Source organism: Meriones unguiculatus, chromosome 5 (assembly GCF_030254825.1).
Source record: "Meriones unguiculatus strain TT.TT164.6M chromosome 5, Bangor_MerUng_6.1, whole genome shotgun sequence".
NCBI lineage: Eukaryota > Metazoa > Chordata > Mammalia > Rodentia > Muridae > Meriones > Meriones unguiculatus.
The window spans coordinates 120,961,634-121,032,835 of record NC_083353.1 but is presented as its reverse complement, the minus strand read 5'-3'; the positions used below and the strand labels follow the sequence as shown (position 1 = coordinate 121,032,835).

Sequence of the window (71,202 nt, the reverse complement as noted above, 5' to 3'; positions counted from 1 at the left end):
TAATTAACACTTGCTGCGAAGGTTGCCAATGTAGAGATGACATAATTTTCATTTATAGATGTTTTATGTTAAAGTAGCAACAAGTCAGGCTTAGAGCCTGAATGTATATGACCTTAGGTTAAAGCCCCATTCCTTTTCCCAGATGTTTTTCTGTGGACCTCAATCAAGACCACTAACTTCGGGACCAGAGAGATGGCTCGGTGGGTAAAGGCTATTACCACCAAACCTGAGTTCCATCCCCAGAACAACCTCTTCAAGTACTCCACCTCCACATGCGACAGCATAAGCACATGCTGTACACACACACACACACACACACACACACACACACACACACACAAATGAATGTAATTCTTAAAACTACCGATTGGTAGCGGCTGAGTTGGCAACCCTGACAACCTGAGTTCAGTCTTCAGGACCCAGATGGTGAGAGGAGAGAGGTGACTCCCATCACTTGTCCTGTAGCTCCCATATACACGCTGTGGCACTTACACACACAAAACAAAATGATGTAGATTTGCTTATATATTCATTGGCAGTTAAAAGTCATGGGGTTTTGTAAGAAAAAAAAAAACATTTTTAAGTAAGGAAGCAAAAAGGTTATCACTTGGTTCACAGTAACGATGGCCTAGTTTCCTGCCTCCCTGTCACTTAGAGGTTTGTTTTACCCACTGTAACCGTGGCCAGTGCTTTCAGGAACTACCCTGCGGTCTTATTTAAGTCCCTAAGCAACTCTTTGAGGATGATAGTGTCGAAGCCCACCAAAGCTCTGTATCTATGACTGTCAGGAAGATGGTGATGGCCTGTCAGTCTCCCTCAGAGGACACACCCATGCTCTGGGATCTCTTCCTCCATCTCCATGTGCCTCTCTCTCTTGTAGGCCTTAGTTTTAAATCTATGCTAAAATTTCTTTTTCATTGTTATTTGATCTCATGTGTGTATATTTTGCAATTGAGGGCATTTTCACACCTCTATATTAAAGTATGTAAAGTTAATAAAGTATTTTTATTATCCTCCTCAACAAACAAAAAAACAATCCACAGTAGCGAGGTGTGGTGGTGATCCTATCCCTTGGGGTAACTATAAGCAGAAGAATGTCAAGTGCAAGGCCAGAAAGGGGCGCATAGTAAGAGGCTGAGTCAGAAAACAAACAGGAAAAGGACCATACCATGGTGACTGACACATTGTAAACAGTCAATAAAGATCTGCTGGTCAACATTTCATTATTCCTGAGAAGTTTAAATATATTAAATTTAAGGACTGTGTGACTAACAAACTCATGCAATTTGATTTTTTTTTTTTTTTTTTTTTTTTTGAGACAGGAGTTTTCACGGAGCCCAGGCTTGCCTCAAATTAGACCTGTAGCTGAGGATGATGAACTCCAAGCCGCCAGCTCCCAGTGCTGAGATTATAGGCTTGCTCCGCTGCACCAGATTATATGCTATTGGGGACCAACTTCAGGCACGCTAGACCAGCCCTCAACCAACTGAGCTACATTCCAGTCCCCCTATATGAATGTTTTGCTAATTGAAAGTAGGGAGATTCAGAGAGGGCAGATTAAAAGCATAAGACATGCCTCCTTGAGGTATTGTGTACGAGCGATAGCACAACAAATTCATTTCCGGATTTTATGACTGTTACTTTCCTAAGAGTGCTGTGACAAATTACCCGAACTCTGTGGCTTAAAGCGAGAGAAGCTTCCTTTCTGAGAGCCCTAGAAGCAAAAGTCTGGGATTTGTTTCTTCAGCCCGCAGTTAAAGTGGCAGCATCTAGGACCTGAAGTGGCCTCCTGCTCCTGTACCCCTTCAGTGGTCAGTGCACCCCTCACCTTTGGCTTCTTCGTTGCAGTCTCTGCCTCCGAGGCCCTCTCCTCGGTGGCTCTCTCCACTTCTGACCTATTAGGGTACATGGGATTGCATTCAGGGACCACCCTGAAGATCAAGAAGATCTTTGTTTGTCTTAACTTACCTCTCTCTCTCTCTCTCTCTCTCTCTCTCTCTCTCTCTCGTCTTTTTTGTTACGAGCTTAGCCCATCACTCGCATACTTTAATCACACCTCTTCAGACACAGAAGGACCGCTTTTCAGGCTCCCATGACAGAAGGGACGCTTTTCAGGCTCCCATGGCCACTAGTCTGCATTTGGGGGAGTTTTGTTTCTGCTTTTGTTTGTTTGTTTAAGGCATGCTCTCCCTATGAAACCCTAGCTGTCCTGGAGTTCTCTATGTAGCCCTGGCCAGATTCCTCAAAGTCACATACTCACCTGCCTCTGCCATGTCAGTCAGCTATGAGATTACAGGCATGAGCCGCCATGTTTGGCTCTCTATAACTACTTTTCATGTTAAAATCGTTACCTGGCCTTATTTACACCAACCTTTGCCATCTCCATACCCGGGAGCTTGGCAGAGCTGTTGACTGGGCCGCCTTCCAGGACTAGAACAGGTTTGGTCTGAGACCTCTACAGGAGGCTCCAGGTACCAAATAATCTGGGCTTCTTTGGTCCATTTCTAGTCAGCAAATGTTAACAGGGTGAGCCCTGGAATCCTAGATCTGAGTAAAGCAAGTTCCCTGCCTTCAAGAATAACCTAGTGGAAGCAGAACTAGAAGAAATCACAGTTCCACCTCCTGTTATGAAAAGAGAGAGTATAAAAGCTGTATCCAGACACCAGCCTTGGCCCTAGAAGAATCTAAAGCCAGAAGTTTTGGACACTGTGGCATCTGCTCCCAGGAAGCAGTAGAGAATTGTCTCATGTTAACATTTTAAAAGAATACAAATTCTTCTTTTAGTCTTTTTTTTTTGAGAAAGGGTTTCTCTGTGTAGACCTGTCTGTCCTGAAACTCACTCTGTAGAACAAGCCGTCCTCCAACACAGAGATCTGTCTGTCTCTGCTTCCTGAGCGCTGAGATTAAAGACATGTGCCACCACCGCCCAGCACAAATCCAGTTTTTAAAGCTGGACTATTACTCTGGATCTGCCGGCCATTTTCTCATGTTTGGAGCCAGGCTGTTCAGTTACCAGCTGGGCACTGCAGAGGTGCTGTGTCCTCCTTGGGAGTCGTATCTAGAGACACAACGTCCACAAAGGCCTCACTGCTGAGCTCGATTTTCATTTTGTCTTTAAGTTTTCACTTTCTTTTTAATGACATGTATGTTTTGTCTCTGTGAGGGTATGTACACATGAGATCAGTGTCAGAGGAGGGCAGAAGAGGGTATTGGATTCCCCTCTTGGGGCTAGAGTTATAGTTAGTTGTGAGCTGACCTACAGTCCTCTGACAGAGCAGCAAAAACTCTTAACCGATGAGCCATCCCTCCAGCCTCAATCGTTTCTTAATTGCCTCACCCCACAGGGCATCCGGCATAGTTCCACAATCACTCCACACACCTATCACAAAATGAATAAAATAGATAATCTAAACTGGGCCCCCAGCTTGCTTCACCTCTGCCTGACTTTACACTGCTTACGGCTATGTTCCCAAGTTCTTAAAATGTATATTTTGTTTTGCCCATGCCTCTTCAGTGTGGTGACAAAAAAAAAGTGAGTTTATTTCATTTGTTCCCGTTTACCTAAAGTTCACGGGTTTCTTTCCCTCCTCATCTTGTTTTAGTGTTATTCTTCAATGCGCAGAACACTGGCATGCTCTTAAAAATCAAACTTATCACACTCAAAAAATCTCATGTCACTCCCTCCAGAGTCGTTGCATTCTGTGTTTCCGACAACCATCAGCATTATTGTTCTCCGGCTTATCCTTCCTGTGGCTCTGTGGGAGCAATAAGCAAAAACACTGCTGCTTTGTTTTCCTTTCTTACACGAAAGCTAACGTGCTCCATGACCCCTCCTGCACTTGGAATGCTTTCCCTGAATATTACCTAGAAACCAGCGCTGACCACAGAAGTTCACAGAAGTCCTCTGCAGCTTGAATTGTGTTTTATAGCCAAGCACTACTCTAACGTGGTCCACGTTCTGTGTGACACTGTGACGAATAGCTTCATGCACACCTATTTTCCTCATGTGGGGAGTGTGTCTTCAGGGTAAATCTCTGAAAGGTTAGTTTCTGGGTCGAGAGAGATAATGCAGATGCTCCTCCCCGGGGCCGTTCGTTTTTGCATTCCCAGCAGCAGAGTGGAAAATAACTCTTCCTAATCCTCACCAAGAGCCTGGCCAAGCTTTTGAATTTTGCCTTTCTTTCTGGTAGCTGAGAGATGGTATCTAACTCAGCTTGTAGACCTACAGAACCAGGCTGGCCTCAAACTCACAGAGATCCTTCCGCCTCTGCCTTTGGAGTGCTGGGAATAAAGGTGTGCCAGTATTATTTATCTAGTTTTAAGTTTACTTAGTATTGTTGTTATTGTTCATTTATTTGGTTGTTTGTTTACTTGTTTTGTTGTTGTTTTTTTAAACAGGATTTTACTCTGCAGCTTCGGCTGGCCTGGAACTTGTCAAGTAGACCAGGCTGAGCTTGAACAGTGCATTTTGAGTTCCAGGCTAACCTGGGCAACATAGTGAGACCCTGTCTCAAAAAAAAGGAAAGAAAAAAAAATCACCTTTGCTCTAAGGATTGCAGGTATCACCTTCAATATCTAGTGAGACTCATTAAGTGGCTCTGTTTTTGACCTATTCCACGGGCCTGTTTGTAAGGTACTTGTATCTGACACAGCCCTTCCTTTGCTGTGCTGTCCTGGCTAGCTGTTTTACACACTTCCCCACGCGAACTTAAATATGTATCATTGTCTCCTTTTTAAAATTATTTTCTCTCTTTCTTCTTCTGCTGTTTGTTGTTGTTTTAATTCTTTTCTGTTTGATGCTTGTTTGTTTGTTTTTGTTTGTTTTTTATGGTGCTGGGGATGAAACCCAGGAAGGCCTTATGTATCCTGGATGAGTCCTCTACGAATGAGCCACATCCCTAGCCTTGGGCCCAGTCATGGTGGCTTACAATCTTTAATCCCAGCACTCAGAAGGTTTAGGTAGGCAGTTCATTGTGAGTTCAAGGCCACCCTCACGGCCTTCCTGTTGGGATGGAAAGGTATCCTGGGACTCAGGAGCCCAGGAACCACACACCTCTAAGATGAGACAGTGTCCCAGTGGAAGGGTATCCCAAGACGTGGGAGCCTCGGAAGTACAGGCCTCCTCAGCAGAGGTGTTGCAGCCCTGATGGAGGACATCTCTGGCTGAGCTGGAGCACTTCAGTGTAACAGCTCTGCTTGGAAGCGCCTCTGCTTGAGCACAGCAGCTCCCAGGGGAGGGGGAGGGTTCCCCAGCTGAGCTGAGGCCCTCGGGAGCCTCAGCCCACTGCACTTCTTCACTTCTTCCCTTCTTTGCCTCTCCTATTCTTCCAATGACCAAGTCACACCATACAGCAAATCTCAAAAAAGAGATTTATTGAGAGAGATGAACCCAGGGGTGGCTGCCTCTGCTCCCAGGAGAAGACAGCAGGGAACCGAGCAGTGGGCTAGGCTTATATAAGATTTCTTAGGGGGTGGAACTCTCCAGGGCAGAGATTTTCAGGGGGAGGTTTGGTGAGATTTCAAGTCCCGAGCCTGGAGGAGCTCAGAAGTTGGTGGGGTCTTTCTTGTCAGGTGAGGCCAGGGCTGGGGATGACAGTTATAGTTGGAAGATGACCATTAGGGCCTGTTGAGGGACTCTGGGGGCAGGGCCTGGCTGCTGGAGCTCCTTTGGCAGGGGCCTGGCCACCTTCCTGCCTTGAGAAGTACACCAAGCTTACAAACTTTACAAAGGGAGCCCATGGCAGGGAAGGCTTTTTCTGCAGCTTACGTCAGCGTGAAGCGCCAACAACCCTGGTCTTCGTAGTGAGTTCCAGCTCAACCAGTGAGAAGCTGCCTCCATGGCTGAGACACACTAAGAATGAGGCAGGCTCTTCCTGGTGTGTCGACTTGCTTTTCTCTCTTATTTGCCTGGATTTGTTAGATTATTCACCAAATAATATTCATTGAGCAACCCTTAGCCCATTGGCCTCGTTCTAGACATCACAGAAGGTTCATCCTCAAACAGCTTAGAGTATCATGGGAGAAACAGAGTAAGTCACCTAAAGCAAACAGTCCAAGGTGCCATGTCAAGATGCCCATCTATAATCCCTGCGCTTAGTGGTTTGAGGCAAAAAGACTGAGGGAATGAGGGCAGCTAGGCTCCATAGGAGACACTGTACGAAGGAAGAAAGGGAATGGCGGGGGAGGAGAGACAGGAAGGGAAGGAGTGGGAAAAGGAAGGAAGGGGAGAAAGGGGAAAGAAGAGGAAGGAAAAGAAAGAAGAAAAATCTCTGAATGGCCAGACCAGACATGCTATAGAAACACAGAGGAAAGGGAGAGTCCTAGAGGCTGAAATAACAGGGAATTGGTACTAGAATCAGGGGCCCTGAAGGTCAGGGTCTGGCTACCCTGGGAAGGAGGAGACAGGATCTCAGAGAGGTAGACTGAGGGTTCTGTGTTGCTCAGGATGGGTCCCCTTGCGATCCTGGGATCCTCACTGGAAGCTGGGTTATGCCTCCTGGTCAACTGAGTTCTACTAAAACTCCCAGAGGGAAGCTGGCACGGTGGCTCACACCTGTAATCTCGGTACCCGGAGGCCGAGGCCGGAGAACTGCCAGGAGTTGAAAGCCAACCTTGGTTACATAGCTGAGTTCCAGACCAGCTTTGGCTAGAGAAAAAGAGCCTGTCTCAAAGCCAAAACTGAACATTCAAGGCATGGTGGACACTCCTGTCACCCTGGCACTTGGGAGGTAGAAGCAGGAGGATCAGGGGTTCAAGGCCAGCCTCAGCTACATATCCAGCGTGATACCCGTTTCAAATAAAAAATAAAAATTAACCTGAGAGTGAACGTCTCCTGGATTTCCAGACACTGGTCCTTTAGAATGGCGACCTCTGTGCGATGTTACCTTGTCAGGAATGATCTAGAGTTTAAATGTCCAATAGCTACTTGCCACATGAGGCTCTGTGGCACTGTGTAGATGGTGCAACTGAGTGATTATATTTCATTTTGATGCATTTAAGATGAGAGCAGTGTGTTCTCCACTGCACCCAACTTGGTTGTTCCTGGAGAGGGAATGGGGGCGAGGGAGTCAGTCTGCTTTCCCCCAGCATTGAGTAAGAATTCATTGTTACACTGCTTGTGTGTGCATTTCACTGTTTTGAGCGGTGGTGTTAGAATGTTTTAAGACTTATGTGGCCCACAGCTGTAATTCTCTTTGACAGCAGTGGGCTGGCCTCACAAGCCAATGTGGCCTGGTTGGCACCGCATCCCTAACCTTCAGAATTGTGTTTCAGTGAACTCCCCGGGTCTTTTCTATGTATAATAAGCACTGATCAAAAGACCTCAGGGGCCATCCGGATTTTGAGAGGTGCCAAGTTTGCCCCTTCTTCCCAACCTGGTCTTTCTGAGGAGTGGGTGGGGCATGAGGAGGGGAGAACCCTGCCTCCCACTGTGACATCACAAAGCAGAGTCATAGTGTCCCACCCCAACCCAGGCTGGTGTCCAGCCTGAAGGGCATTCATCCTCTCTCAGCGCCCGACATACCACCTTACCCCTCTGCTGGCAAGAGGGGACCTGGTGTACCCTCCTCCCTCAACACCTGAGCCGCACAGCTGGGCAAGCTCCATCAGCAGAGACTGAAGCTCCGCTGTTTCAGCCCTACAACAGTGAATGATCGATTTCCCCCAGCTAATTCAGAATGTTTGCCTCACCCAGGAGGTAGGTGCACAGCTTTTGGAAAGGTTGAGTATACTGATTAATTTCACTCCTTTCACTATTTGAGCCCTATCTTTAGTGGGGCAAACACACAGGCAGGAAAGGAGGCATCGAGGGGGGAAGAGAGGGAGTTATGGAAGGTTACTTAACAGTATACAGGTGTGTTGAGAATACCGAGAGAGCCTAAGAAAGAGGCATTCACCACACTGGGACAGAGCTCAAAGCTCTGAAGAGCCAGACATGTGGGCTCAGGCAGCTTCCCCAGGTCAGAAGAAGGCCCCAAAGAGCCCACTATCAACTAGAGAGCCCTTACAGGTATGATCCTGACAGCAAAAGTCGGTCAGCGCTTGAAATTTTTTTCTCTTTTATCATCGGTTCTGTGGAGAGGGGACAAGAAGGCTCTGGGGAAGCCTGTTCCTTAGCATGGACAGAAGAGGTATAGAGCACAGAACACTTGAACCTTTCCCTTGTTCTGGAGGCGGTTCCCTGGTGACAGGCGCCATCTGTGGTTTTTATTAAGTGTCTGCCTGCTCTTTGCTGGGTGGCATTTTCATTTGTAAACACTCAGCCTTCTAGGGTCGCAGGTTTGAATGCGGACTCCACCACGCTGACATTTGGGAGCTGGAGCAAATCAAAGCCTGAACTGGAGCCCTCACTTGTAAAGTGGACGCTGCCTCTCCGTGTCGGATTGAGAGCCCGGAGAGCAGTTAGTGAAGCGCCTGGCCCCTGGCCTGGTACTTCAGTTCAGATGGTTTCTCCTTAGATGCCGCTTTCCTTCCACCTCTTTAGATCTTCAGATCAAAACTGGAGAGAATGTTCCACCTCCCCTGTCAGGCTCCCTTGCGGAAGCGGATAGGAAACCCCTAGACCATAGGTGTGCTAAAGGGTCCATGCCCTCACCTGAGTACAGAATGAGGCAGGCCTACCTTACCCTCCATCAGAAAGGACGGAGGGACCTGCATCTTTGAGGGACGGGGATATGCTTGATTTGGGGTTTGACAGTAACCGGGTGGATCCTCACCCCTTATCCCACAGGGCATGAGGAAGTCACCCCAGGATCCAGTTTCTTCCCTGGGCCGGTCCTCGCCTGCATCTTGGGTAGACCAAGGACGGCAGGACCCGCCCAAGGAAGAGAAAGAGGAAGAAACCTCGTGGTTCCCGCCACACCTGTCCTGGAAGTCCCAAGCGCCTGCTGCTCCAGGGCGGGGCCTTGCCAAACAATTCAAAACCTGCTCCTGGTGCGTCGCCTTGGCAACCGCGCCCGCTGCTAGGCAACTGGGGGCGCCGTAGTAAACGCCGCCAGGAAGGTTACTCACGGGGAAGCATGGGTAAATCTCAGCAGGCTTAAGTACAGGGTGACAGAGTAGTGATGAGGAGAGAAAGGGAAGGAAAAGACGCCACGTGGGGGGAGGGAGCGCACGCTGAAGTGGACAGCAGCATTCCGGGCACCCCTCTTCCTCATTGGATACTGCAGTCCCCGAGACTCCCTGGCAGCCCGGGGCCAGCCCTGTCCTAGCAGTCATTCCCGCGTGAGAGATTGCCCCACAGGAAGCACAGATGTGACTGTCCCTCTGATTCACGCCAGCCAGTGGCTTGGGGCACGGACGAAAGGCAGAGGGGCCTGGGGGTGGGGAGGGCTTCCTCTCCTGGAAATGACTGCTATAGCAAAAGCCCTCAAACAATTCCATGACAAAGCGGAAAGGGAAAGGCTGGAGAGAGGTCCCAAGTGTTTTCCTTTGGTCCTTCCCATTGAACATAAATAAGAGTTCCCGGCGCTCATGACCCACCTTAGGCGCATTTGGCGTTATGTGCGCCCTGACAAGCTGGCACAGTTGAGAATGGAAGGTCCAGGGGTGAACACAGCATGGGCATTTGAAAGATCATACACGCCCTCCGGGAAACTTTTCCCAGTTTCATCAATGAAGGAGTTCAATGTCCCACAATACGTAATTAAAGCTCAGAAAGTTTGAGCTGCATCAAAATGACCCCAATCTGCAGGGAATCGCCCCTCTTGAAACAGACAGAACATTTCCCATCTGTCATCTGTTTGTCCTCTGGTCAGACTAAGGATAATACTGGTAATGAGATCATTGCTATTTTCTGAGGCTTTGCTCATGGAAAAGCAGGAATGTTCCCACAGGTGGAGGAAATGTTTTGGCAGATCTGCCTGAAAAAGCCTTCATCTGTGTGGTAGGGCCTGTGATATGCTTCTGGGCCCCTGGGGTCCTTTTGTGGCTCCCCATTGCTTTCGTATGTGCATTGCGAACAGTGGTGTGGACTTGATGCTGTTTGGACACATTGTCTGTGTTCATATCTTTGCCCACAGGCTCCCCAACCATGTTCTCGAGCCTCGCTAGCCTTACAAACCTCGTTTGTTCACGGATGGGAATACAGTGCTTGGGGTCCGCAATGCACAGAACATGGCCCCTAGGACTTGTTAGGATTCCAATGAGTGTACAAACACACAAGGCGCAGGAGTTACGTGGGTAATGGGTTTTGAGGAAGGGGTGCCTGCCAGCACACGGAGGCCGGAAGAGCAGCACTGTTTGCGCGTCAGCCAGGGACCGCCGAAGCACTTAAATCTCACTCCAGCTTTTTGTTGAGTAGCAGAATAAAGTTACTCAATGGGGCCATGGGTCAAGAATTCTGGCCCCTGGGAGAATAGAGAAACTCTTGTGAGACAGGACAGGCAAGATGTCTGGATGGATGGGATGACACGGGGGACAACATTACTAGATCCTTTAGCCCCGGGCTCGGGTGTTAGGGAAGAGGTAGACACACTGATCTGGCTCAACACTCTTAATCACCTGTAATCTGCAGTGCACAGGCATCACGATATATCGCATTTCTGCCTGAACCTTATGTGTACCAAGACCATCATTTGTCTTTATGCATATCGAGCAAAAATGGTTTCATACAGTGCCGAGTTGTGACTGAGGACCTTAGCAAATGAAGGCCAGTCCCAGGCCTTGCCACTGTGATGTCATAACTAGTGAGGTGCATAACCAGCCCCATGGAAGTCACCCTAGAACCAGCAGTCCAACATGTTGAGATGTGGGCTACTTGTCTCTATACTTGTCATGAGCTTTTGACACAAGCCTGATTAGATCTGTTTCGTTGACCAGTGGTTACCCTTTCTGTTCTAAGAGAAGAAAGGAAAGGGGCCGGGGAAACAGCAAGCCCAAATCACAATGAAAGGAAGGGAATGGGTTGCTGGGTTCTGACTTTTTTTTGTGGCAAAGCAGAGAAACTTTTTTTTTCCTTTTTGTCTAAAAGAGGAAATTGGATTTGGGGGCCCAAGGTCCTCGGGGACAGGAAACTAAGACTGGTCACATCCAGCAAGCAGCCAAGCACCCACATAAAATGTACTGCCTAGGGATGGGTGGATCAGAGCTACTGTGGAGGCCTAGACTAATATTTTGGAAACCTTCTTTAAGGAAAATAATACAAAATTATAAGTTTGGATTGGGCAACAGGCCCTTGGCAGCGGCCCAAATAAGTGAGGGGCTGGGAAGGTAGAGTTTCATTAGCTTCTCTCTAAACCCGCCTCTGGGCCTCCTCTAACTGCCACTCCCATCCCCTTTTCCCTAAAGAAGGCGAACTTGAGGCAATTAAGGCTTCGGGGGTGCGGTTTATGAGCAGAGGCAATAAAAACCAAAGACACAGTGCTGTGCCAAGCAGTGACTCAAGGCGGGATGTGTCTGCAAGTATTTGAAGGGTGGAAGCCTAGAGAAAGGAAAAGAATCGGTCACTGTTCTAGGGTGGAGAGAGAATAAGGATACAATTAAGGAGAGAAAAATGTGCACGCAACTCATCAGGAAATGTTGGCTAACTGTCATTTCTGATACTGTGATGGGTTTCCCATGAGAGACATTTGATGCTCTATTGAGTCACTGAGAACTGGACCTGGCCACCAAAAAATGCACTATAGGAAATAATCCCACGAAAAGTCCTCCTGGGAGTGGCTGGGTGCCCCGAGTTCATCCTAAGTCCTGAATTCCATAAGACTGACACATGGCAGGCTGTACGCTTGGATTTGGGGTGAAAGCCAAAAGAAGGAAAGAGCAGTTCCACAAGAGAGGAGGAGCCATCTCCACCCATGTTCTGCTTACTGGTAGGGAGGACTCAGACAGGAAAAAAAAAAAAAGAAAAGAAAAGAAAAGATGAGGGCATAGCGCCACACAGTGGCGTAAGGAAATGACACAGTCAGGAAACCAGCCTATTCCAGAGCAAAGGGGGACCACAAAACTCTTGTCCTGGTCTCCCAAAGTGAACTGTGTCACAGTGAATGAAGGGCTGCTTGGGTGACAAGCAATCCTGACAACCTGAGTTTGATTTCTGGGACCCACATGGTAGAAAAACAGAACCAACTCCTCAGAGCTGTCTTCCATACATGTGCCATGCCCCTGACACACACACACACACACACACACACACACACACACACGCACGCACGCACGCACGCACGCACGCACATACACAAAATGTAAAAATAGAAAAAAAAAAGAAAAACAGTTGCAAAAAAAGGCGTGATTTGGCCAAGACAAAAGAGAAAAACATTTTCAAAGAATGAATGTCTTTTTACACTAAAATTGAAAGGTCAAAAGTACATCAGGTGGTGGTGGTGCACGCTTTTAATCCCAGCCCTTGGGAGACAGGGCTCCCAGGAGGTGGATCTCCGCATTCGAGGCCAGGACAGCAAGGTGTATAGAGAAACCTGTCTTTGCAAGGGGTGAGGAAGGGGGAGAGGTCAGAAGAAACAAGGGCATTCTGGGTAGACCGAAAGAATAGCTGCTGCAAAATATCAGTTTGTACAATTCTGAGGACAGAAGGAATGCTTTCTGCTTCCAGGGACTGTCGAGAGGATAGATGTAATCCACTCTTTAGTGGTTGGCTAGATTCCCTGTTTGTTTGTTTGTTGTTATCGAAGCTTGTTTGGAGAAAATAAAAAGATGACCATTCCTTGTTTGTGAGTTGATGAGAAATGGTGGCCATTGTACAGTCATCGCATTGCTGACCCTGAGCTTGTCTCCAGATCTTCAGTCCTGTTCCACCCCTAACTCATCCTCAGCCCCTCCTAACACACTGAACATTCCACATGACAGAAGCAACCCTCTCTGAGCTAGAAGGTGGAGACCACATACAGAACAAAGTCTGTCTATGACTCCTGAAGCTTTGAACACCACACAGCCTAAAGCTGCTTCCTACGGGACACTGAGAAGTAACAGTGAGTTGATCCATAAATTTTGTGCATTTGCTGTAAAAGTAGAGCTCTGGCCAGCCACACCACTTTACACAGAGGAGACATAAATCACCCTTTACCTGTTTACAGACATAAATCACCCTTTACCTGTTTACAGAAAGTCCCCTCTGCAAGTGCAGGTCCGTGCTGCTCTGTACTGAGCCCCGTGTCCCCACTGGCAAGTTCTCTGGCATAATCTCCAAGAACAGCTGGGCTGAGATTGCACTGTCAATTATTAAATGCCCATGTTCATTGCATAGCAGCATTTAATCAAGAGAGGGACTGCAAACTATGAGCTTGTAGGGGGGGGTGGGGAGGAGGCATAGGAGGAGAGAGGGAAATCAGCCTTCACTCTTGCTACATTGCACCAAAGAGACTTGTACGGATGAGCTCCTTCTGTCCTTCCAGGCAGGCTGCAAGACGCTGACCATGGCCAAGGTAACCAGCTTCCCCATTTTCTTTTTTTTTTTTTCCCCATTTTCTTTCACAGGAGAAACCTTAGCACCTATCTCTCTTGAGAGGTACACCTCATCAACTCACTGTCCTTGTTCAACCATGTGTTAATGCCATGCTTTTCTGTTACTGTACATTGATGTAAGCATGGATGGGTGCTATCGTGACACCCTATAGCATTTCTACTCTTTTTTCTGGAGAGTAGAAAGTCACTTTGGAAAGGAATCTGTCAGCATAGGCAAAGGAAGAGCCTTTCTGAGGCTGTGTCACTCTAGTCACTTTATTAAGGAAACCTGTGAAATGAGATTTGTTCTTCCAACTTGAGAGATCAAGTAAAGAGAAAAGGCACATGCCAAGAGAGGTGGCATGGTGAATGGTAATCCTTGAGAAGGTTCCTGAATGAGATGTCTGGGTAATTGTCAATCTGGGGCTGAGGAAGCTCAGTAGAGTGCTCTCCTAGCAAAGTCCTGGACATGGCGACACAACACATGTAGTTCTGTCACGTGAGAGGTGGAGGCAGGAGGATCCGAAGTTCGAGGTCAACCTTGAGGTACATAGCTATATTCAGGTTGAGGTCACAAACTATATGAAATTCTGTCTCCAACCAGTGGAGAAGGAAGAGAGTATGAAAAACAAGGACAAGAGGAGCAAAGTGAAAATGCCACTGTGAAACCTCTACTTTGATAATTGTTTTAGAAATTACTAAATAGGAAAATTGGAAAGGGTGGCTCATAGTAACTGGAATGAGGGTGGAAGCCAATGGTTTTTGGATCTAAAAAGAGAGGCTATCGCTGAACCTGTGGAACCGCCAGCGACATAGACCCTGGCAGGCCAGGGTCCCTCCTGCTCCTAGATGCTGTGATTATCTGACTTGTCCTCAGTCAAGGTCACCCTGCATCTTGCAAAGACTGACATTTCTTCGTGGGGTTAATTTGATGAATGCTTTTTTTTTTTTTCTTTAAAATTACATTAGCAGATTAGTTTCCAGAAGCCATTTCTTCTTAAGTTTTGTATTTTTGGATATCTGTATACATGACCACAGATACTGGATTTTGGATATCTGGGTTCATGTTCACTACCACCCAAAAATAACCCATCGTGTTTGGTACACACTGCTCTTAACCCTGGAAGTTCTGAAGAACAAAGGGTCATGGTCATAAGCTGTTGGATGAAGATTCTGCTAAGCTTGGGTAGACAGAGATTGTTGGGTGTGTATTTTCCTGTGATGTTGTTTACATCCCTTAAGCTAAGCAGATTTGGGCCTGATTAATTTTGATGGGAGAAATCCCATGAAAGCTCAAGATGGTTTACTTTAAGAACCATCTGGAAGCTAGAGCTTGTCAGCAGGAAACCAGGCAAGCAAGCGTGTGATGCTCACCTGCCTTCCAAAGCAGACAGGTAAGACACCGCCCTGCTCACCTCCAATTCGCGCTGACTTTAGGATCCCTGGTGATAATGTCTCCCATCTTGTGTCACCTTCATCCCTCTGTAAACCTGTCCAGCGTCTCTCCAGCCATCAATCTACCTATATAAATTTCTGCTGGTCTGCAAGAGACACACAGGGTCCAATTTAAATGTACACTTCACTCCAGTGCTTGCTCCTGGCCACAAGGAAGCATGGATTCCACAGCGCTCCTGGAGAAAGCGCTCAAGTGGCAGGCTTTGCTCATCAGTGTTGAAGGGAAGAGGAGTGGAACCTCGAGGCCCTGAGAGCATGCTCTCCAGCTCTGTTTCTTCCCCCACCCCACCCCCGCTTGTGTGTTGCAGATGGAGCTCCAGAAGGGTTCCTCTGTCCAACGGACATTCGTTTCTGCCATCCTCAGCCTGCTATCACTCGGCCTCTCCGCAGCATCCCTGCTCAGCAGCGAATGGTTTGTGGGCACACAGAAGGTGCCCAAGCCCCTGTGCGGGCAAAGTCTGGCAGCCAAGTGCTTTGGCATGCCGATGTCCTTGGATGGGGGCATCACCAACACATCAGCCCAGGCGGTGGTACAATACACCTGGGAGACTGGGGATGACCGCTTCTCCTTCCTTACCTTCCGAAGTGGCATGTGGCTATCCTGTGAGGAAACCATGGAAGAACCAGGTAACCCCCTCACCAGCTGCACAACTTGATTTGCTTTTTCAATGACGTTCTTATTTGTATGGCATGTGGGTACGTATGGGGGGTGGAGGGTTGGCACATGCAGTGGACACATGTAAGAGGACAATGTGCAGGAATCCGTTTTCTCCTGCCAGCATGTGGGATCAAACTCAAGCAGGCAGTCTTGGTAAGCATGCAGTGAGCCACCTCACCTGCCTTTAAAAAGACAAATTGTTTATTGAGACATTAGCTTACTCCATAGCCCAGGCTGCCCTAGAGCTCACTACGTAGATCTGGCTGACCTAGATTTTGCCACAATCCTCCTGCCTTGGCTTCTTGAGAACCGATATGAGACACTACGCCAGGCTAAAGCAGGGAATCTTGGAATCTTATGCAGGCAAAGAAACCCCATTAGGCCCAAGAAGAGTCAGAGCAGTCCACACTTTCCCAAACCCTGATGGGCCTCATGCCCAGACCCTACTCCCTACCATCTCTTCTTCGTGGCCCCTTTTAACAGAGTCAGAAACCCCTGAAGCTCTTCAGCTCCTCCAGCTTCTGCAGACCTGGTTTAACAAAGCATTGGCTCTGAGGCGCTTAGACCGATCACATTAAATCATTACAGTCTTCCTTCTAGGGAGCTACGGCTGCTGCTTAGAAACAGCCTTAGCCCTGTCCAGCTGGATCCTTGCATGAGCAACTTCATTTCTGTAGGCCTTGATATTCCTGTTAGATGAAGGGGCTGAGGCAGGTCACTTCTAAAGTCCCCTTCCCTTTCTGGCTAAGGATTAAAAGGTAAAGGGAAACTACAGTGGCACTCCTATAGAACCAGCAGGTGAGGCTGAGGCAGGAGGATGGGAAAGGCCTGAGCTACATAGTGAGTTCAAGAGCATATTGAACTAGCTTAGTGAGACCACGGTCTTGAAAAACCGGAAGTTGGAGATGTAGTGCTGTGTGGTTGAGTGGTTAGCATGTGCAAGCCTTGTGTTGGGTTCCCAGGATCTCCAAATGGATTCGACATGGAAAATAGATAGACAGAAAGATAGATTAGACAGACAGACAGACAGACAGATAGATAGACAGACAGATAGATAGATGCGAACAGATGCTTCCAAGTCTCTGCCCACATAATAAAAACACCGTTCACATCAGTCAGTGTGTATGCCTTAGATTAGACACCTACACCCTGCCCTCCACCTCCTCCTCTTCCCCACTCAGAATGTTTAAAAGTTCCGCTGAAACCTGAGGAGAAGACGTGGTGATGATGTATTTTCTAAAACCTGGGATCATGTTCAACTTGATATTGAAATTCCACAAAGTGGGCTAAGGGGGAAAGACATGGAAGAGAAATAAAAATGGGGTGTGATAAGAGATAGGGAGATAGAGACAGAGGAGAGGGAGCACAGATGCATATTATCTGTAGCCTTGTCACGTAACACTGGCAAAGAGTTCTGCAAAGAGTTTAGAGCCAATTTGGTCCAGTAGCCAAAAAACAAAAAAACTTGTTAACATGAAGACAGGACGTTGAAACTCTGACCTAAGAAGCTGCTCTCAGGAAAGCCTTGTCTTCATCATCAGAGACGAAGGCCAGAATGGATGCCTCAGTCATCAGTGCGTCCACTCTCATTTTTTTCAAAATGGGACATCAACTGAATGCCTGGCGCCAGGAGCCCATCAGGGGCTGTGGCAGAATGGAGCGCGGTTAGGTGTCAGGCGGGACGTCTCTACTCCACAGCTCCAGGAATCTCCTTAGGACACGCCCCATTGTGTGTTGTAGGGGAGAAATGCCGAAGCTTCCTTGAACTCACACCACCAGCCGAGAGAGGTGAGAAAGGACTACTGGAATTTGCCGCGTTGCAAGGCTCATGTCACCCCGCTCTCCGATTTGGAGGGGAGTGGTTAATGGAGAAGGCTTCCCTCCTCCACCTCCCCTTGGGGCCTGTGGCAAGTACGTGTTCCTAATGGTAGACCTGGGCCTCTCTGGATCTAAACTGCACTTCTACCTGCTTTCTCTACTTCAGAGCCCCAAGGGCTGACAGGAATCCCCCCCTAAAGCTGCCCCTCATGCATATGCGGGAATGTAGCCCACAAATCAAAAAGCAGCCAGCACCCCTTTCCCTCCCTGTCTTGTGGGTGTTGGGGGGAGAAGGGATGTGGCTTTGGGTTTTGTTTCCTTGAGATAGGGTCTCTTTGGAGTGGGCTAGCCTTGAGAAGTCACTCTCTTTCCTGCCTCTACCATCCTGTTAGTGAGATTACAGCTAAGTGCCACCCTGTCCACCTTGTCCATGAGAGGTCCGGAAAATAAAAACCTATGCCCAGATTAAAGAGAAAATAAAAACCTATGCCCAGATTAAAGAGAAAATAAAAACCTATGCCCAGATTAAAGAGAAAATAAAAACGTATGCCCAGATTAAAGAGAAAAACAAGAATGATGATTAGCAGGGGGCTTAAGAAAATGGAGTGATCTCTTTCACAATGAAGCTTAGCTGTGATCACAGCCCTTCACGTGCACAGTGATACGGGTTCTCCATGGACACCAGGCTCTAGTTTCAGCTTTGTCTCTCTCCTGTCTGTCTCGGGCCTCTGACTTCCAGTGGGCAATTGTGTCCACAGTGGTAACTAACTGTCTATCTGGGTGGGGTTTCTTTTCCTGGCTTCTCGCAGACGTCCTCTGGTTCTCCCTGGGAGCCCAAATTACCTACATCGGACTTGAATTCATCAGCTTCCTCCTGCTACTAACGGATCTGCTGCTCTCCAGTAACCCTGGCTGTGGGCTCAAGCTAAGCGCCTTTGCAGCCGTGTCCTTGGTCCTGTCAGGTGAGTGGCCATGGAATGGCAAAGGGTGCTTCCTCTTGGGACGCCTTTAAGTGTTTTCTTTTGTTGTTTTGCTCATTCTGTGAGACAGGGGCCCCCAGGCCTTCCTAGGTAGGCTAGATTAGACAGACTATACATAACTCACACATGGCTGGCTGGCGTGGAGCTTCTGAGGGCGGGATTAAAGGTGTTACAGTATCATGACCTGGCTCACAGGGGTCCCTTTGAAGTACCACCTTCAAGGCTAGGATCTTTGTCCTTGAAAGGAACCTGAGGGTAGGAGCTAGGGAGATGGCTCAGTGTGTAAAACCTTTTGCTGATCTTCAGCACCCACATATAAAGCCATGTTATAGCCACATGTACCTGGAACCCCAGCTCTGAGCATGGGAGTTTCAGACAGGAGCATTGCTAAGGCTGGCCTGGCCAGCTAGCCCAGGCAAAAAGTAGCAGGCTCTACATTCAGCAAGAGACCATGTCTCAGGGAATAAGATGGAAAACAGTAGAGGAAAATCTGAAGACTCCTGTGAACATGCACAGGTACTTGCACACACTCATGCATACATGCATACAACCACATACAGAGGCACACATACAGAGGCAGGCAGCAGAGGATAGTGTGCAGGCATTTCACTTTAAATTGAAGTAAGGTGTGAAACTGTACTTTCTTTGTGCGTGCTCTTATTTCTAGGTTCCTTTATTTGTCAGCTTTCTCAACATGTGAAACCTTTGGCTGGGTTTAGTTTTCAACTGGAATATATAGCTTTTCCACGCTGCCACTGCTGGAAAAATTTCAAGTAAAATAAAATTTACAAGCGCGTACATACTCGCACGGTGAAGACCAAAGGGTAGGAAAAAGTCAAAATGAGCAATAGGCATGAAAGACTGACTGGGATTTTGCCACAGATGGGGTAATCATTGTTAATCATACAAGGAGACACATCTAGCATAAATCAGTCTCCCCGGAAACGTGATGGCAGTCATGGCTGCCCTGACACTGATTGACTCTGATGCCAATAGAGAGATGGCTCACAAGGCTCTGCTCTCTCCCTCTCTTTCCCCCTCTCTCCCTCTCTCTCTCCCTTTCTCTCCCACAGGCCTTCTGGGGATGGTGGCTCACATGCTGTTTTCACAAGTGTTCCAGGCAACTACCAACTTAGGCCCGGAGGACTGGAGACCACATTCTTGGAATTACGGCTGGGCTTTCTAGTAAGTCATCCTTATTCCCTAAGCCTTCACAGCCCAACTCCAGCCGCCCTGCACAGGAGTTTCTGCACTCAGCTGGATGTACCTCCCTATGTCCTCTCCTTCCTCCAGTCAAATGTAGGGCTGGATGGGGGACACATCTACACCCCCTCTCCTACCTTCAGAGAGTACACAGAACATCCTTCTCTCTTGCTTTGAGGATGCTGCCTGGCCCAGCAGCATCTGCTCAGCCACTACAGTATTTTCTTCTTTGTCTGACACTGTCCTTGAGCAGCAAGGCTGATTTTACGTGGCTACAGGAACGATGCTACACGTTCTATATTTTACGGTTCAGGATATCAGAAAAAGATAATAGTTATTATCTTAAATTTTGGATTAAGTTTTATATATGCTCCATTGATGATCCTTCACTCAAAGCTCTTGCATCCCTTCTATTCTCCCTCCAAGAGTTTCAATTTCTACTGAACCTGCTTGAAATACCACTGAACAGCGTCAGCTGTCACCACCTCAACCCATACAACAGGATGGTTTAAAGTTACAGGCACAGTAAGAGCCTCAACCAACACCAACCCCAGTTTCCTGGCACACCACCTTCTACATTCTAACCTTAAAAACAAAGAACTTGATCCTTTTAAGTTTCCTTTGAGGTGCTGTCTCTCATGTACCCCGAGCTTCAGCCAAGGCTGGCCTTGAACTCCTGCCTCCTCTGCTTCCCAAGTTCTGGGATTACAGTTCTGTAGCAACTTCAACACATTCAAGCTGAGTATCACCTTTCCTTGGAGCCCCTCCTGCCTTCAGGAGCGCTTCCTTACTCTTCCTGAGTAAACCTGCATTAATGCTGCTTAAAAAAAGAATAAAGTTTCTTCCTGGAGGAATATAGGAGCATTCCCTACTCACCGCAAAGCTAACACCTGGATTCACATGAACGGATTCAGAGAAGTTCTGAGGGCCTTAGTGTGGGCTTTTCCACACCTGATCCTATCCATTTCCTCACACTGCAGTACACGCTCTGAGGCCGAGGACTCCAGCCACCAGCCCCACGGGCAGCTTTGCTAGTTTCCCAGTCAGGCTTCATTTGTTGCCCATTTTCAAACTTTCTTGGCATTGGAACGGTAGGGCTGGGTTGGTGAGATGGCTCAGGGGGTGAAGCAACTGCCATGGAAGGGTAAGGATCTGAGTTCAAACCCCTAAGAGTCATGTTGAAGACAGACATAATTGCCATGTCTATAATCCCAGCACGATGAGGAAGATGGGAGGCAGAGAGACAGGAGAATTCCTGGAAGCCCATAGGCCAGTTAGCTTGTGTGCTCAGTGGGACACAACAAAAGTGATGCTGCCTCAAACGAGATAAGGACTGATCCAGAAGGCTGTACAAACACATACACACACACACAGACAACTTTGGGGCTCAGGCTACAAGTCCCATGGGAAAGATCAAATGGATTCTACTCCTGTCTGGGGCAACAAAAAGGAACCTGCAGGACTGCCCTGGGCCTGGCTTTCAGCAGCCTTTGGCCTCCAGGCAGCCCTCCTAACCTCATAAAATCTTCCATTTTCCTGGGCTTCCCATAAGGGCAGGGAGATTTAGCAGTTTGGTTTCCGAGGCCTTTAGGAATGTGTTTGATGCCTTTCCCTATGGTGCTTTCTTCTTTCTCCGACCCACCCAGCTTCCAGTAGCATCCAGCTTCCACTATAAACTACCCTGTGCCAAGAACCACAGTTTTCCTAAGAATCAAATTCCGCTAGAGCAGAGTGTGATGGCTTCAGAGACTTTTGTGACTCTCAAAAGGCTCAACCTTGGGGACAGTTAAGTTCAAAGCAATGTCAGGCAGAAGAGGAAGGGTTGCTCCAGCATCAGGGTGAGGGGACCTCTGGGCATTGCGTTAGATCCTGCCCACCACATAGAACAGAGCCAGTGGTCTGGGGGTCTGGGAGATCTTACAGGAGTATACCACACAAGAGGCATAAAGCACATGGCAGTGACAACTCAGAATTAAATGCACTGGAATGCCGCCTGTTTCCTCTTTGACTGAGGCAGATGTTCTCCAGTCTAAGTCCTTTACAGCAGCTTGGTAGAAGGCTCAAGTTCCTAAGTCCTCCTAAAGACAGCGCCTGGTCTGTGGCAGAACCGATGGTCCTTTTGTATCCATAAAGTCAGACTCTTTACTATCCCTTCTTTGTGTTTGTCTCTAGCGCGGCCTGCATCTCCTTCACCTGCTGCATGGCGTCGGCCGTCACCACCTTCAACACATACACGAGGATGGTGCTGGAGTTCCAGTGCAGGCACAGCAAGAGCTTTAATGCCAACCCCAGCTGCCTGGCACGTCACCACCGCTGTTTCCTTCCCCAGCTGACATGCGCAGCCCACTCAGGGGAACCTTTGACCAGCTGCCATCAGTACCCTAACCGTCCCATCCGCTCCGTCTCCGAAGGTATCGACCTCTATTCAGTGCTACAAGACAAGGAATTTCAACAAGGGACCAGCCAGGAGCTAAAAGAAGTGGCTGGGTCATCTGTAGAAGAGCAGTTTTAGGAGTTAAGTGGGTTTGGGGAGCAGGCTAAACCCTACCATACGCATTTGCTTATTATCAACATCTGCTTAAGCAAAGACGTCTCTTGAGCCTTGTTTTTAGAAGCTAAGCATAATCGAGCCTTCGGTCGTCTCCAGAAGCGGAAGGATGGCTCTGCCTCCTTTCCCGTAACACTGCTTTAGTCCATACCATATAGTCTCGTATATCCAGAACTCCCTTCTCTTCACTGATTGCGTTAGGCAAGTTCTAGACTATACAATGCAGATAAAAAGGCAAGTGAAATACAGCTCCTACCTTTAAGGGTCTGATAAAGCTGGTCACACGTCTGGAACTTGAGGAGACACAGCTAAGCAGATTGCCGGTGGCTTATCTAGGATGCACTGGGATTTTGTCTGGTAGTCACACACAGGAAGAGGGAAACACTGAAGGCACCTTGCATACTTGTGTCTTCAATCCTCGTGTCCGCCAGCAAAGTTTGGTTAAATGGCCTGGTGAGGGAACTGGAAAGAAGGCTCAGTGGTTAAGAGCACTGGCTGCTCTTTCAGAGGACCTGCATTTGAGATTCTGCACCCAGCATGCATAGGGGCACACAGCTGTCCCCTAACTCCAGCTCCAGGGGCTCTCCCACCCTCTCCTGGCCGCCACAGGTACTGCACACACACAGTGCACAGACAGGCAGGCCAACCGCCCATACACACAAAATAAATCTCAAAACAGCTTTTCAAAAATAGGCTGATTAAATGGCTCAGTGCATGAAGTGCCTCCTGCACAAATGTGACAGACTCCAAAGCTCTCTTCTAGCATCTGCACACATGCCATGGTCCACCCAATAATAATAAAACTTTAAAAATAGAAACGTTATTAAATAGGACCCTAAGAGGCGCAGCAAGGTAGTGTGACATATGAATGTTTTTATCGCCTATAGGGTCATGCTCATTTGGGAGGCTAGAAATGGCCTCCCAAGTTCCCAGAGCAGGAGACTCATACAGGGGCTTCTCCCAGTAATGAGACTGGGTAGATATTCCTCTCTGGATACTCACTTGCTCATTCATCTCAGAAGCTGGCCCTTCTGTTTCCTCCACAAACGGTGCCCGCCATCTAGTTCACTTTTTCTTCCACAAGGGAAGTAACCATCTTGTTTAGCGGAAGAATGAGAAGGGCACACGTGTGTATTCCCATACACAGCATTTATTTGTTCTATAACAGTTCACATTTTAAACGGTGCTTTCTGGCAACAGGTCCACTGGCTCCTCAACACGGGTAACGTGGACAGCAGTTCACATTCCTTGGGGTTGTTTGTTATCACCACACCACATGTTTGGGGGCTGGTGTGGATATTGTGCCGGGCAGAGGGGGAGGGCTTGGAGAGGAGAGGAGAGGGGAGGCGAGAGGGGGGTTGGAGGGAGGAGGGAGGGCCACCCCCTTGCATTGCAGAAGACATTACTTCAAGTAGTGGTCAGGTTGGTTTTTTGGGCCACCCCACACTGAGCACTTCCTATCCTGGGTATCTGGATGAGTTGTTGCCTGCAAGGAGGTAGGGGGGGAGTTTAGGGAGGCATTTGACAGGAGGCCAGCACTCACACTGGCCAGATGAAGCTGTCTCAACCCTTAGCTACCATTCTGTACTAGCTGTAACAGGAAATAAGCCTAGGATTTCCATTGCTTTTAGCAAGGAAGTGATTCACTCTTCTAGTAAGGACAAATTAGGGTGTTATTTACCAAAACACCAAGGAGAATCAGTGACACTATTTAGCTTTCTCTCATAGAAGACTCAACCGGCATAAATAGCTTCCAGCCCAAGCAACACCACCCAAACAGGGCTCCATTAAGCATCTTTGGATCTTATCCTTCCCACACTGGCTGTCTTCTCCAAGAAAAACATCAGCACTGCAGAGAACACACTGCATCTACAGGGGCTGGACCAGGCTATAGGTCCACCACCCATTTGACAAGTTGGTCCACTATAAATTGGTCCTAAGAAGTCTTTAATCCAAACTAGACTCCTAAGCCTTTTATTAGCAGAAATTCAACTTACTAGAAATGAACCTAGAATCATCTTCAGACTCTAAGGTATCCTACTCATTGCTTACCCTTCCAAAGTCAACCTGGTCCCATACAACTTCCAAAAATGCTTTTTGCGTCTTATGGCAGAGGTGCCAACAAGGCTGGTGTGGCCAATCTGTAGGAAGTACTGAGTACTAACTTCTGTTACCCATAACACCTATTGTCAGCAATTCATAGAGAACCCCTTCAATCTAGAAGCTAGTTTTCTGGGATCTCTTTACTTACACAAGCTAAAAAGATACAAGTCCAACTGAGGAGAGAATCTAGTTTTCACTCAAGAAGAGATGTATTTTCATTGGCCTCCAGAACACATGGCATATCAGACAATGACACAGACATTTGGAAGATTCAAAGAGGTCACATATTTACATAGAAGGGGGAAGAAAAGGATGGGGATAATTCTAAAGAACTTGATCATTATAAAAAGTTACAGTATTTACATCAGAATATAATGCTTCGAAGAACACAGGGCAGAGTGGTTGCATACTGGACCCAAGAAGCAAAAGTCCAGAAACAGATCCCTGAATAGAAGAGGAAGCGGGGGAAGAGAAGATGCAGATGCCCCAGAGAAGACTCAGAGCAAGAGAGTGGAGCTGCAGCAGGACAAGGCCATGGGACTAACCCTTAAGTTGAGGACAACATGCATGCAAACCCTTCTATCATTACTGTAGAACCCAAGATCATAGCTTCAGAGCCTTCAAAAGCTCATAGGGCATGACATAAGGACCTGGGCAGAGGAGCCATGGAAACTCTTTCTCTTGCTCCCTTTGTGATAGAAACACATTTGTTCTCATGACCGGTGTTCTCACTTAACACCGGTGGAGAGTTGAGACATAAAGATGAAAAGACTGGATAACTAGCTCCATCTTAACTTCCAGTGTTTCTCACTGCTGTCTAGAGTTGAGAAGGAACCCACAGTACAGGCGGAGGGAATACAGGACAGTGGTGTGTGACCCTCAGGGTCAGAGGCAGGCCATCCATACACTTCAAGATGGTTGAATCAGATGAAGTTCACAAGGACAAGAAATGGAATCCCTGAAGCTTGGGGCATATCACAAAAAAAAATTGTTACGACGCTAGAGACACACAAAGACACAGACACACATGTGCACATACACACACACACAAACATGGGGCCTAATGCAAAACAACATATATCCTGCTTTGTAGGCCACTGGATTTCCCAGCAAGGGTTTATAAATTAGAGGTTCAAAAAAATAACAGCTATAAGATTCACATTTCCAAACTATCCACACAGAGTTCCCAGGAGAAGGGGGTTAGTGCAGGGATGGGAAGGTCGTGATATAGCCCAGCCAAGCAGATCGGCTGCACCACACAGCTCCAACACAATGCCCACGTGCTCTCCCAAGTGTTGCATGACCCTCGGGTCATCTTCTCTCCAGAGAACTGACACAGCAGTTGCGAGCCACTCCATACGGTCCTTCTGAGTCTGAAGACTCCATTGCACTAGATCTGTGGGGAAATGACCATTATTGCCCTCTTTAAGTGGAATTTCCAAAGAAATGAAAACTCTAAAGGTCAGCTGTTTCATTTCCCAGCCCTGTAGGTTACCTCCAACAAAAGTTTGTGAGCCCCAGGGACTGTGCCCTTCTAGTAATAAGCTCTTCAACCTTGAACTTTGCCTGTAGCTGCATGGATGTTAACATCCTTGGTCCCTACCTAGAGAATGCCAGAAAGATCTAGCCCCCTCCAGTCATTAGGATGGTTAAAAAAAACCATGATCCCACATCTTAAATGCCTGACAACCCACACAGAAGAAAACTGCAGCTGTCCACTGATCACTAAACATGTCGGGACATGTGTGGGCTTCCAGAATAGATGTAATACAAAAATTTAAAAAGTAATTAGCCACACTGGGCATGGTGGCACACACCTGTAATCCCAGAACTCAGGGATACAAAGGCAGGCAGATCTCTCTGAGTTTCAGACCAGACTCTGGTCTACAAAGCGAGCCCAGGACAGCCAAGGCTGTCTTAAAAAAAAAAAAAACCAAAAAAACAACAAAAAAAAAAAGTAATGATATGTCAGAAGCCAGTCACCTGGTAGGGAGAATCAACAAACTTTATCCTAGAGAGGAATCTTCGAAGCTCCCCACGGCCAATTTTAGGAGTGGTCTCCGTCAGCTGGACCATCTGGCCTTCCATGAGTGCCCAGCGCAGGCTAAGCTTACTGACCACCAGGGAGGTGGGGTGTCCTTCAGGGCTCATCCCTGTTGTCCTGGTGACATAAAAGGCATCCTTCCAGATGTCATTGATTCCAACTGAGGAATGACAACAACAAGAAGCAGTTAGCAACAGAGGAGTGGCCAGCAGTGAAGTATCACCACCTGGATTCATATTACAGGCATGAGGCCTGCAGCCGACTTCCTGCCTTGTCTTTAAAAACGAAATTAACTGCTGAAAGGATCATGAGATCCTTGTTTCTTTTCCCCATACACCTGCAAAGCTTTATTCACCATCAGGCTCACTGGCACCTTCCTTTAATATGCTGTCACTACACGCCTCAGATTCAGCCAGCTTGCTTCCAATCTCTTGCTGTCAGCTCACCCTGCCCCTTCTTGTCCTCTGTTGCCTCTTTTCTCTCCTCCTCTGCCCTGGAGGTGACTGTGGTGCTTGACTCTGTAAGCTGTGTAGATGACCAGGACACAGTTAATAAGCAGCCTTGATTTGGCTCTGTAGCCAAGGATGAGCCTTTGATTATCCTACCTCTATCTCCCCAGTGCTGGGATCAAACCCCCAGCCTCTTCCTTGCTAGGCAAGCACTCTGCCAATTGCACTGCCTCCTCAGCCGAAGATTCTTATGTACCATTAGTTAAATGGTCCCTGGACAGTGTTTTATGCAAATGTTGCAAGCCAGCTCATTTATATCTCTCACATGATTTTGCAAGCTGGCACCCACCTACTCCCCAGCCAGTTGACAGCTTGCAAATTCCAGATCAGCTTTCCTCTCCCATGATGCCCAGGATACAGAGAGCTACAGCACTGTTCAGCTTAAGGCAAAGTGCTGTAAGGAACAAGTCCACAAGAGGCAAGAGAGTGTGGAGAGGCATGAAACGGCTTAGTATAGTGGTACACACTATAATCAAGCACTTGGGAGGTAAAGGCAGGAGGGTCGGGGGTTCAAGGCCATCTGTAGCTATATTTGAGGTCAGCCAGGGCTATATCAGACCTGTCTAACTATCCCCTCCCCAGCTGAAAAAGAAAAAGACACAAGGGAGAGATGGCTAGACTGGTGCCCTTACCCACCCACTCAAGCCCAGCAGAGGGAAGAGGCTGAGTTCCATGGCTTCGGGCTCCTGAATGAAGCATCTCTAGTATGTGCTCTCAAGCTTGTTTTGTAGTATTACTTAGACAGGTGCACAACAAAGATGAGTAGCTCCAAATGTTCTGAGTGGTCAGGTTATGGGTAATATTTCTCCTTGTTTAGTTTTTCTGTCAAGTTCAATTTCTATGCAATGTGCTTAGTATTCACAGAAGTAATAGACAAATCAATGTCCTGAAAGAAACAGCTCTCCTTCCATCACACCCCACACAGTTAGCTTCCAGTCCTGGCATGTGGCACACAGTTGAGGCTCCATCATCACCCCTGGGGTCCTCCTGGAATGGGGGTACACTTTCCCCTCAGCACATTCAGAGAATATGCATTCTCACGCTAGAAGCCTGGCTCTATAATTCCAAGGAATCTCTCCAGCAATGCCCTGGTTCCAGGGACACCGAGGGAAATGATACTACTACCTCTTGAAAAGTCCTTCCCCATCCCTTGGTGGACAAAGGTCTCACACAGCCAGGGCACTCTGACATCATAGGGACTCACCCTCTGAAGCTGTCACTATGCCAGTGGTGTTGCTCAGGTCCAGGAGGATAGAGGGGAAGGCTGGGTGCAGGAGGTAAAGGTGGTAAAGGCCTGGAGGCTCGGCTCCTGGGCTCTCATCCTGGCAACAGTCACAAAAAAGGAGAGCACAGGTGACTACATCTCCCACAGGTAACACCGTTAGGGGAAAGGAGCAGAGCAGACAGTTTCGGTCCGCCCTCTCCTGATCCCATTCACAGGGACACAGGATCTTACAGAACTCAAAGCACAGATTCACCCATCATGCTAAACCATTATCTACAGTCAAAATACATAGGGGAGAAAGAAGAGAAGAAGGAAAGGAAGGAGCAGGGGTGAAGAAAGAGGGAAGGAAAAGGAGGAGGAAGGGGAGAAAGAGGGAAGAAGGAGGGAAGAAAGAGGGAAGGAGGATGGTATGAGGAGAAGGAAGAGAGTTGAAGGGGAGGGAGGGAAAGAAAGGAAGAGAACACTTGCAAATATATACAAAAAAGGGGGAGGCTGGGAAGGAAAGCAGAGGGGGAGACAGGAAGAAGGATGGAGACTCCTATCTTCGACCTATGGCAGTGCTGGGATTCTCATTCATTGGTACAGCAAGTAAGGCTGTGTAGAGAAGCTATTTCTGAACAGTAGCCATATATATTTCCTTGCATCGATATCAAAACCAACTGCAAGGGGTTGAGCTATAACTCCGTGGTAGTGCTTGCCCAGCATGTATAAAGCCCTGGGTTTGACACCAAGGTGAAGCATCAAGCTAAATATCAGAAAAACCCCTACCAGTCCCTCAGAGAAACAGGCTGATTAAACAGAAGAAAATCACCAACTGCAAATTAGAAACTGCTAAGATCTGAGTTTCGAGTCTCTAAATTCCAGCAGAAGGAGAAAGACCCACAAGGAGACTTTTATCAACGTGCCTTCTGAGTGGGGTTGGACTGTGGTTAAAGTAGAGAGACTGTTGGCCCTGCCTCCGTGGGCTCAGTATGAGAAACAGCCTACTTGAGAGGAGAAGCGGGGCATCCTTACTCCCTTCATGAGGAAGAGGAAGCCATCTCCACATGTCCACATATGGAGGGACAGACTTTAGGCTCAACTAACATGACATGAAAAACGAACAACACTTTCCTCAAACCTGCAGAATGAAGCCCAAAAATTCTTAGCAAAAAAGTTAAGGATTTTCAATCCAGTTGTCATGATGCAAGCCTTTAATCCCAGCACTAGGGAAACAGAGGCAGACAGACCACTGAGTTCAAGGTCAGCATGATCTACATGGTAAGTTCCATGATAGCCAGGCTATGTAGAGAGACCCCATCTCAAAAACAAGACAAAACAAAACAAAAACAAACAAAAAAACCAAAACGCTAAAGTGTTTTACCTTACTTTCTCTAAACTCCAACTGCACTTATTTGCTCCCTACCCCTGTGCTTTAAGAAACTTCTGATGACATTTTCAATCCACACACACTTCCTTTTGGTTCCTTAAAAAGCCACTGCCAATCACATTACTTCCTCCTCCACACTGCCTAACCAACCATCTCCACCCCCCTTCTACACAAACAGCTTCTCACCCTCAGCCCATCCAGCCTCTTTCATGACACGCTCTCTAGTCACGCTTGGCAAAATCAGTAACTTCCTTCTTTTGTTCACATACCTATTTATTTTGTGCCCATGTGTGTAGGGCATGTGTCCACGGTGTGCATGTAGAGGTCGGGAGAAAACTGGATGGAGTGAGGGGATGACAGGCGACCCCTCTTACCATAGGTCCCAGGGATCAAACTCAGGTTGTCAGCCTTGTAGGCAAGCAGCTTACTGACAAGGGCATCTTACCATGTCAGCCCTGTCGACAGCCCTCTCCTTCCACACTCACACTGTCTGCTAAGTTTACTGTCTTCAGAGCCTGGCTAACTTCTGCCCACCCAGACCAACCGTAAGGACCTCTTGTCTTCCACAGCAGCATATTGGCCTGTGGCCCTACACATGGCATCCAGGAGAGTTTTTCTCATTGGTCCCCTACTGAAGGGCCGTAGCCAGCACTCGCTCCTTTGATGGAATGTCAATGGGAAAGACCAGCTTGGGAGCACAAGTCCATTTCCACTCAACCCCTTAGAAGGTGACTGATCAGAAAAGATGCTGAGAACCACCCCAGAGCTGTAAGCGGCAGCTATGTCTGTGTGACAGACGGGGCACCCCCTACTGGCCCATCCCCCATCTCTGCCTCCAATCCCCCCTCACTCACAGAACTGAGAGATGCAGTAGTCAGTGCTTCTGCCCAGAAGAGGAAGACAGACTTCTGGTCTGAGGTAATAGCAGAAGTGGTTGGTATTTCTTTCATGTGACATGGGATACTGTGACTCCAGACAATGGAGCCAGAACCACCATCTACCACCATCATCTGCACATGAGAAGACAAAGAAGATACAGCCAGTCCTTAGGAGAGTGCCAGGACAAGAAAAACAGTCAAGACAAACACTCTGATAGTAGATTATTCATGGTCCTCCACATTTGTGAGGCACTGGGCTCCAATACCAACACATAGCAGACACCAAGTTTGTTACATAAAAGGCCAGCATTTGCATGTAGCTACTTATGTCCTTGTGTGCACATAGACCATTCTCTAGATTACCTACAACATCTATTGTGATCTAGTAAACATCCTATCAATAGTTGTTACTGTGCTGTTTAAGGAATAGTAAAAATAATAATAATAATAAAAAGTCTGTGACTGTTCAGTATGAACAATTCTTTCAGCTATTTTCATTCAGCCCACAGCTGGTTAGCTTTGATTGTCAACAGAAGAAATCTATGCCAATTATTTTTATATTAAAACTCTATAATTCTGCCTGTACCATTAAATGAATAAAAACTGGCTATCAAAGCATTTTATCCCCACAACACACAGCCTTACAGGAAAACAGAATGTGGAGCCCCTGGCTCAGCATCCCTCCATGCTGTGGCCCCTCCCTCTGAGCTCTGGTCTTAGTGCTCCTGACCTGATAGTCCTTGCCACACACACAGAAATCCAACCTTAAAGGCCCTACCCATACTTTCATCCTTTAGCAAAAGCCTCCATAACACCCTGACAATGGTGAGTCCTGCCCTCGCACTGAAATATGAAGTCATTGATACCCACCTTTCCCTGCCCAGATTTATAAGACGGTTCCTCCTAGCTAACTGTAGGTAGGTGCAGGCTCCAGAAAGAATACAAGATTAGTCTAGAAAAAAACTAGTGTTGCAGATTTTAGCAATTAGCTATGAGTTTTCAATTTATCCATCCACTAGACTGGAGTTCTCTGAAGGGAGAGACTGTGTCTTCGGTTCTTATTCTTCCCAGTGTCCCACCCAGGGCCCAGCACAGAGCCCATGCTTTCCATGTGTTCCGACTGATTTGAGCCCCATTTTTACCTTTTTCATCCCAACTCCATCCTGTGTCTGCAGAAGGAAGTCCAATGTCTGGTCATCAGTGAAATAGCCAGGAGTGGGCTGGCTGCAAACAGACAGGGAAGCAATAAACAGTATATACGAAAAGAAACAGGCGCTCCCTCCCTCCCCTTGCGCCAGCCACAGGCAACAAGCAATTGTTCTACTTTGTTTTTAAGACAGGAAAGACGCTCAGAACGGTAGCAATGAAGGGCACTCTGCAAACCTGCGCAGGCCTTGAAGGCTCAGTTTCCAGTGAGGCGTAAGGTCTTGTCCCCGAAGCAGGACCAGGCCTTGCCTGGTTGTGATCAGGAGGCTGCTGCCGTTGGAATCTGGTGCCTTCACCAACTGGAGAAGCTCAACTCCATCACTGCATTGAACAAAAGCCCAACAGTTAGTCTCTGGTGTGTCTGAGAGTTCCACAACCATTTATTTTGATGTTTCATTCCCAGTGTGTGTCTGCCTGCATATACAGTTGTCCCTAGTGTCTATGTGGGAACTGGTTCCAGGACCTACTGCAGACACCAAATTCACATGCTCACCATCCTTACACTGAGTGATAGTGTCTCCATACAACCTGTAGCCTCCTGTATAATGTAAACCATCTCTAAGTTAGTTCTAACTCTGAGTACAATGCAAACAGTTGCAAGGCTACAGCCTCTAGGTAATAATGACAAGAAATACAGTCTGTTTATGTTGGGGGCAGACACAGTTTTTTTGTTTTCTTAATATTTTCAATTAGCAAGGGAGTGAGTCACAAATGTAGATCCTGATGATATGGACTCCCAACCAGGAGTCTGCCTGGACCCACTGGGAACAGTAACAGAGCCAAGGAGAATGGCACAGAGGACAGACAGAGATGGGAACAGGTATCCTGAAACTGTCTTCAAGCTTGAACAGCAACTCTTGGCATTTATTTCATCTTTTTCTACACTACAGGAACCATTCCATCAAATTCACTACAATAACATGATAATATTTGAGGGAAAAATGCTAGAAAATGACTTGAAATTTCTGACAGAAAGAAATAAAACAAGTATTATTCAAGCCAAGAGTTGAGTAGGTAAAATAAATAGATCACTGCATATGACAACTATACTCTTTAAGTTAAGAAGTAAATAAAAAATTAGAAAGAAAAAAGATTTCATGCACCCTATTCTTGCTCTGTCAAACTGATTCTTCAACTAGAAGAAAAATATAGGGAAGAGTGGGTCAAAGCCTTCACACAGCTTTACAGCCATTTTATAAAGAATATTCCTTTAGCTCTTCTAACCTGGACCCACAAGTTAATATCCCTCCTTCTAATCTGGTTCTGAAGTAAGCATTCACCCTGATCACCGATACAAACCCAACATTCACGACCAGAAGAAGAGAATTTCTCACTGTGTTAAGCAGATCAGGATTTGGTATTTCACACTTAGCTCACTTTGCCCAAACCTCCACCCTTAGTCACTAGTCAACCCAAACTCAGACACCCTGTGATGTATGAGTCTCCAGAAGACCTCTCTGTGGCTGAAGAGATATCAGCCATACCTGTAAACATCGATGAGCTCAGAAAGGTTGACAGATCTGCGCTTCTCCCATTCTGGCTCTTCTATCTGCAGAGAAGGTGGTGAGCTGTCCCGATTCTGGGCCTGAACAAAAATGTCCCGCAGGGCGACAGCTTGTATGTTTCCTAGTGCCACAGGAAGAGTCCACACTGAGAAGCTGGATTTAAAAGAACTACCCCAGGCTATCCCAGGGTGGGGGTCTGGGCAGGAGACACAGAGCAGATCCCATGGGTCCAATAGAGCCCTCTCCAGCTGGTCAGACATAGAGTGACAGGGAAGTGACCAAGCCAACGCTGGGCAGTCTCCTCTCCAGAGAAGGCGTCAAGGGAAAGCAAGAGTTAACGACCTGCAGCAGGTGAGAGTCCCTGCAACAGGCAACTGACTTCGAAGAAGAGCCCACACCAGCCACCCCTGTATGAGTGTTCGTCCTGTCTCACAGGAGGCCTGGGCACCTACCGCAGGGGAGCAGAAGCCAAAGCCAGCCTTGCTTCTTACCAAAGCCAAACAGGATGTAGACGGCCCCACTGGCCGTGATGTAAACCTGGGGACCAATCAGATTCCCTACTCCCACGATGTTGTACTTCACAGGTCGGCCCACTGGACTCCCTGTCCTACCAGAGACCAGCAGAAAACACAGATCTGGCTGAAGAAATGAAAGAAAGGAATATGTTAATAGAGGTCTTTCATTTCCTAAGGCCTCGTGAGATGAGGGCTCATGAACACTTCCCGTGGTTGGAAAGCACAAAGCCTTACTGGCTTGCTTATTCCACCAGACATTAGAAATGGGGCAGATATGTATGCCCTGATTAGATGTGTATGAAGAGCATCTTTAAGATTCCTCAGATTGAAGCACAGTGGTTGCTGACTATATCATCTCCTAAAGACTAAGAGCTAAATATAAGATGCTGATACAAGGAGGGTCTTCACTCAGTAGCCAGGATCATGCAGAGAGATGCAGATTGTCAGCTTGATGGGAATTAGAATCACCAGGAAAACACCCTTCTGGGTGTATGTCTGAAGATGTTTCTAGAGAGGTTTAACCAAATAGGAAGACCATCCCTGGATGTGGGAGGCTTCATCCTCTCAGCTCTGGCCTTGACTGAATAAAAATAAGAAATCCCAGGCTGCAGAGATGCTCAATCATGAGGACCAGTGTTCAGATCCCAGGACATAACCAAATCCCTGTACCTCTGGAAGAGCAACTGGTGCTCTTAACCGCTGAGCCATCTCTCCAGCCCCATGAAATAGATTTTGATATGAAAAAAATAGAAGTGAGCCCAAGCATTGCCTTCCTTCTGCTTCTTCACTGTGAGTACACTGTGAGAGGCTGTCTCTCACTCCTGCCACCATGCCTTCCTTTAGGAGGCAGAGACAGGCAAATCTATGTGAGTTTGAGGCTACACAGTGAGCTCCTGTCTCAAAATACATGTCTGTGTGTATATATATATAGATATTAGTTGAGATAACTGCTCATTAATTTTGTCTTTCCTGAGAAGAAAGACCTGGGAGAAGGCTGTGACTTCATCTACATACAGAGCAGCTGCTCCAGCATATGAGCTGAGGCTTATAAGAACACTGTGCTAGAATCAAAGTTTATCTTTCTTGAGGGGGAAGAGAGGAATTAAGACATGCATCACTGTGAAACACTAGACAGACTAGAACTAATTGAGTAGACCAGGCTGGCCTCAAACTTAGAGCAATCGTCCTGCCTCAGCTCCAAGGGCTGGGATTATAGGCAGGAACTACCACATCGACACTGAAAGCCTGTCTCCCTACAGCATCTTCCTTTGGTCATTGATGAGTCAGAGAGGATCTGGGTCTGATTTTTAGACAGGTCTCAGCGTGCAACCCAGGCTGACCTGGAGCTCTGAGTCCTCCTTTGTATTGGGATTACACAACCAGGTGAGGCATGTACTGTTGTCGTTGTTGAGGCAGGGTCTCACATATGTCAGGCTGATCTCTAGCTCACTATTTAGTCACAGATGACCCTAAACTTCTGATCCTCCTGCCCTTCTCTCCTGAGTGCAGGCATTACCACCACACCTGATTTATCCAGCTCAGGGGATCAAACAAGGGCTTCATGCGTGCTAAACCATCACTCTGCCAACTGAGCTACATCCACAGCTTACATCTTATGAGCCTTCTATAGGTCCATCCTGTTGTTTTACAATTGAAGTAAAATTTAAATGGAAACAACATAGTAAAACTAACATTCCATTTACACAGTTGCAAATAGGTAGCTTTCTAGGGATTTACTTTGTTAGCTTTAATTTTCATAAGCCCCCTGCAGGGAGATATAACTTTCTCATTTCGACATGTGAAGAAACTACAGCAAGGATAGAGTACAGTTTGTCCAAGGCCACAAAGCTACAGAGTGGTACAGAAGGAATTTACACGTGAGCCATCTGCCTCCAGGGCTCTCTTAAACCACAGTCCTCAGAACCACAACATGTCATGGGAAATGAACTGGAATGCTCTTGGTTCACCTAACCTCACCAAGAGGATCTATTTTGGCTTAAGCCATTGCAACAACAGGTTCCAGTCAGCACTTAAAATAATTCCACTAGAGTCTATACCTGCAATTCTCCAATGGCCAGCACCACCAGATCTCTGACTCCGTCTTCATCCAAGTCTGGCAGCACCACAACCGGGGCGGCCAAGGTGCCATTGGACAAATAGTTTGGGTTTAGAGTCCAGATGACTTTCCCTGAAGAAGGAGACAGAGGCAGATCATCACTTCTGCTTTCTACCCCAACAAGACAGGAGCAACATTCCTGAGACGGAAAAGAAAACTCTAAGGGCTGAACAGGAAAAGGCAGCTCCTTAGCACTTCTTCCTTTAGTTTTTGTCTGAGGACACAGGGAGCAGGAAGTGGGACCCAGGATCCTCAAGCATCTGGCTACACTTCCGTGTAATAACCTCACATCTGGATTTTAGCTTATTTACTTACAATTTTATTTTGTGTGTGTGAGACTGTTTTGCCTGCACGTATGTCATATACCATGTGTGCTGATGCCCGGGAAAGTCAGAAGAAAGCATTAGAGCCCTGGAACTGAAGTTACAGCTGGTTGTAACTGCCCTGTGTTGCTGAGGCCTAAAGTCGGGTCCTCTGCAAGAGCAGACAGTGCTCTTAACCATTAGGCCCAGTCCCACACATTTGCATTGTGTATATCAGATAAAGAGGTCTATGTCTTCCTGACTCTGCTAGGGCTGAAGAATGTGTCTGTCACAGGGCCTTGCAGCCACGGAGGAGCCCACACCAGAGAAACTGCAGAAGGTTTTCAAGGACGTCAGTCCTGACCTAAAATAGTAAGTGAATTCTGATGATCTTTTTTAAATATAGGAGCTCATATAACCCAGGCTAGCCTTTAACTAACTTACTATTTAGCCAAGTATGACCTTGAACTGCTGATCCTATTTCTACCTCTTAAATGAGCACGATAATTACAGGCCTGCACCACTATGCCCAGTTTCTCTGGTGCTGGGAATCACTCCAGGAGTTTTGTGTATGCTAAAGAATGACTCTACCACATGGCATATACATAATTTTTTTTCCCATTCAAAGGTACCTCACTAGCCAAGTATGGTAACTTAAACCTGTAATCTCAGCAGATGGGAGGCTAAGACAGGAGGATTTCATGAATTCAAGTGTAAAATCATGTCTCAAAAAGGAGGAAGCAAAAACTAAGCATCCCACAGTGGTACCTCTGATGTCGAAAGGGTGCCACTATTTGTTCAACTTCTCTTGAGCTTATGGCCCTATAACCAGCATATTATAAGAAGACATCTTTATCATACTAGACTCATTTTCATCACTTCTGTCCTATGAATCTATGAGGAAAAAGGAGCTAAAAGGCCATATCAATAGTCTCCACTGGCCCAAGTTCTCTTCCAATATCCAGCCAGTACCCAGGTTCACGTATGGACCAGCATAACTCAAGGAGACAGAAGCAATACCCCCTTGCCTGCTGAACAAAGAACAGAGCAGAGCCATCTGGAGCAGCTTCTATTTGGGGAAGAGTTTAATTATCACCAAACAGGTTGCAACAAGAATCTATTTACTCCTTCTGCCCAAGCCCCTATTCTCTTTCCCTTAATAACCACCTGCTGAACCAGGTCGACAAAGCGGTTTCCAGCCTGCCAGAGGACAGACACCTCTTCCCCTTCAAGCTGTTCAAATCCCAAACCGAGGTTCACAGAGGCAACACTCTGACCTCAAGGCCATCCTTCACCTGATGTTGCATTGAATGCGCTGAGCAGCTTTCGAGTCCCTGTCACAAGGCAGATGGTTTTGGCCATGCTTCCTGGCATCAGGTCCAAGCATGTGACATCTTGAGCCTCCTCCGGGAGGGGACTGGACCACAGCGTGCTGCCATTCATCCCCGAAAGGCACACAAGATCTGCAGTTGGTTGTGAGCCACCACCTAAAGACATGTAAGAGAGGTGACGGGGCAGAAGAGAAGAGAGTCAGCGGTAAGCAAGACACCTGAAAACTCAAAGGGAATGGTGGGGGTGAGGCAGCGGCTCAGCTCCCGCCTGTGTTCCTGACAAGGTGTGAACACAGAACCTGGCATCTCTCCTCCCTTGCACCTCGTGTAGGACAGGTGTAGGACCATCCCCTGTGGGCAACTCTGAACCACCTCACCAGGTCCCCATTTGGCACCTTTCCTAACACATCTGTTTGCCTGTCAGCCACCTTAGCCCACGCTAAACAGTGACATTCTTAAAGACACAGGAATTTCTGACTTCCCAGCACATTATAGGATGCCTGCTACACAGAGCAGCCAGTTGTTTGCCGAGCAAAAGACAGGGTAAGACCAGCTAAGTGAGCGGGGAAAGCCATCTGCTGCCAAGCCCGATGACCTGAGTTCAGTCCCCAGTGCCCAGCACCACTCCAGTAGGAGAGAATCAACTCCTACAAGTTGTCCTGACCTCCACATGTGCACTGTCACATGCATGTGTGCACGCAACACACACACATACACTCAATAGATGTCATTTTAAAATCAAAAGAAAAAGACAGGAGAAAAGCCCAAAACACTGAGGAGGAGCTGTTGAGGAGAAAGGTGGGAGAGGAATGTACAGGAACATGGAGGCTGGCCTAGAAACCATGCAGAGCAGAGGAAATCCCAGACTCCAGCAGCATATACTCCCCAAGCAGAAATGACCTGCAGGTTTCAGAGTAGCGAACAGCAAGGTCTTGCTGTCTGCAGCCCTCTGGTTTGTTCCTAGGCAGGAAAAGAACACATGGGGCAGCAACACCCATGTCCAAGGGAAGTGAAACCACAGCAGCGTGGGCCAGGATGTGACTTAGTAGTGGTCACAGTCCCTGCCAGCTTGACTTTCACTCTGAGGACTGGACATCTTGACTCACCCATGTTTTCTCCTTTCAGATACCAGAAGTTTCAAAGCTTTAGTCTTCCTGTTCCTCAGAGGTACTAACTAAACAACACAGCCTCAAACAGGAAACTGGGTATGGCTCGCTGTGCTAGACCTCCTGCCAGAGATCTGCATTACTTTCTAGACTTTTCCAGACCAATCCTGTGCTAGGCTTCCTGCTTAAGAACCCCAGTGAAGGCTGGGCATAGTGGCACATGCCTTTAATTCCAGCATTCAGGAGGCAGAGGCAGCGGAATCTCTGTGATTTCTGAGGCCAGCCTGGTCTACAGAGGGAGTTCCAGGACAGCTGTGCAACAGAGACACTCTGCCTGGGAGTATGGGGCAGGGAATCGGCACAGCCCAGGAGAGGGTGAACAGTGCCCGCTGCAGCCAACACATGTTTGCTGGATCATGAGCAACTAAACTCTATTCCCCTCTTCCCACAGTAGGTACATGCATTGGCGTGGGGGTTGAGGATATGAACTTCACAACCTGATTCTTAGAACTGAACTTCAAGTCTACATTTTACAGTTGTGGGACTCTAAGAAGTTCCTTAACCTCAGTGTGCCTCAGTTTCCTCGTCTGGAAGACAGGACAATAATACTAGCCTACTTAGACAGATTCTATTGAAAGGCCAATCCATTCCTGTGTGCTGTGTGTCTACAACAGCACACAGAAAGCACCTAATTGTTGCAGGATAGTGGGTCATACTATGAGACCAAGGCAATGTTAGTTACTAGAAAAACCTGTTCCTACTTGTGGTGTGGCTCAGCCCTAACACACACCTTTAATCCAAGAGCTTTCTGCTTGAATAATTGTAAACAGGATTAAATAAAGTCAGCCATAGGTCAAGACACAGTGCAAGCAACCAGTTGACAGAAAGTAAACATAGGATTATTAAGAAAAAAAAAACATAGAGAGTAAGAGGAAGTCAGGAGGATGGATAGAGAGATGCACAAGAAGTAGAAGGAGGGACATTCAGTCTGAGGCGCTTGTACGAGAAGGAGGCATTGCTTCTGGGAAGGTGGCTGAGGGGGATGGTCAACTGGATGCTCTCTCTACCTCTCTGAGATAGCAGGCTTTCATCCCAGCATCTGGCTCCCAAGTGTTCACTGGTAAAATCAAATGATTAAAATTTTGTTAAAAACAACACCTAATGGTAGTTATTGTAGTTTTTTTAGTGACAAATGTCCCCAACAGGCTTAAGCTTCTGAACATTTGGTCCCTGGCTGGTGGCACCATTTGAGGACATTGGGGGTTGGTCTGATGCTTGTATTTTAATGTTAATAACTGGTCCTCAAGATTTGGTTACTGCCCAGATACATGCATATTTGTTGTGTAAACCTGCCTAACACATTATTCCTGCTTGCTTAATAAAGAAGGCCTGTACCTGGGCAGGACAGAAGGACGTAGGCATGGCTAAGGTTACCAGACCTATCATGGGAAGAGAGGAAAGAGGAGGAAGCCATGACGGGTTAGCATGGAAAAGGAACCAGGTGGGCCAGGAGGAAGGACTTTGAAAGTGGTGTGGAAAGGATCGATCCAGATAAAGGATAAGCAAGTATTTATAAGATTATGGATGGGAGATAGCCCAGATAAGAATGGTTAAGGCAGATGGCATTGGCCAGGGGTTGAGAGGTCCTTAATGAGGTTATTGAGCTAATATAGCTGGAATTATCTACCCAGCCTAAGGCAATTATAAGACAACTACAAAATCTAACAGGTGTCTTGTCTTATTGATTGTGATAGCAGGTAAAATAATACTGCCATGATCATTATAAGACTAATAATAAACATTATATAGCCCAACACCTTTTATTTCCAACAACAGAGGATATCATGGAACCTTTAAGACATACAGTCTTGCTGGAGGGAGTGTGTCACCAGGGAAGGGGGGGCTTTGAGAACTACTGGCAAAATAAACTCTTTTGTAAAGTGCTTTTGTTAATGATATTTGTCACAGAAAAAAAAGTAACTAATACAGTTACATTCTTGCTTTTACAACCCCTGGGAAAATCATGTTGGTCTACATAGTGTCCAAAGCCTCAGTCTTGTCAATAGGCATCTTGATATAAAGCAGAGTAGGCAAAATAGCAAATAACTTCAGCATTCCTGACCTTACTTCAAAGGTGAATGAGTCACAGACCAGGAATATGCAATCAAGCTAAGATCATAGGAAAGTCTGCTCCAAACCAGAAAGCTCTCTGCCACAAAGTAACATCTATATTTCAAACGTGCTTCCAAAAGGCATTTTAGTAATGTCAGGCAAATGTACAGTACAGAAATCTCTAAAACATACCTGGACACTCACTCTGGGCCTGAATGATTAAAACACGCTTGCTAGGATTTCCTTGACCTCTGGGTAGGGTTCTTGTGTCAGCTGACATGCTGTGGTCACTGCCAATTTAGTAGACATTGCAGACAAACTAGGACCTTGTGCAGCTATCATGGAAATTAAGCATTTTTGCTACTGGTCGTATCCAATGGAATCCCAGAAACGTCACACTCGGCTAGTGTAAGCTATGGAGGCTTTAATAAAGAAACTATTGACAAAGTTGTGTCAGGGCACAGAACTCCCGTAGTGGCAGTTTAGCCCCTCAGAGCTGTTAATGCTCCCAGGGATGAAGAAGAAAGAGGTTGCTGGTATCCAGAAAAGAAAGCCTTCTAAGAGGGCCAGCTTGAGACCTGCTCTGACCAGCGGTTAAGTTCATTGCCACTGTGCTCTAACCCCACCTGTGAGGAAGTGGGGATGTTAGCTCCTCTCCTCAGTCTCCCAGCAGGCTGGGGGTCTGATAAATATCCTCCACAATGTCAAGCGTTCTGAGGGAGGACAAACCTGGAAATTAAACTGAAAGGAAAAAGGAAGGCCAGCAGCCCAATCATCTGTGTGCAAGGGTCTTGAGCAACCCAGGATTGAGGGCAGGGTAGAATCCCCATTCACTATAATCTAGCAGGGGGGCGGGGGGTGGGGGGAGAAGCTGCCTGGGGAGATGGCTCAGTTGGTAAAGTGCTTGCTGCACAAGCAAGAAAGCCTGAGTTCGATCCCTAGAACCCACATAAGAAAGCCTGGAGAGAAGTGAGTGCGGTGACCCATGCCTGTGATCTCAGCAGAGGCAGAAGCAGGCAGATCTCTGTGAGTTCAAGGCCAGCCTGGTATACGAAGTGAGTCCAAGACAACCAAAGCTACACAGAGAAACCTTGTCTCAAAAAAACAAAAACCAAAACCAAAAAAAGCAAACAAACAAACAAACAAACAAAGGCCTTGAGAGGTGGCATGTTCCTGCCATCACCACAGTGCCATGGGCGGAGACGGAGGGGCGGCAGCTTCTGAGGATTGCTAGCCAGGTCCAGGCCAGTGAGAGACACTGTTTCAAAATGTAATGTGGTCAGTTCTGAGTAATGACATCTGAGGCTGGCTGTGTCTCCCTCCCACCAAGCCACACATATCGAATTACCAAGGCTGTCACTACAAGAGATGAGCAAGTCACTTCTCTGAACCAGTTTCTCAACCAGCCTAGGTGACCACTCAAAGTCCCTCTGGCTGTGACTCACTCTGCTTGCTACCTTTATTTATTTATTTATTTTGGAGGGGAGGGTGGGTTTGGGGGGCATTTTGAGACAGGGTCCCTCTAGCACTGGCTGTCCCAGAATTCAGCATGTAGACCAGGCTGACCTCGAATTCACAGAAAGCACCCTGCCTCCACCTTCCAAGTCCTGGGGTTAAGGCGTGAGTGCCCAGCATCACACTGGGTTCCTGATGAGCCCCATCACGCATGGCAGACCTGTGTGGTGACCTGTTCCCTGCGGACCCTCCTGTGCGCTGTCCCTGGAAAGTGACTAACGCTCCCCCACCCCCCACGGTGGCCTTCAGGAGGCGTAACTCTTACCTCCTTCGGTCCCATTCCTGGTTGTCACAAAGGAGAGAAGCACGTCCCGCAGGCCATCTCTATTCACGTCAGCCAGCTCCAGGGGAGACAGGTCCCCGCCTGGGGTACACATAATGAAACAAAAAGGGCCTGAGCCAGTTACCACAGACTAGTTCTGCCAGGTTAGAAAGAAGACAGATGCAGATGGTACCAACCCCCACCCCCAGCCCAGGTGGACAGCAGAGAATCCTGGACATTATACATGAAGCAAACAGACTCAGCTTCTGAGAGGGCAGTGAGTTAGCCTGACGGGGGACTGCAAGACCTATGGAATGGTGATGTATCAAATCACCTGGGGTTTCTGGCCACGTTAGACAGGACATAGTGAAATAACTGGCAACTAACTCAGAAATGCCACAGAGCCAAAGAGGCCCTTAGGAACCTGGCTTCCCTGGCCAAAGGCCCAGGAAGGGTGCAGCCTTGCAAGGCAAATTGATTATAGATAATGATGTACCAACCCTGCCCCAGCAAAGGCTGTGGAACCTGACTTCTGAAACCTTGTCCTTGCCACCACCACAACACCAGACTCAAAGCCAAAAGAGCCGTGGGGTCACCAGGACTACCCTCCCACGGGCAATGGGGAGGGAAATCTGAGGCTCTACGAAGCCAGCCCTGCCCTTCCTCCTCGGCGGGCAGCAGAGGCCTGTAGGGAGCAGAGACGAGGGTGGATCCCCTCCTTGTACCCAAGGAGTCAGAGAGTGCCTGCCAAATCTGTAGGAAACTCAGAGTGGAAGCACAAGTTGGTACAACTGCTTTGGCAGGAAATGTAAGAACCTGTTTAGAAAGAACATGCCCACACCCCCTGTCTGGCAACGTGACTAGGCTTCTACCAAGGAGAAATGCGTACATAACCCTTTGGAAATATATAGAAATGTCCTTAGGATCACTTATTTTAAAAAGATTGGAAATCGTTTAAATGTTTATCAACAGTAGAATAGATAAATAAATCATATGACATTCGTAATATGGAAAATTAGGCACTGGTAAAAATGAATAGACTCCAGCTACAGTGCATCAGTACAGATTAATCTCAGAAATGTCTCTTTAAAAACAATGTGGATTATAGTGTTTGCCTTGTATGCATGAGGCCTGGCTTCAATCTCCAACACTGAAAAAAAAAATTTTTTTTTCCCCAAAAAGGTAAACTCTATGGTACCAAGGGCTGTAACCCAGCACTCTGGAGATAGAAGCAAGGTCAGGAGTTCAAAGCCATGCTCAGCTAAAGAATGAGTTCAAATCTAGCCTGCACTACAAGGGGTGTCTCAGGGACAAACATGCACAAAACTTGTATTAACAGCCCAGGCGTGCTGGCGCATGGCAAATAATGCTAGCACTCAGGAGGCTGAGAAAAGAAAAGGCCAAGGCCAGCCTGGGCTTCATAGATATAAGACCCTGTCTCAAAAAAAAAAAAAATACATTGTACAAATGTCACAGAAGACTATGGTTCTATTTGTATAAAATTCAAGAAAGGAGACAAAATCAAGGAATATATCAGCAAGGCAAAATGTTAGAGTCAATGATCAGCCCAAACTCAGGATCAGAATCTTTTGGGGACAGACGGGGAGATGATCAGGGGACTCAGAGGCCTCAACAATGTCCTGTTTGCTCAGCTGGGTGGTGGACATAGCAGCGATGCTGTGAAACTAAAGCTGCCTTCAGGGAACGCAGACAGCCAGTGTCTGTCTCATTCCAGACCCTCACCTCCTAAGCAACCCCAGGGCACAGGGATAAGACAGTGCAGCCCACATTAGTTTTTAAGGTTTGGAGCGAAAGCAGCATAGTGGTGCACACCTGTGGCATGAGCACTCAGGAGGCGAAGGTGGGAGGCTGCCACAAGTTCAGGGGCAACGTGGTCCACCAAGTGATTCCTAAGCCAATCAGAGTGATGGTGATGAGACACTGTCTCCAAAAAACATTCCAACCAGGAATGGCAGTACATGCCCTTAGTCCCAGCACTTGGGAAGAAGAGGCAGGAAGATCTCTGTGAGTTCAAAACCTTTGTCCACACAGAGATCAGGGCAGACAAGGCTACAGTGATACCCTGCCTAATAGACAGATAGACAGATAGACAGATAGATAGACAAATCAGACAATAGCTAAACCAATATATGAAAATTACAGATTTATGTCTTAAAATCCCGCAACTCACCTCCTTGGGAGCCCAGGTGCCGGCTCCAAGTGCTATGCAGGTCTCTGGGAGGACAGGGAATGAGGAAGGCACACAGGAGTACCAAGACCATTGAGATCACCAGCGTCAGCAGGAAGACAGATGTGCGCACATAGGACACCAGGGAGGAGGTGGCCTTCTGCTCTAGACCTCCGAGGGGTTCTGAGGGGAAACCCTCTGGGGCAGCTTCTGAAAGGTGTGGCTTTGCAGCCCCAGCCACGTCTGCATCTGAGTCCGGCTCCGGCAGGTCTCCCAGGGCGCTCTTCCCGTTTTTGACCCCTCCGTTCTTCTGCTGCAAGTTAAGCACGAGATCATCTTCGCTCTCATCGCTGTCAGCCTGGGTGAGAGGGTCGTACTCCCCGAGGTCTGGGCTCTTCTTCCCTGGAGACACAGGAGGACAGAGTCAGGAAGAGCCTGGAAGGAAAGAGCCTCACCACACTGTGGTGGCACGGAAGCAAAATCACAGCAACCACACAAACAACCCCAAAAACCTAGCTTTACATCACTGAGACCTTGGTTAGACCTTAGTGGTTTTCTGTATAACTTGGGAGCTACGGGTGGGGCAGAGGGAGTCCATTGTTCTAGAATTACTGTCTTTTGGGGTTAGGAAAATTGAAAAGGCCAGGGTAAAAGTAGAATACGTCATGTTTATCAAAATAAGATAGGCCTGGACAGCCCCATGCTGTATGTTCTCCCATGGGGAAGCTAAGACAGTAACCTTTAGAGCAGAGAGCCTGGCAGAGTAGCTTTAATCTCAGTGCTTGTGAAGCTAAACAGAACTGCCGTGAGTTTACAGGCTGTGCTACAAAGCAAGGTCCAGCCTCATGGCTATGATATTGTCAGGCCTGATGACCTGAGTTCAGTCCCCGGGCTGCACAGTGGGAGGAAGAAATTCACTTCCACAAGTTGTCATCTGATCTGCACTCACATACATATGCATATAGTTGTTTTTTAATGTAATAATAATTTTAAAAAACCCTGTCTCCAGAGTGCATCAGAGGAGGCTGGGGTACTGCAGGTTAAGGTAAGCTGCTTGCCCAGCATGGACAAAGCCCTGGGTTTGACCCCAGCACTGCATACACCAGGCATGATGACGCATGCCTGTTATCACAACACTTGGGAAATACTGGCAGTATCTGAAACCCAAGGTCATCCTCAGCTTAGACTGAGGCCAGTTTGTTACATAGGAGACTCTGGCTTTTTAAAAGGAGGTCGGGCTGAGATACAGGTCAGTGGCCTTGTATACAGACACAGAGCACTGGCCGCTCTTCCAGAGGACCCAGGTTTGCGTGCCAGCACCTACAAGGTGGCTCACAACTGGCTGCAGCTCCAGTTTTAGGGGATCTGTAGCCCTCATCGGACCTCTGGGGCACCAGGCATGCATTTGGTACACAGACATACGAATATGCCAAACACCCATACACACAAATAGTTTTTTAAAGAGAAGCAAAGAATGGACCAGGGTTGACAGCTGCGGTTGGATAGGAAAATAACTTTTAACATTCTGTAGCATAATCTAAAACTATGGTTGTCCCTGTGAGTCCCAGGGACTGAACTCCGGTCACCTGTCTTGGTGGCAAGCACTTTTACCTGCAGAGGCATCTTTCCAGCCCGAATATCTGTACAACTTAGAAGCTTCTGAATTTGATTGACCGTCACTAACAAAGATGGCCATGGCTCTTTGATTTTCTTTTTATTCATTTGCTCATGTGTGTATGCATGTATTCATTTATAAATTCGAGGCGGGGACTCACTATGTAGCCCAGGCTGTCCTTGAACCTGTGGTGACTCTCCTACCTCAGCCTTCCCGGTGCTGAGACTCCATGTGTGAGGCAGAGGCTCTTGAGAAAACTTTCCTTAGACCTAGGCTGTTCCTGCTTTAGATTTTTCTCAGAGCCATAGGCAGCTGTTCCTGGTAAACTTCTAGAACAATTCTCTTCTGTATACTGTTTCTCACAGGGTGTCTACGGTTTCCCAGATGCTTCCATGGAAACAAGTTAGCAAGTTGGAGACTACATGCCAGCTAAAGATGTTTGACGAAGCCTCACTTCTTAGAACTGTCCTATGATTTGAATTCCTTTAAGACCATCTTTCGGTAAAGGTGTAAAAACTGCTCTTCTGCACATGCATCCTGGGATGCACGGCAGTTCCCAGGAACAAGGAGGTGGCAGATGACATGGTAAGGTCATAACCATCTTAACTCCAGCCCAGCCCATACCATACCATACCATACCATACCATACTCTGCTATACTCTCCTGGCCTCCATGGGTATTGCATGTACATGCTGAACATACATAGATAGAGGTAAAACATTCGTGTACATAAAAGAAAGTTTTTAAAAAACAAAACAGGGGCTAGAGAGATGACTCATCAGTTAAGAGCACTGGCTGCGCTTCTAGAGGATCACGGTGCAACTCTCAGCAATTACTTGGTGAATCACAACTGTCTGTAATTCCAGTTCTAAAGGATCCAGTGCTCTCTTCTGGCCTCTGAGGGAACCAGGCACACATGTGGTTTACAGACATACATAGAGACCCAACAACTATACACATAAGATACCTAAATATATTATTATTATTACTGGTTTTGTCTTTCAAGACAAGGTTTTTCTATGTAGCCCTAGCTGTCCTAGAACTTGTAGACCAAACTGGCCTCAAACTCAGGGATCCACTACCTCTGCCTATCAATTGCTGGGAGTAAAGGTTTGGCAATTAAAAAAAAAATTCCTGACAACCAAGAGAACATACCAAATCTTGAAATCTCAGGTTTCATATAATCCTTGTTCCAAACTGTGTCTCCTCTCAAACATCCAGCAGTCACTTGGCACCCAGCTGAACGTGACCAGTGTCAGGGATCCAAGGCAGGAGGGTCAGGAGCTCCAGGCCAGCCTCAGCTACATAGTGAGTTTACACCAGCCTGGGCTGCATGAGGTATTTTCTTACCAAAAGAAAATGATTCAACTGTTCCCAGCATAAAGACCAGTTTGCCTCTCTACCTTTTTCTAAACTCTATAGGCCTCAGTTTCCCTATTTATAAAATATAATTATCATTCATACCTTATAACTGTTAAAAGAATTAAGAAAACATACAAATGGCCCTTGCTGTCTGAATTATGACTGTTAAAAGAATTAAGACTGTAAAAAGAATTAAGACTTATGACTTAATTCTTAATTCTTAATTAAGACTGTTAATTTAAGAACTTAATTCTTAATTAAGACTGTTAAAAGAATTAAGAATATGACTTATGACTTATAACACCCTTATGACTGTTAAAAGAATTAAGAAAACATACAAATGGCCCTTGCTGATCATACCCAATCAATTTTGTCTTCCATTATTATTGTCTAAATCTGTCAACAGCCTTGGCTAGCCTTCTCTTCTCCAGGTTAAACTCTGCCATCTCCTTCACTCCATGACTTGAAGGGTGAGCCTTCTCTGCATACAATGTGGTAAGCCCATACTTTTTAAAGGAGGGTTTCTGGAACTGAACGCAATGCAAGGGTGTGGTCTGACCACAGACAGGACAGACCATGCCATTGCACTCCAGATAATTTATTGTTTCAGTAAACGTTGGTAGCTTTCTTGGCATCCTCACACACCAACCCTTCTAAAAGTTCCAAGGATTCCGAACCGCCCTCCTACCGTCCTATTGCCTTACCATTGGATTTGGAGCACGGAGTGAAATATTTAGCAGTAGTATCTACCCCAGTCAACCCTGTCAGCCTCTGCCTCCCACGGTTCCCAAAGAGGTGCAGCTGCCAAACTGAAACCACTGGCAAAACCCAGATAACAGAACAACTGAAGGGCAGCTCACTTTTGCCATGACTTATGCTATGACAGGAAGGAAGAGGCTTGGCGCCACATGCTATAGAAATGCAGACAATTTTAGTGATTCCATAAAAAATAATTAGATGTTCCTTTATAGGAATACAGACTTCTAATTAATCATTCCATAGGAGGCATTTCTGTCATAGTCCATTCCTTAAAACCAGAAGAGTGGAGGAAGACAGAAAGAGAGAAAGAAGGAGAGGAGAGGGAGGGAAGGGGAGAGGAAATGAGGGAGAAAACAACACATTCCCAACACACAGTGTATGAACAATTGCTGCCAATTTTATGAAATTCTCTCCTTGAGGGAACACAGTAAAAGGAGATCCGCGTATCAGCACTTGAAGAGGGAGCAGAGCCCACAGACTTGATGGTGACAATGATCCTGGGAAAAGTGCAGATGTCTTGACTGCCCACCATCCTCAGCACTGATCAAACACTCCAGTGTCTTAATTCATCAGGCCCCCGTATGACCCCGGGAGGGGTCTAATCCCTATTTCATCAAAGAAAGAACTGAAACACAAAGGTAATTTGCTTAAGACCACAGGACCCAGCAAAGCCTGGTTTCAAACCCAGGCATCCTTTCTCTCCTTGTTTCATGAATATGAAACCCAACCAATAATTTCCCTGAAAAAATTAAGTCTAGGGTGACAGAAACACCTACAAGCCCTGTCTATCAAAACATGACAAAAAGCAGAAGCATGAAAATAAGAAAAAATGCAGGCGATACTCTACCGGAAGCAAGCTGTCGGGTGGTTAGAAAGTAACTACAGACATTGTCAGTCCTGAAGAGGCTGATTGCTTTGACAGACAGAGGCCAGCTGGAAGCTGGAAACCAGACAATAACTCAGAGAATTCAATGCAAAATATGTAAGCTGTGACAAGATAACGACAACTATGGTTGGAGAACTTAAGGCTGTCCTAGAACTGGCCTGAAACATAAACTGGGAATCTGGGGGAGTGCTTGCAGACCAGCACAAGGCCCCACATCAAAGCCAGGCATGTGGTACAGGCCTGCAATCCTGGCACTTAAAGTTGAAGCAGGAGGATCAGAAGATTTATCTGTAAAATGAGTTGCAGGCCAACCTGGGCTACTTAAGATCCTGTTTAAAAAGCAAAACAAAACATCCGGGTGTGGGAGGCAGAGTCAAGGGATTGCCACAAGTTCCAGGCCAGCCTAGTCTAGTGAGCTGCAGGCCAGTCCAAACTCTAAAGGGAGAATATGTCTGAAAAATAAAAGCTATAACCGGGTGTGGTAACACACTCCTTTAGTTCCAGCACTTGGGAGGCAGAGGCAGGCGGATCTCTGTGAGTTTGAGGCCAGCCTGGTCTACAGAGTAAGTTCCAGGACAGCCAAGGCTACACAGAGAAACTGTCTCAAAAAACCTATCTAGACAGACAGACAGACAGACAGATAAAAGATGTAAGGCGTGGTAATGCAAACCTTTAATCCTAGCACTTGGGAAGCAGAGGCAGGCAGGCATATCTCCCAGTTCGAGCTTAGCTAGGTCCACATTGTGAAACTCAGTCTCAAAAAGAGATAAAAACAAAACAAAAACAGAATAAACAAAAAGACCCAGATCCACTTTCACAACTCAAGCAACAAAGGCAAATGTGAAATTCATAGGTAAAACCCAACACAAGAGAAGCCAATGCTGCTTCAGCATTCTGAGTCCCTATAGTCTGCTAGCCTGGGCAGAGACAGCCAGAGGAAGTGCATTGCTAGGAAAGGAGCTGAGCTCCAAGCCCTCCCTGAATCCTTCCAACTGCCCTAGCTCTCTGCCTTGGCTAACTCTGCTCCCTGCTCAACCAGCAACCCAAAGTAAAACAGCTACCCCACCAAAATAGGAGTCTGAAGAAAGGAGCCAGCATCAGCATTCACTCCATAAGACACTGCAGAGGTCTGCAAATACTGAAGAAAGGGTACAACAGAACACGGTAAACAAAATCAGAAAAAGAAGATTTTGGGGCAGAGGAGCAAGTAGGGATAAAGACTCGAACTTGCCCAGCATACTAAGGTCCTGGGCTCCACCCTCATCACTGCTTTGGGGAGGAGGGTAGACCAATCCCACCATAAGATGAAAGAAATAGTCAACAGCTTATTTCCCAGTGGATTTCAAAAAAATCAATATCGAATTTTCTGAAATAAGGATTCATAAAAAGACGTAATATGTCTAAGAAGCAACCATTATTCAGTAGAAAAGATGAAAAGCCAACTATCAGAAATTAGGAGAACAACGAAAAACAACAACAATGACAACAACAGCAACAGAGCAAATTTAGAAAAGACATTCTTACTGGTCTGGTACCTTCAGTCTCTACACTCAGGAAAGGATGTATGACAGAACTCTGTCTCCAAAATAGTCAACAAGCAAGCTTCAGCCGGTGGTGGTGATATTGATGTCCATGCCTTTAACAACCCAGCACTCAGGAGGCAGAGGCAGGAGGAGCTCTCTGACTTCAAGGCCAGCCTGGTCTATAGAGAAGTTCCAGGACAGCCAGGGCTACATAGAGAAACCTGTCTCGAAAAGCAAAATTCAACCACAAAAAAAATTACAGAATAAAAATAAAATAAAAAGACACTTCTGAACCATACACAGTGGCTAACTACTGTAAACCTAGCTAGATTAAATGCGTAACAAGGCTGGCCTTGGGCATCTCCAAGTACTATTAAGATCTCCCTCAGTAAACCTGTGGAACAACTTTAAGACAGAAATGGCTTCCCATTTTCTGGAGGAGAAAACTGAGGTTTAAGCATTTGGGAAATTGGTCCACATAGCTAAAGAGCAAGTTCAGACCTAGGCAGTCTGGCTTCAAAGTCTGCACTGGCGAGTCCTACCTCCCAAGGTCAAAGCTTTCTAAATAGACCAAGTGTGAAACCTCCTGCCTGTTCCCAGCACTCAGCAGGCTGGGGGCAGGGGGGGAGGCTGGGTAAGCAGCTTGGTCTCTTTAGTGAGTTTCAGACCAATCCAGGCTTCAAAAAGACCCTGTCTCAAAACACTCAAACCAGAGCTGGAAAACTGACTCACTGGTCAAGACCTGAGGGCTGTAGCCAGTATCAGGTTCAGGCATCCCACAGCTGCCTGTAACTCCAGGTTCTGATGCCCTCTTCTGGCCTCCATAAGCACTGCACTCATATGTGTAAACCCAAACATACATATGCACATAATTAAAAGAAAAAAGCAAACTCAAACCAACCAAACAAACAAACAAACAAAAAAAAAACCCTAAGAAACTGACCCAATATATATCTATAACTGAAGAGGAAAAAAAATGGACCCAGTACTTACAGGAGATTCGAAAGAAAGATGGAGAGAGCCTGCGACAAAGCCAAACCTAAACTGCAGAGAGGCCCAAGAAAAGCCGGTACAGAATAATCATCACCGAACATGCTAGTAAAAGTACAGACTTAAAAAAAAAAAAAAGTACAGACTTCAAGGACAGTGAAGGAATGCCGTGCCATTCAGGCTTAGGGGGAATCAGGTGTCTAACAGTGACGGACAAAAGTCAAACTGGCCGCTGCTGCGGTGAGGCACGGAACTCAGTAGGTTCAAGGACAGAGAGATGGCTCCGAGGGTGCCAAACCTGACAAGCTGAGTTCAATCCCCAGGACTACATGACATGAACTGACTCCGTTCCTGCAAGTTGTCCTCTGCCACGTGTGCCATGCGTGCACACCCCTTACTCCCGCCACACGTGCAAGTGAGCTCGAGCACACACACACACACACAAACACAGAATAAATGCATTCTTAAAACATCTTAATGGGCTAACCTCCCCCAGGTGTGCTGGCACGTGCCTACACTCACAGCACTGCGGAGGTGGAAGCAGAAGAAGAAGGCGTCTAAGGTCATTCTCTGCTTCCTGCTGACTGCCGGACCAGCCTGGGCTACATGGGCAGTGGGAGGGGGACAGCAGAACAATTCCTACAAAGTCATCGGGGGAAGAACTTATGGAATAAAGTCCAGGGCCTCTAAAATAGGAAGGCAAGCACAGCACAGCAAAGAGCTACCATTGGCTGGTGCCTTTAAAGCTCTCAGACTAGGGCTAGATCTGGACCAACCTTTTGGAGCAGGAATAAATATTTGCATTTACACTAACACAGATAGCATGAAAATAAACTTTGGCTTAGTTATTACAGACTGCAAGTTTTGACTAGGCAAGGGGTTTTTTTCCAGCCACAGAAACAGGGAGAACAAGAAGCCCCTGAGTAGCCTTAGGCCACACTCCAGCCAGTCATGAACCTGTGCTTCCCATCTAGGGACAGAGCTCTGCTCAGTCTTTCTGAGTCTGCTGCTCGCAGTGAGCACCCAGGTGTGTGTGTGTGTCTGTGGTGTGTGATGTGTGGCGCATATGTATGTGTGATGAGTGGTACACACGTGTACGGTGTGTGTACAATGGGTATGCAGATGCGCACGCGCCTGCAGGGGGCCGGAGATGCCAGGTGTCCTGTTGTGTTGCTCTCCACCTCATGTTCTTAGAAAAGGATCACACTGAACCCGAGGCTAGGTCGGGCCCCAGCGAGCCCCAGCAACCCTGTCCCTCCCTCTACAGCACCGGGCTGACAGGCACGCGTGTGGCCGTGCCAAGCTTTTTATGGGGGTTCCGGGAATTCAGACTCAGTTCCTCGTGCTTGCACAGCAAGCACTCTTACGCAGTGAGAGCCATCTTCCCAGGCCCCAGGTTTGCAGTCAATGGAATGCCTGCCAAGAAGCGCCGGGGACAAGACTTAGTAGCTAAGGGCATGCAGTGCTCTTGCAGAGGACCTGCATGTGATTCCTAGCACCCACAGGACGCAGCTCACAACTTCCTGTATCTCTAGCTCTGAGGACAGGGGAGGGGGTGCTACGCCTCTAGCCACCATGGGCTCCTACACACACGGGCACATACCCTCCCCCCACGTGCACCCATTTATATGATTTGCTTTATTTTATGTCTGCAAAGAATACAAGAGACGACACTGGTTTTATAACACACTGATATAAAAGCTTTCGGAGACTGCCTTTCCCCCTAGGAGAGTGGGATGGTGACTCAACAGTGTTCCCAAATGGGGTGGAGGAAGCATGCCTAGGAAGGGAAGCAATTGTGCTGTGGCCAAGTGTCCTTAGGGGAAGACACTGAAACGTGTGCTACCCTGTGACATCCTACACCACAGCACATACTGTAACTTACACATGCATTAGGATATGTGCCTAGACCAAAGCAAATAATCGCCAATATGGGTTAGTTTACCTAGGGCCACAGACTCTCTAAGTCACATATCATAAAAACAAAGCTCAACAATAACAGTGAGTTTTAACAGTCCCTTCAGTGTTTGACCTTCAAACATTAAATCTAAAATAAAAACATATAACTAAGAGATAAGCTGTGTTGTCCTATGGGCTTTATGAATGTCACATTGTCCCTCTGTTAGTTATTAACCTCATGCCAGGCATGGGAGCCAAACACCCTTCCATCCTGAGCTCAGGGAAAGGGTTTTAGATTATGAAAAGCATCCCCAGCAGAGCTTTGTCCCTGGGTCACTGTTAGATCAGGCCTTCGGTCATGTACCACCCCCATAAGCTACTAATGACCCAAACAATAGCTAATGTGTCAGAAGCTAATTAAATTCCAAAGGACAATTATCTCATTTACCTTCAAATAACCCTGTGAGATGAAGATGCAATGCAGTGTGTGGCATGTAGAGAATGTTCTAGAACAACACTACTATTGCAGATGAGGAAACTGAATCTTAAAGGGATAAAGCAGCTAAGCAAGTCAAGACTGCATTTAATCCAGAGACTGTCTCAGCCAGTAGCTTGCATGGCTAGTGCGTACAAGGCCCTGGATTGGATCCTCAACACAGAAGTCAAATCAAAACAGATACAGTCAAATCCAGAGCCTATCTTCTGCTCTTAGCCACTATGCCGTTTGTTTCCCTCACACAGAAAACTAGTAAGAGGGTTAACTAAGGTAACAGGACAAACAGCACCGCAGTCTCTCACAGTCCCAATTACGAGGTATCCAAAAACAGCTTTGAGAAGGCAACTCCTACCTAATACAAAAGCCACAAATTATATTTTGGGTAGTGAAGAAAACGGGCAAGGAAGAGACCAGGAGAAAAACAAGCTGCTAATAATAATAATAATAATAATAATAATAATAATAATAATAAAAACCCACATCACATACGGTGCACATAGATACTGAATGTAGGCCTTAGTGGTGATCCTAGCTAGCTCAGCCCTTAGGACCAAACTACCTTCCAAACACAGGAATCCATCACCCTTTACTGTCAGCTGACCAAATAACTATAACCCAATACACCAACGCGTAATCTGTGTAAACCACGGTCTGAGAACAAGAACACAAAAGAGCTCAGGTTAGATACTCTCACATTATTTTTTTAAAGATAATTTTAAAGAGTATACAAGATGCTGAGCTTCATTACATTTACAGTACTGCATTTTAGCCATAATCATCCCATTGTTCTCTCTTGTTTCCCCCTCCATTTGACTATTAATTTTTCTTCAGTGCTGGGGATAAAACTTGGCTCTGTGAGTGCTAAGCATCCACACCTGAGCTACACTCCCTTTCTGCAGCTTCTCAGAGAGTAACAATAATCTATGCTGAAATAAAACAAGGACCCTAAAATAAACAAAAAGAGCTAAAAATGCCTAACGTTTAATTACGCCTTCAAGAAGGTAGCATTCAAAAGTCAGGGTTACTTTCTTCAAAGTAAATGAATCCTGCCGGGAAACACGTCTCTCTTTTAATTTCAGTATTATGTACTCATTCCAAGATAGATCTTATCAATGTTCTTTCCAGAGTTCTAAGCAGCCAGTGAAGGGGGTAAATAAAGACATGAAGTCTCGGGTCATCTAAGACACAAGGCTGGTTTCAAGGTAGCAAGCAGATAGAAACTCTTTGAGAACAAGGGCCCTGCAGCCCTCCAAAGGCCTCAAGCTGGCCACCAGAGATACCCTTTCCAGCACGCCAGGGAAGCAACCGCTTCCCCTCTCAAGTGACCAGCCAATAAATGCTTACAACTTAACGTTTAAATTTTTAAGTAGAGCCACAATTTTTCCGAAAGCCCTACGCGATTAAAATTCGCTAATGAAAAAATAAAAATACGCTTCGGTTAAAACAGCACAATTCAAACAGCACAGTCCTCTGCTGTGCGACCCCACCGCCGCCACCCTGTGCGATTCAATTAGCCTAGCTGTCTTCCTAATCTTTTCGGGGCTTTCCTCTTCCACACAGGAAGAAGCAGAACACCTGCCTCGGTCAGCAAGCAGCCGCGAGGCTGCCGTCAGCAAGTGGATGCTGTTCCGCCCAGGCCACTCACTTAACAGTCCTGCAGCCCCCGGCTCCCCCTCTGGTCCAGCCACCTCGCCTCTATGCTTCACATAGCAGCAGCGAGTCCTGGACCTCACAGAAGGATGCTCTGGTGGCTGGTCCCCCCTCCTCCCAGACCTCCGCGACGAGCGCTCTGACCTGACAGTCACCGTCACGCTCCTCCGCCTTCGAACCGGCCCCGCGCGCCTCCAGCAGGCTCTGCCTCGGGAGTCCCCGAGAGTCCCCAAGTGTCCCCGAGCGTCCCCGGTCCCCGACCCGCTCCTGGGCGCCCCTTCCCATCCCGCGGGCGCCGCGGCCCTCCCAGCTAACAGCCAGGCCCCGCCGCGCCTCGCCTCGCTCGCCCCTCTCCCCAGGCCAGGCCTCCGCGGCGTGGTCGCCGGGCTGCGGACTCCTTACCGGGGAGCTTGAGCGCCCTGGACAGCACTGTCGCCATGGCGGAGGGCCCCCGTGCGCGTGCGCGCGCCGCGTCCTGCCGGGAAGTGTAGTTCGCTGCGGGCCGCGCGTGGGTTCTGCGAGCGGGAAAGGTGTGACCTGCTGGGAGCCGGGCTGGGAGGAGGCGCCCGTTGTCGCAGGTCGCCCGGCCCCAGGCTGAATCGCTGTGGCCTCAGCAGTCGGTGAGGGAAGTCATCTCTTCCCCCAACGTGTTCTCAGAGCCTGGAATGAGGTAGCAGTTAGGGAGGCGCGGGCTGTGAAGTTCACGTTGGCTTGGAAATGACAAACTGGATTTGAAGCCCACCTGAGCTATTCACTTGCCTGGGCCATCTTGGCAGGTCACTGCGCTTTGGCTTTGTTTGTCTGTCTGTCACTCAGCCTGTCTGTCTGACCTTGTTTTTGAGACAAGGGTCTCAATGGAAACCGGCTTTGAAGGTGAGGATGACCTTGAACGCCTCATCCTTCTCCTTCCGCTTCCAAGCACCAGGTTGGTTTGTTTGTTTGTTTATTCAACTTATTTATCTCTGGGTTTGAGACCATAGAATGACAGCCAGTCAGGACTGCGTAGTGAGACACTGCCAAATAATGAATGAATGAAAGAATGAATGAATGAATGAATGAATGAATGTTCTTTTTAAATTATTTATTATTTTGGGGATCATGTAGTAGAGACTGGCATAGAATTGGCTGTGTGGTTGAAACTGGCCTGGAGCTCCTAATCTTCCTGCCTTCACTGCAGAAGTGCTGGAATTACAGACGGGCGACACACCTAGCCAGCTCTCTTGAAATGTAAATGATGCTGTTGATGCTCTCCCCTTCTTGCTGCACGAATCAAACGACACCATCCTTTTACAGCACACAGCTCCTGTGGCTCTTTTCCTCATCTTAAGGGCTGACTGAAGTGGTCGGAGGCTCTCCTAACCTCAGTTCCTTCTGGGTATCTATTTACACTCTACATGCTGCTCCTGGCTCGCAAGGTCCAGCAAACAGGAGCTGACTGGCTTCTCACTCACCGGCACCAAGAGATCAGCATCGTAGTACAGAAATGCTGAAAACTTTAGCTCGAAACGGAAGCTTCTCAGTTATCTGATGGTGTCTCCTCACCATGTGCTTGCTGAACACTGATAATCTGCTCCTGGTGCACAGAAGTTGTTCTGAGAGCCAAATGGAATGGGCAAAGCACTTAGCACTGGTGACTAGGGTTTCCTCAGGGGCCTAGTGTCTTTTCGGTTGATGTCTTGTTGTTATTTGAGATAGGGTCACACTGTGTAGACCAGGCTGGTCTGGAACTCCCAGAAGTCTGTCTGCCTCTGCCTCCCAAATTCTGTGACTATAGGCATCCGGTTTATTAGTGCTTTAATTTTTAACTTAACTAAGTAATAAAACTGTAAATTTGGGAGCTGGAGAGACGGCCCAGTGATTAAGAGCACTGGCTGCTCTTCCAGAGGCCCCAGGTTCAATTCCCAGCACCCACATGGCAGCTCACCACCATCTGTAACTCCATCAACTCCCTCTCTGGCTCCCAAGGGCACCAGGCACACACGTGGTACACAATTGAATATGCAGGCAAAACATGCATACACATAAAAATAAAAAAATAAAACTTTTAAATAAAAGGAATGAGCCAGCAAAGCTCACAATTAATACTAATAGTGGTGATAATAATTGAATGGCTTAGTGACTTAGGTGTTAATTCTTTTCTCAGCATTTATTTATTTTGTGTATGCATGCATGAGAGTGAGTATAGGCATACTTTTGAAAATGTGTTCTCTCGTTCCACTGTGTAGGTGTCGGGAATTGAACTCAGGTCATCAGACCTAACCTCAAGCACCCTTATCCACTAAGCCATCTATCTCACCAGTCCCTTACGTGTTAATGCTTTCATTGTTCTATGATAATTGAAACACTCACTGTTTGCCACCTTCTCTGGATATGCTTAAAAGCCATATTTTATATCAATGTAGGTCATCCAAGAAAAGAAACGCTACGAGTCACAACGAGCCAGCAGCTGCTTGCCTGGTATCAGATTGACTCGTTAGAACACATTCAGAGACCTGAAGACTGATGTGACGTGTGAGGAGGATCTAGAAGGACAGGAACTAAAGCACCTGGGACGGGCAGGTGGCCCAGAACAGCCAGGTTACACAGGGTAGAGAAAGGAGGAAAGCTGTGCACTTTCCACAGTGAAAAGATAAACTCGGGGAATGTCCCTGCTTATATAACCCCAAAGAAATGAAACTGTGCACATTACATACTCAAAACTTTGTAACCAGGCATGGTGACAAACACACACCTGTAAAGTCAGCGCTTAGGAGGCTTCGGCAGCTTGGAGCTTCAGTTCAGTGCCAGCCTGGGTTGTATAAAGAGACACTATGTCAGTGAAAAAAAAAAAACAAGATCCAGGGAAATGGCTCAGTGGTGAAGTGCTTGTTGGGTGAGTGCGACCACATGAATTCAGCTCCTCAGCACCCCGTAAATGCCAGACACGACTGCATGTTCCTATAGCCCCTGCACTTGTTTGGGGCACAGGGGAATCCCGGGGTTCTCTGGCCAGCTAGACTGTCAGAAACAGTGAGTTTCAAACTCTTTGAGTGTGCCAGTTGTTTTTTGTCAACTTGAAAGAAGCTCAAGTCATCTGGGAAGAGGAACCTCGGTTGAGAAAATGTCTTTATCAGTCTGTCCTATGGACAAGCCTGTGGGTCGTTTTCTTGATTGATGATTGATGTGAGAGGGCCCAGCCCACACCTCTGGACCTCTGCATAAGAAAGCAGGCTGAGCAAGCGCAGGAGGAGCGAGCCAGTCAGCAGCATTCCTCGCTGGCTTCTACCAGCTTCCTGCCTTGAGCTCCTGCCCTGACTTCCCTCAGTGATGAGCTGTGACCTGCAGGTTGTAAAATGAAATAAACTCTTTCTTTCACAAATTGGTTTGTTTGTAGTGTTTTATCACACCAATAAGAAGCAAAGTAAGACCATGTCTCAAAAAAAAAAAAAAAAAGTGGAGAGTTAGAGGAAAATAATCAGAAACTTTGGACTCTATCAGTGTAGTCACATACAAGCACGCACACACACACACACACACACACACACACACACAGGTGAAAAACGAAACTTTAAAACTTTGCTTTAGCCTGTATGGTTATTCCAAGTGCTCACGGACACCTACACACATACACACACCCCATAATATTCCCCATAATCTATACACCATTTCTACTCTCTTCCTCAGCATCTCAGCTTTGGCCAAGAGATTTTCAGAGGGAAGCAGATGCCAAGAATCCACGGCCTCCCTGACTTTTGTCCATTCTGTTTGCCTTGTCCTCTTCAGATGTCTACTTCTCGTCACATTTTTTTTCCTGTTTGAACATAAGAAATACAACTCAGAATCAGATGTCTCAAACTTAGTATGCTCCCCCCCTGGTTTATTTTATTATTTGGGGGGAGGGAGTTCCTTTGAGGGACAGAGTCTCACTCTACTTCAGTCTGGCTTGGAATTCGCTGAGTTTGAAGCACATGGGTCAACCCTCCTGCCTCTGCCTCCTGACTTTTCTCTCAATCTGCATCCTTGCCTCTGCCGTAGAGAATGCCTGTGAGTTTCTCTCTAGTTAGCACGTAGACTGAATATCTTGGATGCCAAGATATTGACCACTGAGGTCACTGTAGAAAGTACAGGTTCCCCAGGACTCCCTGGCTTCCAAACTTGGCTTGCCTCCAAGGAAAGACAAGGAACAGTGACTGGAGGGGGTGACCTGGAAGAGCCTGTCATGCCTGACAGCGCTGCCTTCTCTGAATAGTAAATAGTGTTCTAGAAATCACAACTGAAGCCACATTGATCCCAAGTGGGACTCGTAATCATTTACAGAAGGAACCCATATCTGTCACCTCTTGTCATCTTTGTGACACACCTAGCATGGATTTATGTCTCTTGAGTGTCCTACGCTTAAAGGAAGGTAAAATCAAATCGTGTTCTCTAATACTTCTTACTCTGCAGGCACCACAGCCATTTCTGTTGGTCCTGTCCCTCCTGTTGGGTTTCCTCACTTCTTCTTGGATCCAGTACCACTGAGTCCACCAGCAGCTGCTACCCATCCCTCTTGGTACGCTGCCGCTGCCAGAATCTCTGTCTCCTCTTACAAGGCTTCTGGTACCTCTCACAGGTCAATACCACATTGGGAGTTTAGTGCCCTGAAAACATGGAAGTCCTGTGGTGCAATGGACAGTGGAGAAGACTGGCTCCCTCTTCCTAGGTAACAATTTGTTAGGAAATTGCATGCACTGTTCTGTCTATTGGTCAAGGTCAAACATAGCATTTTCATTAGCCCATCCCAATTTTAGTGGATGAGTCAGCCACTAAAAAGCAATTGCCATAACAAACAACCTCAATAACAGTCATTGATTTTAGAAAATACAAGTTGATTGCTAGTTAAGTCACAAGTAGGGACAGGGTAGACAACACTGAGGCTCTATTTTTGCCTATCCTTCAGGGGCCTGGACTCCTTCTGTCCAGCATTTCTATATCCTAGGGCCTCAGAGCCCTCTTTTGGGTCATTGCATCCCCAACTCCTGCAGTCCTGGAAGGAAAGAAATGTGTTTTGAGGAGCGTATGCTCAGTTTCTGTTATGTTAAGAGCCTCTCATGTTTACAGAATACAGGCTTGAAAGAATGTGGCAGCACATGTCTAGTCCCAGAGCCTGAGAGACTAAATCAAGAGCATTGTGAGTGTGAGAGCAGTCTGGCCTACATAGTGAGCTCCTGGCCTTGTTAGAGCAGCCTAGTGAGACTTGTCTCAAATAAACAAACTAAATAAAAAGAAGCTGGAGCCCTGGACAGTGGAGAAAAATTCCAGGCTTTGTTCTGCTAGAGACTAAAGCCGAGCTGAGTCTGTCCTCCTGGCTTAGGAGCTTACCACTGTGTTTAAAATAAAGCTGCCCCTAGGGGCTGGAGAGATGGCTCAGTGGATAAGAGCACTAGCTGATCTTCCAGATAGACCCAGGTTCAACTCCCAGCACCCATGTGGCAGCCCACAACTGTAACTCCAGCTCCAGAGGACCCAACACTCTCATACAGACATACATGCAGCAAAATACCAATGTATGTAAAATAAAAATAAGCCATTTTTAAAAATTGTTCCTTTAAAAAATAAAAATAAACCTGTCCCTAGAAGCCACTCCTTCCTCTGGAGACAGCTTCCTGTAGGCTGTGCACCAGGTGTTATACTGGAGCTAGAGAGATAGAAGCCGGAATCCATAACAGGGAAGAGACCTGAAAACAGGAAGAAAAGACCATAGCAAAAAAAAAAAGAAAAAGAAAAAAAGAAAGAAAACACAGCAGGGAGATGGAGAGAAGCCAAAATAGCAGCCCAGCAAAGAACATTTTGGGGTTAAATGCAAATGTCAAGGAACTGGAGAAATCTGTCTTGAATCAGGAACTTGGAAGGAGTTGTGGCCTATTGAGTTCTAGGGAACTTAAGGCTGGGCCAGAGCAGCACAGCTGTAGAAGACAAACAGGTTCCTGTTCTCGGAGTGTTCGCTAATAAAACACTAAACAGCTCACATTTATACACGCCTAGATCTCTCCAGCCTGAAGGACTTTCTGGAATACAGACTAGTGAATGCTTTCTAGGCCCTGAGATTTAAACAAAAGCTTCTTAACAAGTCCTTAGCTGGGACATCTGTATGAAAATAACAATTAAGGACAGACCCACCAAAACTGACTGAGATCTGCCCACGCACAACTCGCCTTAGCCTTCACCGGGACTCAGTCCTTCACCTTCTGTTACATATCTGTTCCCCCAGGTCTTTGCTTCTGGCACCATCACTGTGTCTCCTTCCCCAGTAGGACACATCTGGGTCTGTTCTGCTCTTGGGTTCTCTCTCCCTGCCATCTTTCCTGCTCCCAGTTGCTATTAACTTTGACATGGGCTGGACTCACCTCCATCCTCCTAGGCAACTTATGATGGAGGGGTCGCTCCTTGCTGTCGAATTCTCACACAGTGTTCTTTACATTGTTCTCCCTGTGTTAATCCACTTCACGGTCACAGCAGCCCTATGACATAGGTACTCGTCCCCGACCTTCCAGTGAGGAAACAGAGTAGGCTAAGCTGATCACCGGAAGATATACTGATTCTATGAAACAGGAATTTTGTTGTTGTTGTTTTGACTTTGAAGACAGGGTTTCTCTGTGTAGCCTTCGCTGTCCTGGACTCACTTTGTAGACCAGGCTGGCCTCAACTCACAGCAATCCGCCTGATTTTGCCTCCCAGAGTGCTGGGATGACAGGCATGTGTCACTGCGCCCAGCTGAAACAGGAATTTAATGGAGTTTTTCTTTCTTCCTTTATTTTCTTTGCTTTTTTCAGACAGCATCTCACTGGAACTCACTGTGTAGACCAGATGGCCTTGAACTCAAACTCACAGCGGTCCACCTGCCTCTGCCTCCTGAGTGCTGATATTAAAGGAATGTGCCACCCCAACCAGTTATTCTGTCTTTTAATCACCAGCAAAGACATTACATAATACACATGCTAAAATCTCAAAAACAACAACAAAATCTCCTTCCTGAGAAAAGTGTGTTTATTTATCTATTTTTATTACTTGGCTCTGAACCATGAAACTGTTTTCTTGATTGAGAGATTTTATTATCTTTCTTTCCTGGATAGAGGTAGAGAAATGGGAAATGCACAAAAGACACAGAGCTAACTGTGGCAAGACCAAGTAGATGAAGCCAGCATGGCGGTCTATTCAGATCTTGGCCTCTGACTGGCAGCCTCCCTCTTCCTCCCTTTGTGTGGAGCAGGTTCATGCTGGAAAGAGCTGACTATCAAAGTGTTCCACAGAGAAGTTATTATGCCAGTTCCCGCACAGGAAGGCAAGGGAAGATTAGAGGAATATTTGTCTATGGCCTGTGATGGGCAGGAAGACTTTTGGCTTCTGGAGTTCAGATTGGGAAAGAACAAGGGCAAGAGGCGGTGGGGAGAAGATCAGAAAGCTGCTTCTAAAGACATCCAGCGTCCGTTAATTCAAGTGCCAGCATGTCAAGCACCACAGTTTGGAGATTTGTTTGCTGACCTCCAACAGCATCCAAGTAGCATAGGAACGTAATCTCTTGGGGGGGGGTGTATGTTTGCTTTTTGTTTTGTTTCGTTTTTACATTGTCCCACCATGGTAGCTCTGGCTGGCCGCTGTCTCCATTCCCACCTCTCCAGTGTTGAGCTTAAAGACAAGAATCACAATACCCAGGGGATTTAACCCAGGGCTTTGTGCAGCCTAGATAAGCACTAACCAACTGAGCCGCACTGCTAGCCTCAAAGCTACCTGTTCTTCAGTTACAATTTAAATAAAGGTATGAAGGCAGAAATGGATAAGTAATTAGTTTAAAACAGAATTTATAAAAACTTCTGTAATGTTCGTATCTCCCTCCCCCGTGTGTGTGTGTGTGTGTGTGTGTGTGTGTGTGTGTGTAAGCATTAATACCAAACTGTCAATAGTGACTTTCCTGGAAGTATGCTACTGTGAAGGCAGTGTGGCTACCCAAAGGGAAGCATTCATTTATTTTAATGAACGATTAAAACTCTTTAAAAAAAAAAAAAAAAAGTCTCATTATGTAGTCCTGGCTGGCCTAGAACTCACATCGGTCCACCTGCCTCTTCCTCCTGAGTGCTGACATGAAAGGTAAGCTCCACTATGTCCAGCTAAAAGCAGCAAAGTTTTTTAAAGAATTACAGCCGAACAAACACAGAAAGCAGCTGGCTTTGTTAACTCACATTTGTTTTTTGTTTTGATTAATAGTTTAATTTTTTTATGTGCATTTTTTTATGTGAAGCTGTCAGATTCCTTGGAACTGGAGTTACAGACAGATGTGAGCTGCCATGTGGGTGCTGGAAATTGAACCTGGGTCCTTTGAAAAAGCAGACAGTGCTCTTAATCACTGAACCATCTCTCCACACCAGTGACTCACATTTGTAAACCCAGTATCAGGAGACAGAGAATTCAAGGCCAGCCTGTACTACCGGAAGAGAGTCTTTATTTTTATTTTTTAATGTTTTTTTTTTTTGAGATAGGGTCTCTCTGTGTAACCTTGGCTGTCCCAGACTCACTATGTAGATCAGGCTGGCCTTGAACCCCCAAGGATCTGCCTGCCTCTGCCTCCATGAGTGCTGGGATTAAAGGCATGCAGCACCACACCCAGCCAGGAGACTCTTTCTAAACAAACAAAAAACTGTGTTTAAAGATGGAGTTACCAGAGAGAAACTACTGAAAACAAAAAAAACAAACAAACAAAGTCTATGTTGAGGCTGGGGCCCATAAAGTAACTGCTGCAGAAACATGAAAGCCTGAGTCCAGGTCCCTGTGCCCACAAAAAGCCAAGCACGGTGGTACATACCTAAAACCTCACCCAGGGGCTAAGTTCAGGTACCCAAAATCTACTAGATTTAGAAGTTAATGTAACAAGAGTAGCTAGCTAGCCTCAAGCATTGACTCCTCCTATCAGACTCCCTAGCTATTAGCTTCCAGATTACATACATGTTCAGCTTGGGCTTCACCATTGAGTCCTAGACTGATTGGTATGTTCTGAACTACCTTCTCAGAATTTTCTCCAGAACATTTAACAGACATCTGAGAACAAAATATGTCCATAGCTGAACTCCTGCAATTGACCCCAAAATGTGTGACTTGGGGACAGGATCTCATGTGGTAGCCAGGCCTGGAACTCACTATGCAGCCCAGGCTACCCTCAAGCTCATTGCTATCCTCCTATCTTGGGTTTACAGGCATGATCCGCTACACCTGGCCCAAGGTATGTTCTACCACAGCCATTGGCCAGCCTCTGCTCTCAAGTGTTAGAATCAAAGCAGGCACTACCACACCCAGAAAAACGTTCTTTTCGCAGCCTTCCTGATTGCAACTTGATCAATCATTCCAGTCTCCCAGTTACTACTTCTGAGCTACTTTCCAAATTTACCAGCACCCTCTAGCGCTACCCAGACAAGCTCAGACAATGCTGAGTTAAGAAAGAGCAGAAGGATGACCCACACACATCCCACTCTAGAGTTAAGCGGAAAAAAAAGCAAAGTGCAAATTAGAATACATACTCGTCTTAGTTAGGGTTGTATTGCTGTGAAGAGACATCATGACCACAGCAACATCCTTATAAAGGACAAATTTTGTTGGGGCTGGCTTACAGCTTCAGAGGTTCAGTCCACTATTGTCATGGCAGGAAGCATGGCAGCACACAGGCCAACATGGTACTGGAGATAGAGCAGAGTTCTACACTTTGAGCTACAGGCAGCAAGGAGAAACTGTGTGCCACACTGGGTGTAACTTGAGCATAGGAGACCTCAGAGCCCACCCCCACAGTGACACACTCCCACCAACAAGGCCACACCTCCTAATAGTGCCACTCCCTGTGGGCCAAGCATTCCAACACAGGAGTCTAGGGGGCCATATCTATTCAAACCACCACAATTAGTCATCTTCCTTTTAATAAGAAAATCTAGGAAGTTGAAGAATTCATGTGACCCAGCCCACAGGTCTGTCAATGGAGACCCTGAATGGGGGAGTGGGAATGGAAAGGAACAAAAAGAATGAAGAAACAATACAGTCAAATTTATTCGAATTTTTCACACAACTTTATAGGGAGAAGGCAGGGAGGGAAAATGTGTCCGCAGGACAGTTTATGGCTGCAGGAGATAGAATAGTTTTATGGTTGAGGAGATGGCAAGGTATTTCATCGCGTGCGAGAGACACCAGGATAGTTTATGATACAAGAGACCACGGGGTGTTCACAAGATAGGGTTATTATGGTGCAAGGTACTGCAAGAATGTTTTGCTAAGAGATCTTAAGATGCTCCAAGCCTAATGGCCTTTGGCAAATGCTTAATTGTACATCAGACATTTTTCCAAGAAGGGCTCCTAATCAGCAGAGCCAGATGTGCTCTGTTCTCAGCAACAGGCAAAATGGCTGAAGTCTGCTGTGATGCCAAAAGTCTCCCCACATTCATGTATAGTTTCAAAAAGTTGATGAGTGAATGTAAAGGTGATGAACGGTTGGCCAACACTTTTTTTAAAATTGTACACCAGCATGATGGAGCTTCAAAGTCAATCTGACTGGCCTTAGGCACACCAGAACTTGTCTGTGAATTTCCAGAGAATCTTACTTGAGATAGAAGACTGACCCAGAATGAGGGTGGTGCCATCCCCACCGGACAGATTCCCAGGAACCCAACACAAAAGGGAGAAAAGGAGGAGAGCGGGAAGTGCACTCTCTGCTTCCTGGTGTGGCGAGACCCAGTCACAAGAGCCTGTCAGCCGGCATCAGAGTCCGCCATGATAACTGCATTCTCTTAAATCATGAGCCAAAGAAATCCTTTCTTTAAGCTGCTTCTGACAAGCATTTTATCGCAGCAATAAGGGAAAAAACTAATAAGCTAATACAAAAGCACCCTCAACAGCAAAGTTTTCTTGGCCCTTGACTGCCCTCATATGTCTTACCCATCATTCTCTGCTGAGACAGCCCAGAAAAGTTCAGATTTCTCTTCCCCAAAACAAGCCATAGAAACCAGAATCCTCCCTGAAGACAGCCAACCCCAAAATAGTTCCCCCTGTCTTTTTGAATAAGAACTGACTATAAATAAACTCCCGGATCAACAGCCATGAGGGCTTCACTGTAGCTTCTCTTTGACTTCCTGGGCTTCATGACATCCATCAGAGGGATCCAGACAGGACCTGCACAGAGTAGCTAGTAGTTTACTGCAGAGGAGAGAGGACAATGGATTTATGGTATTTATCAAGTCTTAAGAACAAAACAGCTTCTCCTGGGTGCTTTTTCCTGCCCAAGCGATTGATGGCCTCATTTGACTGATCTTTGTGGAAGGAAGCAATGATACAGCATTGTTCTCTATCAGAAAGCCTGTCCCTGGATGACAGTCTTGTAAGATATGATAATTTTGTATTAGTGGCCTTCCAGTCAGTTTGAAAGGTGATGTCTCCACCCAGGGACAGAGATATGACTCAGATCCCATTCTTTCCACCAGCAGTCTTTTTCTTTGGTTGGTTTTTGTTTGCTTTCTGTTGAAACAGGTTTTCTCCATGCAGCCCTGGTTTCCTGGAACTCACTCTGTAAACTAGGCTGGCCTCAAACTCAGAGATCCACCTGCCTCTACCTCCCCAGTCCTTGGATTAAAGGTGTGTGCCACCACCAGCTGGCCCCAACAGCAGTCTTATATTTTTTGTTCTAGGTTTTACAAATTGCCAATTATGAGTGAGGGATTCCCCAATGACCTCCAAGCCTGCTAGTACCTGTAACTAGGGGCCAGTAAAATGGTTCAGAGAGTGAAGGTGCCTTTTGCCAAGCCTGAAGACCTGGGTTTGATCCCTGATCCCAAATGGTAGAAGAACAGAACTGACTCCCAAAAGCTGTCTGACCTCTATAAACACGCCATGGTACAGTCTATACTCATACCAGTATGAACACACATACTCTTTCTCCTCAATCTCTCTCTCGCTCTCTCTCTCTCTCTCTCTCACACACACACACACACACACGTTTGCTTGTTTGTTTGTTTTTTATTTCAAACAAACTAGTTGCCTAACACAATTTGTTAGATTTCAAGTTATAAGACCCTTCCCTCATTCCAGAATTGATCCTGTCGCCCACAACCTGGAAGAAGAAATACGGTGACTCAAGGGCAAAGAGAATGTGAACAGCCAGGCCTTGCTGCCCTCCACCTACCACATTAGCTTCTACCCTTCCTGACCAATCCCAGATCTACAAGTCTGCCCATGCTCCATCCAATATAAGACGAAAAATGGATAATTTACCTGGGTCTTTGGTTCTTCTTTGAACATTCAGAGGGAAAAGTTGAAATTTCATATAGAAGGGAAGTTAACCATATGAGAACATAAACCAAATATCACTAAATACCCTTTGTTTATACCATTGGACATGAATATGTAAGAGCCTTTCGTAAGTATAAGACAACTAAGCCAAGATGGGAAGACGGCAGTCCCTCAAAGTTAGAACTAAGCTGAGATGGGAAGACAGTGGTCCCTCAAAGTTAAAAGCAGGTGCCAAGCATGTCAACGTGACAGCTTTACCACAGAAAGGAAATCAGCCTAAGGACTTTGACACACAGCAAAGAACCAGAGGCACCAGAGAGAGCATCTATGCCAGCTCAGTTCCCAACACCCACTCCAGCAATCTAGATCTCTAGCTCAGGAGAGTCCTAAACCCCTAAAGCACCTGCACGCACAGCATACCCACACCTGTATGTTGGGCTTCAGACCTGGAACAAGCAGCTGAGGTGCCTATGTACCAAAGTGGACCTGGCCTCTAGGTTCGCCAGCATCCCTCAGAACCTATCTGTTACAGGGCACGGCCGGCATATTCTGTCCTTTTCCCTGAACTCTCCAGCCCAGGAGCTGGGCTTCTTCTCCCTAAAGGCGCTTTACTATATAATCCAAACATTTTGGCTCCCACCTTTCTCTCTTTCTGCATTTCCTCTCTTCTCTCTCTCTCTCTCTCTCTCTCTCTCTCTCTCTCTCTCTCTTTCTCTTTCTCTCTCTCTCTCTCCCCCCACCCCATGTACACACTCTTCTTTTACCTCACCTTCTCTGTCACCCGGTCTGCCTGGAGACTTTCCTGGCCCCATCCCTTGGGACCAGTAAACCGAGTGCTGTCCCCAATAAACCTGCCGTTTTACTTTTAATTTGGCTTGAACTGGCTCATTTCATAGGTGGAGAATACCTAACACACCCCACACACATAATCAAAAAACAAAGCGAACCAACAACAAAAAACATTGGCTGGAGAGATAGCCCAGAGGTTAAGAGCAAGTTTTGTTCGTCCAGAGAACTTGAGTTTGGTTTCTAGCATACATTTCATGACTCATGACATCCTATAATTCCAGAGGATCCAGACCCTCTGCTGGCTTCCTCGGGTATACATACACATTCACACACACTCACACACACACACACACACATAAAAACAAAGTGTTGTTTAAAATTATTTCCTTTAAAAACCTCAGTGATCTGACTGTACCTCTGATAAGATAGTATTACAAAAATATCTTAGCCCAATGTGATGATTCAGGCTGTAACCCTAGCTCTTGACAGGCTGAGATGGGAGATTTCCATGTGTTTTAGGCCAGCCTGGGATACAGAGAAGAAACCCTATGACCGAAACAAAAATGAAACATCAAAGAATCTTAAGTTATATCTGTGGATTGTATTTTTAACAGTTGTTAACAATTAATGTGGTTAGTAGGAAAAACTGTACGTGTGTATAAGGATAGGACACAGTAAGCAAAGTAAATAAGTTCTTGGACAATGATATTTTAAACTATTACATAAAGGGATATACATAGACTTGGGCAATAAGTTGAGTTAATGAGTAAAGAAACACAAAATTAAGAGGTTAGGTGAGAGAGATTTGTCTGACTTAGAAATGTGAGTCCCAGGGAGGTATGGTGGACTATGCATACGTGGAATTGGCATATTTGGGAGGTAGAGGCAGGAAGATCAGCAGTCCAAGGCTAGCCTTGGATGTGTCTCAAAGGGAAAACAAGAAGGAAATAAGAGCTGTGACTTACTAAAAGTCTTCTCATTATTAACTTAACACTATCTCTTTGCACGGAAGCCCATCACGATTCCAACTAAGGAGCTACGAGGGCCTCTAGGGACGACTTTTTTCTCTAATCACATGTGCCTCTGGTGCCTCCTTGTGTCGAGTAATTTCCTTGGTGGAGCAGGAAGTCTACATTGCCTGGTGAGATAGAAAACCAGGAAGACACAAGAGCCTGAGATCAAGAAAGACCTAGGAAACAGTTTGCAGGGAGTCTTGTGAGCCAAAGATGGCGTATTACCTATGGGAATGACTGCAATAGATAGAGCCACAGCCATGCAATATGCTAATATTTTAACATTTGTAATTATAGGGTTGTTTTTTTTTTCAACCCATTGATTATCCTGGAAGCTTGTGTAAAATGACTAAATCCGACAGGCTGATGGCACACACTTATAATCCCAGCATCCCTAATGCAGTCAGGGAACACGAGTTCCAGACCAGATGGGCTACACACCAAGATACTGTAAGAGAGAGGGAGAAGAGAGGGACAGAGAGACAGAGACCGACAGCTATAGAGAATGGTGGGGAAGGAAATCCTTTTTTTCTAAAAGCTGGAAATTTGAGAGCTGGCATCCTTTGGGGCAGTCCCTGACAGGGAATGGGTAGGGTTGTTTAAAATAACCAACTACAAGCATTTCTTCCCTTGAGGCCGACCGTTCCTATGGACGTTCCACAGGTCTCCGTGGGGGTCCCTCACAGCTACCAGAGGCTTCCATTGGCAGTGAGGAAAGTGGCTTTGTGGCGATCTTTTTGCCCCTACCTGCTGCTTCACTCTCAGAAGATTCTTTTCTCAGCTAATCCTGGGCATGGTGGTTCACACACACCATGTCATCGTCTGACAGACTGAGGTGAGTTCCAGGGCAGCCTGGGCCACAGAGTGAGACTCAAATTGAAGAAAACAAAAAAAGTCTCCATTGGTGGTGACAAGAAGGGAAAGCGGCAAATGTGAAGACTATGACATTGGAGGTTTCTTCCGAGATGTTAAAAAAAAAAAAAGAACAAGACAGTTGTTATATCTGAGGTGGATATCTGAGTTCAAGGCTGGCCTGGCCTACAGAGCTAGTTCCAGGACAGCCAGGTCTACACAGAGGAACCCTGTCTTGAACCCTGCCCACCCACCCACCCCCCAAAAAGGATGAGAAAGCTGGACTGTGGGGACAGCTCAGGGGGAAGAGTGCTTACTGTTCTCTTCCACTGACCAGATCCAATACCCCTTCTGGCCTCCCCGGGTGGCATACACACACAATAATAATGATAATGATGCTAATATCGTTAAAAATAAAGAACAAGAAATCACATAAATGGGTTTAGGTTGAGCAGATGGCCTGTGGCGCTGTGGGAGGGATGCACTTTCCAGGGAACCTTTTGAATAGGCTCCTCTCCTTGATAGCCACAGGGCAGAATCTGCCAAAAAGCAGTTCTGGGGCTCAATCACCAGCCTTGCAGAGTTCAAGGAATGCTGTGCCAAGCCTGACTGGCAGGTCTTGTATGCCAAGGTCAAGAGACCCTACACTCTGATAACGGTGAGATTCAGAGACTAAAGAGAAGGATGTGCATGCACCTGGCAGCCTTGAGCCATTAGGGCCTTCCCCATCCTCCAGACCGACAAACATTCCTGCTACC

At 46.8% G+C, this 71,202-nt stretch overlaps 2 protein-coding genes across 3 annotated transcripts; one reads left to right on the top strand and one right to left on the bottom strand.

Moving 5' to 3' along the window:
• The first annotated feature begins 15,152 nt into the window (after positions 1 to 15,152).
• On the top strand, positions 15,153 to 22,055 carry Gsg1 (germ cell associated 1). The gene is made up of 5 exons (XM_021634105.2): positions 15,153 to 15,474; positions 17,246 to 17,416; positions 18,133 to 18,285; positions 19,377 to 19,488; positions 21,679 to 22,055. Exons 1-5 carry the CDS (start codon positions 15,156 to 15,158, stop codon positions 22,016 to 22,018), a joined length of 1,095 nt encoding a protein of 364 aa, XP_021489780.2. The 5' UTR covers positions 15,153 to 15,155; the 3' UTR covers positions 22,019 to 22,055.
• A 1,131-nt stretch (positions 22,056 to 23,186) lies between these two features.
• Fam234b (family with sequence similarity 234 member B) lies at positions 23,187 to 56,054 on the bottom strand. 2 transcript variants are annotated; one of them, XM_060384308.1, is made up of 13 exons: positions 55,923 to 56,054; positions 44,344 to 44,742; positions 42,156 to 42,284; positions 37,122 to 37,313; positions 35,466 to 35,596; positions 33,385 to 33,532; positions 32,873 to 33,014; positions 31,566 to 31,709; positions 31,325 to 31,406; positions 30,159 to 30,314; positions 27,915 to 28,032; positions 26,141 to 26,361; positions 23,187 to 25,553 (listed from the first exon to the last, which is right to left on the bottom strand). In XM_060384308.1, the coding sequence occupies exons 1-13, from the start codon at positions 55,957 to 55,959 to the stop codon at positions 25,548 to 25,550; spliced, it is 1,905 nt and encodes a 634-aa protein (XP_060240291.1). In that variant the 5' UTR covers positions 55,960 to 56,054; the 3' UTR covers positions 23,187 to 25,547. The 2 variants fall into 2 exon arrangements, with proteins under 2 accessions (XP_060240291.1, XP_021489778.1); XM_021634103.2 differs by having other exon boundaries at positions 42,156 to 42,254.
• Positions 56,055 to 71,202: the final 15,148 nt, after the last annotated feature.

Coding starts and splice junctions, on each gene's coding strand:
- Gsg1 (XM_021634105.2), top strand. CDS start 15,156: ATGGAGCTCCAGAAGGGTTCCTCTGTCCAACGGACATTCGTTTCTGCC. Junction 18,286..19,376: donor CGTGTCCTTGGTCCTGTCAG/GTGAGTGGCCAT, acceptor TCTCTCCCACAG/GCCTTCTGGGGATGGTGGCT. Junction 19,489..21,678: donor AATTACGGCTGGGCTTTCTA/GTAAGTCATCCT, acceptor GTTTGTCTCTAG/CGCGGCCTGCATCTCCTTCA.
- Fam234b (XM_060384308.1), bottom strand. CDS start 55,959: ATGGCGACAGTGCTGTCCAGGGCGCTCAAGCTCCCCG. Junction 35,597..37,121: donor CGCATTCAATGCAACATCAG/GTGAAGGATGGC, acceptor CTCCTTCTTCAG/GGAAAGTCATCTGGACTCTA. Junction 26,362..27,914: donor CATAGTGACAGCTTCAGAGG/GTGAGTCCCTAT, acceptor GTCATTCCTCAG/TTGGAATCAATGACATCTGG.